We start from the raw sequence: 69,574 nt of genomic DNA, 5'->3' as shown, positions 1-69,574 counted from the left end.
CTGCAATTCAGGGTGCTTTCTTCATGACTCAGCCCTTTAGCCAGGTCACCGTATAGCCCTCCCCTTCTGGGGTAATAAAGTCCCTCCGGACCAGCTGTCCAGTTGGCGTCTCCGATGCTCCTATGCCACTCACTGGTAGGGAAACCCAGCACCATCCTCTACACTGGGTTCCAGCCAAGGACCCTGTAACAAGCAGCCAAGGTCTACACAGTCCTACCCCTTGCTGCTGTTTCCCTGGACTTCTTCGTAAGTTTCCTTTCCCCCACAGCTCCTCTGGTATTGACCCTTCTTCCAGGGCTAGAACCCCAGGGCTTATTCTCCCTCTTGGGTTTTTCCATTTTTAATATAGGGGCGCTGAAAGCCAGCCCCCTTACCCCTATCCATCCCACCCCACCCCAGAGCTGAGGCCAGGACCCCAGGTACACGGGTTCGGCAGGCTGGACCCCGGGCATGCGGGGCCAAAATCCAGGACCAGTGGAGCTGGAGCATTTTTAATATGGGGGTGCTAAAAGCCAGTCCCCTTAAAGAACTGAGGTCGGGACCCCAGGCACACAGGGCCGGTAGCTGGGACCCTGGGTGCACGGGGCCGGCAGCCAGGACCCCAGGGACGGGGCTGGCAGCCGGGAGCTCAGGGGTGCTGCAGCACCCCCGGCACCCCTAGTTCCCACACCTATGGCTTTCCACTCCCCGTCTCTCTGCTCCCGGAGAGTGACTGCAGGCTCACTCCCGGCAGCCCTTTGCCTCTTCCTGCCCAGCTGGGCTTCTTGTTCAATCAGGACCGTTTCTCCTTCCAGGTGCAGCCAGGTACCCAACTGGCCCCTCAGCCAATTAACCCCTTCAGGGCCAGTGTGGGGTACGCACCCCATCACACTCTGAAAACCAGATTTCATTAAGTATGTAGGTTTTTATCGCTGTTAGGGGAAAGGAACCGTGGTAGAAAAGGGTGTCAAAAGCAGCATCCCCCCGTCCCGGATGTTCAGCACATTCCTGATGCGGGGAAGATCAGCTGAGTCCATCCTATGTTGTAACAAAGTGGTTGGGGATTTTTCAGCAGCCCGTGTTTTTCAGTGGAAAATGCCGAGTTGTCAAACTGGAAACCGTTTGTGGGAAAAGGTCACTTTGGATGAATTTCTTGTTTTGAAAAAACCAAGAACAGGAGATGGGGGTGGGGAGTTTCGAATATGGCAACGTTCCGCAATGTTCAAGATTTTGACGTTTTATTCTGATTCTCTCTTCCCTGCAAAGCTGCAGTGTTACAACCTGGTCCTACCAGCAGAAGCTTCTCTGAGGTATCCTACGGACAGCACCATGTTGATCTAAATTTCCAGGGAAGTGATTAAATAGTCCAGTGATGGAAGCAGTAGGTCACTCTACCATGGGCCTCAGCGAATGTCAATCAGCGAAGCTCTATTAACTTTACAGCTGCACTGATTCGCACCAGCCAAGGATGTGGCCCGTAGTAACCAGCACCCTTTGCTACACTCAGTGGATCCCGTTTGCACCAGCAGGGTAACTGTATTCAGCACCAGCTTAGGAAGAGCTCTGGTTGCCACTCTTCATTTTCCTAGCCCAGATCCAGTCTGAGACCTGATCCCCATCAAACCCCGCAAGGACCCACCCACGTGCTTCCAGAGAGGTCTGCTTTCAATGGCACCCAAATGATGCTCCATCCTCCTGGCGCATCAGCTCATAGAAAGCTGAGGCTCTCCGAGGGCAACGTGTTTATTTATTGAAACAAAGCGCATGCAAAGCAGGCAGGGAGCGTGAATGGATCAAACTGCACCTTGGACAGAGAATAGGTATCCATCAGCCTCCCCTAGCCCATGTTTAGCTTTGCTCTTACATTCCTGAAGCCGGATTTCAAAGGACGCCAGGGTTCAGAGACGACCCCTACCCACCAATAGCGGGGAGGCCAAGTGAGGGCAGAGGCTTCAGCAGATGTTACTGAGCATGCTCAGTACAAGCCAAGCAGCAAATCTGGCAGGGCGTGTGACCCCCCATGTTCCTCCCAGGCATCACCTCTGCCATGGTTTGTACCACAAACACTGTGCAGGAGGGTGAAAAAACCTTTACTAAGCACCGTCCCTTTAAGCCACTCTAATTCCCTCCGTTTCGTTTCCAACGCAATTTCGTTCAATTTTTTGTCAAAGACCCAGCTTCTGCTAGGAAATTAGGATGACCGGATAGCAAGGGTAAAAAATCGGGACGGAAGTGGGGGGTAATAGGTGCCTATATAAGTAAAAGCCCCCAAAATCGGGACTGTCCCTATAAAATCGGGACATCTGGTCACCCTATAGGAAATCCATTTTTGCTGATTCCTTAGCTTCTCGTGACATGACTCTTTTGTATTGTGGTAGGCATCAGGAGACAGAGAATGCCTGCAGAAGATCTCAAGAGTTTATTACATCAGAAATTCTAAGTAGAGAACTTCATGCAACTTAAAGCATCAGACATGACAAGAAGAAGATGATGGACACATTTAGGACCTGCTTGAAGGACAACATCAACACAACTTCCGCTTCAAGCGAGAACATGGACACCAGTTGGAAAAAGAGGGCAACCTAGAGAAACATTACGTAGAGCGCTAGAGAAAGAAGCAAAAGTCACAAGCATGGCATTCCGAAGCCTGAACAGGCCAGCACAAGCCTGAAATAAATGGTGGAAACTTATAGACACCTGAGGGCGAGGGAGGGACCCTGACCAAGATGAGAGCCATGATTTTCAAACACCTGGGGTGGGCGCTATTGCTTCCATGGGCTTTGGATCCAGCTCTGTGTGATTGTCTCCTCGAATACTCGGGGGGTGTCTTCACCATAGTCAGCCTGGGTGATCGGCACCCAGGACGGACCACCCGAGTTAACCTAGCCTGGGTGTGAGCAGCCACACTGCAAAGCCCTACCCCCGCGGGTGCTGCGCTCACCCGTCTGTGTCACTGAGACGCTTGGGGGCACATCCCATGAATCTTTGAGTTGCAGTAAGCTGAGCTGCTCTACGATTCTTTCCCCGCGAATCGGGGGAGAGCTTGACTCTCCTCCTGGGCGGGCACTCCGTTGGGGGATCGTGGGAAGGCATTGGAGGACCAGCAGCCTTTGAGTGATTTAGCCTGTGTCTTCACTGTGTAGTGGATAGGTTCCCAGCCCAAGTGAAAGGGGAACCCGGGTTCCATTCCAGCCCCCAGCCGGCCCAGTTCGAAAGCACCACTCAAGTCTTTGTGTGTGGACAGGAGGGGGGCCAGAGGCTACCCCTGGGTAAGAACCAAGGTTAACTCTGCAGTGAACTTAGATCCTCAGCCACTTGTAAGCTTCCTTGTTCAAGAAGCTAAGTCCCACCCGAGAGAGGAACTTCGCAAACTGGAAAAGCCGGGGCTGGAATCTTTCTCTGTGCCGCACAAATTCTGACCAGGAAAAACCAGTCTTGGGGCAAGCACCGGATTCCTGCAGAACAAATGCTCTGCCTGACAACAGCCCCCAGCTGCCCCTGGCCTCCCCCACTCATTCCGGCCCCACCTCGCTCTGAAGCACTTTATCCTCTGCACAGAGCTCTCTGCCCTGCTCCTCTTGTACCTCGTGTCCCCGCCGACCCGATCTTGGTGGGGAACCGAAGGCCAAGGGACAGCCTGACAATCAACAGCCTCGCTCCGTGCCTGGCTGGGCTGGCCTGGCTGAAGGTGATCATCAGAGGCCAACCTGCCCTAATGGGTGGAAGTGGAGAGGAAAGGTCAGGCGTGAGCAGGGACCTATGTGGCACCAAGGGCTCAGGAACGCAAGCCCCGGCCAGGCTCTAGAGCCCAGGGCAGGCCATGCCGGCCTCTCGGCCTGCTCGGTAAAGATCTCTCTCCTCCAGCTCTGCCGACCAGCTTCATCGCTTCTTGCTAAGGGAACTCCTCATGAGCCAGCGGCGCGCACCAAGGTGCAAGCCGTGCCCAACTTGTTTCCGTGGTGCCATAAGCAAAGCCCAGCTGGCACCCATACGGCCAGTCTACACACGTGCAAGCAGGCTAGTCTCTCCCGAGGCCTCCAGCTGGGGTCACAAAGCCACCAGGGGAGTTTCAGGCCGTGGGAGAGTTTCAAGCCCCTGGTAGGGGCTGGGTGATGTGGTAGGAAGTCAGTTAGGATTAGAGATGGCTCTAAGCTCCTTTGAAACACAGGGGGAGTTGGGGTCCTGCATTTCTTCCTATGGAACTGGGGAATGATTCCTCTCTGCAGCCTTGGAGCAATCTCCAGAGCTCCCCGGCTTGACTCTAACCCTGATTTCCAGCCCAAGGCGACCTCAGATGGTGCGATGCAGAGGCATGATTGTGGGAGCGGGGGCTCTTCTCTGAAACCAACGCTGCCGCCCCACCCTTTTTCTGGGAACGCGGCAATGCCTCCCGATCGCACTGCACTTCCAGGGGAAAACGCCCTGTCAAAGAGGCCAGAGATAAAGCACAACGATGCCTGTGCCCCTTGGACCTCAGGGACTAAGGGTGGGTTCCCTCGCCTTAACGCAGGAGGCTCCAGCGCCCAGCTGCTGTGGTGGGTGAAGTCCCGGGGGAGTGTCTTCGCTTGATCTAGGTTCTTGGGAACGGAGACATGCCACTGAACAGTTGCTTAACAGCACGCCCCACCCACCCGCGTCTGCTGCTGCTTTCCACCGCTGCGGGGCAAGGGAGTCCATAAGGCAGGAGGAGAGCCACATAGGGCAGTATCATTCCTTGGGCATTTTAAGCGGCATGCACTCACACCACTGCCGGCAATGGAACAACTGAGACTCTGACCAGCTTTGGCAGCTGAAGGTGCCGTTTACACTACAGCCGCAACCGTCTCGAGGGAGCTGGTTGCAACGGCAGAGACTTTTGAAGCAGTGGAAAACAGATGCAAGCTGGGTGGGGCTGCTTTGAAACCCAGCCCGTCCGGGTTCCTTAAAACGCTGGTGGGTCCCGTCTACATTGCAAGGCGCAACTATGTTTTACCGGTATCATCAGGCAACTGCGTCGTACTGAGGTTCCCCGATGAGGTGGCATGTTTGCCTATCTCAGTGACTTGTTTCTAACGTCCTAGTCAGATTAGAGGGTCTGTCCACACTGTGCCACAAAAATAAATCAATCCACAACTGTGTCCCAGTCCAGATGTCAGCTGAAGTCTGGGCAAATCCAAACGTGAACGGAGTGGGCAGAATGCTACTGGATGATGGGGCCATGGAGCAGCTGTGGTGGCCTCCGCACCAAAGACCTGGTCACCCAGCCTTCTGCTCTCACCCAGTGAAAGTGAAAAGCAGTGCCTTTAAAACTGGTTATTAGAGGCAATCCACCGCCTTCACATGTGGAAGCCATAGGAGCAATAGGCAATCTGACCAAGTGCACCGGGGCCTGGGTTGGGATCCAGGAGACCAAGGCTCTGTCCCCTACTCGGCCACCTGGCTGCGTGACCTCAGGAAGTCATTTCCCCTCTCTGTCCCTCAGTTGTTCCACCCATCCTCTGTGTCCTATCTGTTGGGAGGCAAATTCTGCCAGGCAGATGTCGTAAAATGGTCAGGATAGGGTTAACTGGGTTACCCAGCATATTATGGGATGGCGCCATGCTCCACCCCTGCCTTACTTTGTGTTTAAGTCAGTGGGAGTTCCTGCCTCCCCGCCCATCCCCAGCCATGCAGAGGCAAGGCATGGCGGGGCATGCAGGGTCATGTGCCCCCCCCAGATTTGCTACTTTGCTTGTACTGAGCATGCTCAGTAACACTGACCTCACGCTGCCCCCCCTCCCCCCACTATCGGCAGGCCCAGGTCAGTTCTGCTGCCATGCACTCTAGTGTGATGCCGTTAAATAAGGGAGACCCGTCCCAGCCCGCAGCCCTGTGAATACACGTGTTTGCATTGCTCAGAACGGTCCCTTTGCCGAAGCAGAAAGTGTCTCTATTTGTACAGCCCCTTGCACCACACAGTCCCAATGGTGGCTGGTGGCTTTAGGTGCTACTGTAATACAAGGAACAATGCCAAGTTCATAGGGGGGTCTTATACCGTGCTCATCACCCTAATATCTGAGCTCCTTCCAGCTGTGCTTTAAGCAGAGTGGCGAACATCTGTCTCATGTTTGTGCCCTGGCAGGGTGGGGGGGCAGGGTGAGTGGAAGCAGTGGAATGTCTTCTTGTGGAACACACACTCACACACACACACACACATTGCTCTGCACTTGTGTTACAGAAGGCAAGTCAAAGGAACCTGCCTTCCACTTGGAGCAGAAGGTGGGGCAATTTGGGAAGGTCCTTACTTCCTGGGGGAGCTCATGCCACAGCCTGGGCTGGCCGCAGAGAAAGCTCTGTCTCCTATTTAGTAAAAAAACAAGGAGTGCTTGTGGCACCCCAGAGACTAACAAATTTAGTTAACAAAATTCTCCTATTTACTGCAATTCAAAGTAGGGTCAGGCATTCACAGGGAAAATGGAAATGTCCTCCCATTGCAGTAGCTAAGCTAGATCAGCAAGGCAATGTGGTAAGGTAGCACTGGGTCGAGACTTGGGACATCTGGGGTCTAATCCTACCAGGGGCTCCTGTATGACCATAGACCAGTCACTTCCCCTCCCTGTGCCTCGGTTTCCCCTCCTGCCATTTGTCTGTTTAGCATGTGAGATCTTCAGGGCAAAGTCTGTCTCTCACTCTGTGCCTGGGCCCGGCGGGATGGGGCCTTGATCTCAGTCAGGGCGGGTTGTTGTTACTGTCATTCTGACAGTAAACATTTATAAGGCTCATAAACATTCATGATCCGGGGCATGGTCCAAGGCCTAGGGCTAGGAACAGATTTCCCCTCGAGACAACTGACACTTGTTTTGCACCTTCCTCTGGCCACTCTGGGGGAAGGCGACTCCACTGGATTAGCCCCTGTTCTGAAGAGAGTTAGGGAAAAGCAAAAATGGGAGAGTGAGAAAGAACAGCATGATGAAGAAAAGCAATGTCAATCTATCTCTCCATCCCCATACACATCTATCTATATCTCTCTATCATCTGTCTATCCGTGTACCATAGGGTTTTATCCTGCTGCCCATCACCGTAGTACGTGGGTGCCTTAAAATCAATAGCAATAGTCAAGTGGATAGTCTGGCTCTTCTCCCTTTCGGGGGGGTCCAAACTCTGCTTGAAGAAGGGTTTTTTTCATTTATTTATTGGGGGGGAGCTTAGGGGGGGTTTAGGGGCAGAGGAGGGTGTGGTATTGTAAGTGTCATTCTTGGGGAGCGAAAGCTTTTTCGGAGGGTTCAATGCTTCCTATAGATTCTGGCTTTGCCTGATCTCTGGATTTCATTCCGTAGATGGATCCCCTCAACCAGGAATGTTTTGTTCCCAGCTCCCACCCACACAGACCAAAGATCAAAGGAAACTCAACAGAGATGCTTCTGAAGAAGCAGAAGTAGCTAAATCTTGGGCAGGGCAGAAGGAGCCACGCAAGAATGGAGAGCAGAAGGATCGGGGCTGATGCAATGAGCAGGTGCTATGTTCAAAGCATGGGGGTGAAGCTGTATCTACAGACCACAGGCCCACACTCCCAGTGTCTATGCTGCAGAAACCCCTTGCTGCCTCTGGCTCGGGCCTTGAATACACCAGAGTAAATCTGTAGTTCCGCTGGGATCGCTCTGGATTTGCACCAGTGTAACGGAGATCGGGGGCCGGACTCTGCTTTGAGTTTTTGGGAGCAAAAGCGGCCAGCAGTGGTGTTTTCACTACACATCCACTGGAGGCTGGGTTTCTGGGAGAGAATAGAGCATCTTGGACCCATGCTATCCCCTGCTTGCTGCTTCTCACTTTTTGCAACCTGTTTGGTAGCCTTGGGATGAGCTATTTAGCAGCTGAGTGGTAGCTGTCGAGGGTGGCTGCTCAGAGAGTGGGATTCATCTCTGGGCAATGTTAGAATGTCATCAAAATCCTTCAATTACTTGGCATGTCACAACAAGTAAGTGATGAATTCTCACAGCCTACCCTGAGAGGGAGGGGACTGTTATCATGACAACTAGGTGGGAAATGGTTTTCCCATCCCATGATAGTTTCTGAGATTTTTTTAAATGTTTCCCATCCCTAGTTAGGATGAAAAGTGGAAAATATCCATAATTTTTGAGAACTGAAGATCAGAAGAAAAAAAATCCAGTTGAAAACAAATGAAATGTTTTGATAACTTTGAAACAGTTCATTTGGATTTTGACCCTTTTTTTTATAATTACTATAATTAGCTTAAATTTTGAAGTGAGAAGTCATTTCAGACCGGAAAAGTGGGATTTTTATCATATTTTCACCATTTCAAAAGGGTTATTTCCCCCTAAAACATCTTTTGAGTTGAGAAGTTCACTGAAAAAGACTCATTCCTACAAAAGGGTTCGGTTTCGATGAACCTGTATTTTTCAACGAAAAAACATTTCATTGAAAAATTCCTGATCAGGTCTAATTATCATCCTCTTCGTCAGAGGGAGAAACAGATGCACCGAGAGGTTAAGTAACTTCCCAAGGCCCTGCTGCCTTCAGTTGCAGAGCCAGGAATAGAGCCCAAAAGTCCTGATTCCCACCGGCCTGTCTAACCATTAGACAATACTTTCTTTGGTAAAATTGGGATTCGAACCCAGGAGTGCTGACTTGCCGCTCCACCCCTGAGGCTCTACTCCCACAGCCAGGCATAGAGCCTGACTCTCAGCACCCCACCTTTTCTAGCCACTAGTCCCCAGACCAGGATCCTGATTCATCGCTCTATGGCTGGACCAAATAGGCTTTGCGTGCCCAGGAAATGAGCCAGGATCCGTTCAATCACTTCTATGAAATTGTAGCCATAAACAGGAACTATCCTTGCACATTCACCGGGCCTCGACTGCAGATTAGACACAGCCCCGCCTGTGTGTCATAGTAAATTTGCATCCACATGCAAAATGCTTGTAGCTATATGTATTTGCACAGGTGCCCCAGAAGCTTTGCCATTTGAAAGCCGTGTGGTAACAAGCCCTGGCCCGGAGCCTGCCAACTGAGGGGAGGCTACCATGTTGGACGGCGACCATACCCTGTCATACAGACTTCCACCTCCCCAGCCTTTCTCCGCACAAGCCAGGCAGGATGCAAACAGCCCCACCCTGGGTGGCCCCTGGATTTAGCCAGCACATCTGTCCCAGCTGCAATGCTAGGCAGGGTTAGTTTTCCATCACACCTTGTTCGGAGAGCACCAGAAGCCCACTCGACCCTCCGGCCTCGCTGCATTATGCTCAGCAGCAGCAAATTAGCCTGGGGAGATGAAATATACGTTAAAGTCAACAACTCCTCCCAGAATAAGGAGAATGGGAGGGGAGAGGTGTCTCCTTCGGCTCACATGACAGCTGGCTGTCTGGAGCTGTAACCCAAGATGTCCCAGCGCCAGAGAGAGAGTGTGCTGTAAGCACCAGCCCTTATGCAGAAGCAAGCTCCTGCTTTCCATTCTAGAGGGGTCCCGGGTTCAGTCCCAGGTGTTAGCTGGCAGATAATCAGCTGGTTAAAGATTCAGGCTGTTAAAGGGACTGGCGGAGTTCAGGAGGTGGAACAGGAGAAGCACCAGAGAGGTCAGTTTAATACGACTGGCAATGGGAGCAGGTGGCATGGGGGCGAATGGGGTCAGCATAGGCTGTGGCGGGCCTAAAAGTGGGGGGCCACCGGCATGTGAACCATGGCCCTGCCCCTACTCCGCCTGTTCCCCTGAGGCCCCGCCCCTGCTCGCTCCTCTCCGCCCATCCGTCCCCCCCCCCCCCCGGTCGCTCGCCCTTAAGGCAGGTAAAAAGTGAAGGGGCCACGGCTCCCCGGGCTGTGGCTGCCATCCTGGGTAGGTTTGGAGCTTTTTCTGCTGCCAGAGAGTCTGGCGCTGCCCTCAGACAAGCCTGAGGTGACAGCAGGCACCAGCTGGGCCTGAAATTAAGTTAATGAATTAGAGAGAGCAGGAACCTGCAGGGAGAGGATGGGACGGGGCATGGTGCTCGGGTGCTGTGCTGATGGGCTGTGATAAAAACCTCCAGCCAGAGCACGTGGTTGGATGGATAGATGGTGGGCTGGGTGGGAGAGGGGCTGGTCACATGGTCAAGGCACTGGGCTGGACCTCTGGAGATCTAGGTCCAACTCCCACCTCTGCAACTGCCTCCCTGCATGAGCCTGGGCAAGTCACTGAATCTCTTAAGGTGGAATTTGCAACAAGACCAAAGTGATCGAGGAGCAGAGGTCCCTTTGATTGTGCTCCTAAATCACTTAGGAGCTTTTGAAACCCCCACCATTTCCACTTCAGTCCTGTAACCCGACGATAATTTCTCTTCCTTTCTCCCACCCTTTGTCTGTCTTGACTGTTTTGATCGTAAGCTCTTTGAAGCCAGGACTGTCTCTTCCTGACATGGACCAGGCCCCATTGTGCCAGGCGCTGTACATTTGGTAGGTGTTTTACAGTAGCACTTCGGAGCCCCAGTCATGGCCCATGACCTTGTTGTGCCAGGCACTGTACAAACACAGAACAAAAAGACAGTCCATGCCCCAAAAACCTTTCAATCCCATCCGGGCAGCACCCAGCACGATGGGGCTCCAAACTCAGGCCTTGCCGTGTCAGAAGAGCCAATCCTATTCTCCACGGACTAGGCCGATTCCGTCCCACGCATAGGCTCCTCACCCAGGACACAGGGCAATTCACAGCTGTGCTGCGTAGTCAGCAGGATGTTTCATGATTGTCTAGAAATGGCTGGAAAATACATGTCGGGAAGGGGGCAGTTCCATGCAAAATTTTCAACGTAACTGGAAAAAAAACAAACCACCCCCCACATCACTTTTCGGCAGAAAAATTCGGACTTGTCAAAAAGGAACGACCGAAATTTCAGCGGAAAATGAACATTTTCACCCGAAAATTGTTTTTTTTTCTGACAAAATCACTGAAAATGTTCCCAGGAAAGCAGCCGCCTTCCACAAAAACTTTCGCTTTGTCGAAAACCCAGTTTTCCATTGAGAAGACGTTTCGATGGAAACTTTTCCATCTGCCTGGCGGCCGTCGGGAGACCCTGCGAGACAGGGGTAGGCAGCGCAGGTTGCGTGGACCAGAGAGGCTGCACAGATCGGCCTGGGAGCTAGAGGTCCAAAGGCCACCCAAGGGTCTCTGTGTGCATCCGAGAGCCTCCCTGAAGAACCCCCTTTCTACTCATAACTTCCATGCCCTGTCTCTTCTCCGCCATGCAATGCAAACACTGCAGCCTGCGTCTGACTGTCCATCCCAATGAGAACTGCAGGAGCTGAGTCCTGGGGCTTCCAGGGCGGAGAATTTGCTCTCAGAGCAGATCCCCTCACTGATAAACCTCTGGAATGTGCCATTCCTTCAGGCCGCAATGAGAGAACACAGAGCTTCAAAGCAGCTCATTCATCAGGCAGCGGCAGGCCAGCCAGTTGGGCAAGGCTGGGAGAGGCTGATGGGTTTCAGGCAGAGTCTCTCAGGCTATGGGCACTGCTCCATACAAAGGCAGGCGGGGTTTGCCTGTGTGCAATCAGACGACGCCCATGCCAGGGACACACAGGTTGCTTCGAATGGCGGGCCTGTCAGAGCACACGGAGCCCTGATCGCCTAAGGGCTGTCCTGGGTTGGACCGTAGCACCTGGAGCCCCCAGACCCTATGTGCCAGGCGCTGCACAGCTGTGGAGTGAGCCAGTCTCTGCCCCACAGAGCTCACAGTCTCATAGCATAGATAATGGCGGGAGGGGAAGGGACTTACTGAAGGTTCCTCAGCACATCAAAGGAAGAGTTAGGGTTACAAGCCAGCTCTTCTGAGTCGCCCGCCAAGGCCCTACTCACTAGTCAACACTACCATGTGAGTGTCCCGCGGCTGCTGCAGCTGGGAAATGCTCCAGTTATCCCTGCAAATCACAGAAATGCAGGATGGGGTGGGACCTCGAGAAGTATTATCTGTATGGCAGAAGCACCCAGTGACTCCAGCCAACCACCAGCCGTGCCCCCTTGTGCCAGGCCCCCTTTTACAGCTGGCTCCTGGATGGTTGCCTTTAATTCTGAGCACTCCTGAGTGCAACGGCTTGGTGCAGAAGAGAGGGGCTGGACCCCATTCTGCGATGACCTTGCCTGGGAAATTCTGGGCAACTCGGTGCCAGGGGATATGGACAAACTGGAGGGGGCTCAAAGAGATGCAGTGAAGGAAAACTGCTAAGGGAGGATTCACGTCAAAGATCAAGAGCTAAATCTGTCTAGTTTGGCTAAGAGACTGGCCCCTAGGAGACAGAAGAGCAGGCTGCAAATATGTGAGGAGTGTAAACAGAGGATGGGTGTGGGATTAGCGATGTATCCAAGCCTGTTCCATACCTAACGAGTCTTTATTGCTCTGTTTCCCATGACTAGACACCACACCAAATTGCAAAGCCCCTATAGCCCAGCGGGTCTCAACCTTTCCAGACTACTGCACCCCTTTCAGGAGTCTGATTTGTCTTGCAAGCCCCCAAGTTTCATCTCACTTAAAAACAACTTCTTACAAAATCAGACATAAAACTGCAAAAGTGTCCCAGCCCCACTAGTACTGACAAACGGCGTCCTTTCTCCTTTTTACCATCTAATTAGAAAATAAATCGACTGGAATGTAAATCTCGTACTTACATTTCAGCGTATAGTATATAGAGCAATACAAAAAAGTCATTGTAATTGTAGGTTTCAGAGTAGAAGCCGTGTTAGTCTGTGTTTGCAAAAAGAAAAGGAGGACTTGTGGCACGTTAGAGACTAACACATTTATTTGAGCATAAGCTTTAGTGGGCTGCAGCTCACTTCATCAGATGGAGTGGAAAATACAGTGGGGAGATTTATATACACAGAGAACATGAAACAATGGGGGGAGGGATAGCTCAGTGGTTTGAGCTTTGGCCTGCTAAACCCAGGGTTGTGAGTTCAATCCTTGAGGGGGCCATTTAGGGGTATGGGGCAAAAATTGGGGATTGGTCCTGCTTTGAGCAGGGGGTTGGACTAGATGACCTCCTGAGGTCCCTTCCAATCCTGATATTCTATGAATGGGTGTTACCATATACACTATAAGGAGAGTGAGCACTTAAGGTGAGCTATTACCAGCAAGGGGTGGGGGGAAGGACCTTTTGTAGTGATAATCAAGGTGGGCCATTTCCAGCAGCTGACAAGAATCTCTGAGGAACAGTGGGGGGTGGAGGGGGGGAAATAAACATGGAGAAATAGTTTTACTTTGTGTAATGACCCATCCACTCCCAGTCTCTATTCAAACCTTGGAGAATAGGGGGACCGGCCTGCGGCGGAGGAAGATGTGACAGGAGAGGAGATGTAAGGCTGCAGAGTGTGTGTGTTGCACAGGCGGGCCCACACCTCGCCCTAGCCCTGATAAACCAGGAATGTGGCAGGGCTGAGAAGGGTAAAAGTTCTCCCTCTGCTCTTAGATGGCGATCTTTATTGCTTGATTTAGGCTGGCTGGATTGAAACTGTTGTGTGTGCACAAGTCTCCCGCTTTGCTTGCACCAGGCTACAGCTCTCAGGTCAGGCCCCATTGCCCCCGGCTCCGCTGCGCTGGCCTGGTGTCCCAACAGCTGCACCCTTTGAATCCACAAGCTGAATCGCTGGCAGGATCTGCTCAGCTACCCCTCTGCAAGGGCAGTGGAGTCTAGCAGTTAGAGCATGGGGGTGGTCCCAGGAGGGGAGGGTGGACTCCTGGGTTCTAGCCATGGCTCTGGCAGGGAGTGGGGTCTAGTGGTTAGAGGAGTGGCTGGGAGTCAGGGTTCCTGGGTTCTATCTGCAGCTTGGGGGGGCGGGGGCGGGTCTCGTGGTTCAAGCAGGGGAAGTGGCAGTCAAGATTCCTGAATTCTAGTCTCAGCTCTGGGAAGGAAGTGGTGTTTAGCGGTTAGAGCAGATTGCAGCTGGGAGTCAGGACTCCCTGGGGTCTATTCCCAGCTGGGAAGAGCAATTCCCTACAGTGGGTGGCTCTTTGGATCTTACTATCCAACTCGCTGCTCTTCCTGCCTGGACATAAGAGCAAGGACTTGGCCCAGGGTCCTCGGCCAGCATTTCCCGCAGCCTGCTGGTTTCCTTGTCTGTGTGAGCTCCTTGCTCCACCCCAGAGGAGGCTGCATTTCAGAGGCACAGTGGGGAGCACTTCCTGAATACATACACAAGCAAATCCTGGTTTGAGTTAAATCCATGTCAATCTGGAGTCACTCCACTGACATCCCAGAGCAGAATTTAACCCACAACCTGTCTCCTGAGAAATGAGCAGAGCTGGGCTTTGCTGTACTGGCTCTGTGCAGAGATTTTAATGGGTTTGCTCAGCTTTCATTCTATCTGTAGCATGCTGGGATTAGCAAGCAAGGAGATCGAAGACAGCACACTTGAAGCAGCATGCACAAAGCACTGGGCTAGCATGCACTGCAGACAGAAATATGCCTCCACTCTGGGATAATGAGTATACAAAGGTTTCAGAGTAACAGCCGTGTTAGTCTGTATTCGCAAAAAGAAAAGGAGTACTTGTGGCACCTTAGAGACTAACCAATTTATTTGAGCATAAGCTTTCGTGAGCTACAGCTCACTTCATCGGATACAAAATCCAGGAAAGTGTGTATAAAAATCAGGGCTTGCATGCCCAGAAATCTGGGTTTGCGTGCACAGAAATTGGGGTTTGTGGATTGTGAAAGCCGGACTTGCATGCATGGAGAACCATGTGAAGCATGAACGACGGACTGGATTAGCAAGCGTAGAGAACCCTGTTTGCATGCAACGTTAGCACATATTTGCATGCCGGGTTAGCATGCAGAGAAGACCACATTTGCACACGAGATTAGCATGCAGAGAGAACCATGTTTGCATGCCGAGTTAGCATGCAGAGAGAACCATATCTGCATGCTGGGTTAGCATGCAGACAGGACCACATTTGCACACCGGGTTAGCAAGCAGAGATCCCAGCTAAGCGAGCATGGAGATACTTGTTAGGGAGTGATTGCAGCCTGCTCTTTGCTGGCGCACCCCATCTACTTTGCCCCTATGCCCCACTCGGCTGGGGGCTGCTATGATCCCCCTGTCTCTGCACCTTCGGAATTTGGTGCAAGGGGACTCCGCTCAGCAGCAGATCAGCCCCCCACCCACGGGGTGCTGGGAAGCTAGAAGGAGGGGGCAAGCACTGTGGCAGCTAGAAGGAGGGGGCAAGCGCCGGATGCACTAATTGCAAAAGGCAAGCGAGGTTACCAAATGGCTCTCAACCCGCCCCGCCCCGGGAACTACGAGGGCAGGCTTCCCGGGCCGAGAGCCAGCGCAGGGGAGAAAGGCAGGTGGCTGCTGTGGCCAGCAATGGGCAACTCCATCCGTGCCACTTTCCCCTTTGCACTGACCAGACGCCTGGCCCCAGAATCACAGGCCCAAATCTCTTGCTCGACACCACCCCCCCCACCGCGCTGGCTTGACGACAGGCTTCAGCCCAGAGAGAGCTGGGACGGAAAGGCCCCAGCTCCCCCATTGCTCGCCAGATCTCTCCGCTAACTCTGCCCAGAACTCCCCCGTCCAGCCTCCTCAGCCAGGCACAGCTCAGGAACAGGCGTGGGTGGCTCTGGGTGGTATCTGGTTCCATGGAGCAGGGGCTGGGCCCTTGGCAAGGGTTCAGGTGAGCCGGCTGTGCAAACAAAGGCCAGGACCAGGCCTTCGCCTAGCCCCACCTTCCTGGAGCAGAGGGAAGCTGGTAGAGGTGGGGGTGGCTAAGCCCTACCCGGCCCCTCCTCTGCTCCTGGCTATAAATTCCAGCCTGCATCCAGTCCAGCCCTGCACAGACGAAGACCTTACTAACTGCTGCAAACTCTTCTCTCTGTCCGTCCCCACCAGCACCATGAGTTTCTCCAGATCCACCTCCTACTCCAGCAGCCTGAGAAGTCCGAGCATCATGGGCAGGAGGTACGCCCCAAACACCAGTGCTGCCAGCGTCTACGCCGGGGCCGGGGGCTCTGGCTCGAGGATCTCCATGGCCAGGGCCACCAGCCTGGGCTCCAGCTTCCAGGGCAGCAGCTCTGGAGGCAGTTACGGCATCTCCCTGTCGGGCTCCGGGGTGGTGCAGAACGAGAAGGAAACCATGCAGGATCTGAACGATCGCCTGGCCTCCTACCTGGAGAGGGTGCGCAGCCTGGAAACCGACAACCGCAAGCTGGAGCTCCAGATCCGGGAGTTCATGGACAAGAAGGGCCCCAGGTCCCAGGACTGGAGCCGCTACTTCCAGATCATCGAGGACCTGAGGAACCAGGTGAGATGCTCCCTGCTCCTGCCTCCCCCTCCTAGCCTTGGTCACCTGGATCACGCTCAGATCTGCAGCCCCCAAACCCACTGTATCAGGGAGGAGGTGGCACATGCAGGACCCCCCCCTGCCCAATTCTAGTACCACCTCTGCCTGGGACCAAGCAGGAACCCAATGAGAGAGGGGACGATCATGCACCTGTCGGCATCCCCATATCTGGGATCAGCCCTCTGTCCCCCCCGCTTCCCCTCCCCCGCCCCCCGAGGGGCAGGGCGTAGTGTGGGTTTGCTACCCTTGCAGGGGACCGTGCAGCAAGGGAAAGCCTAGGAACAAGGCTGCCCCCCTCTGGGGAGCGTTGCAGGGTTACTGACTTGCACCCATGTCCCAAGTGCAGCCCCATGCATTCACCCGCCTGGGCTCCCCCCAAGCCTCCAGGAGGTCCCTCGGCCATCAGCTCGCTGTGGTGCTGCGCCTGGGCATGCCAGGTCCGGCTGGGCTGTAGGCCAAGGTGAGGGGCCCAACCCAGCCCCCTGTGAGGCCCAGAGAGGGCAGGCACTGTTGCTGCAGCCTGGGGCTCATGCCCCCCTCCCTCCCCCCGAGTTACTCATTAACCTCCCCTGCACAGTGGCCTGAAGTTCAGCCAAGGTGCAAAAGCAGGGTGTGGCAGGGCGAAATCCCTGCTTTTCCCTGCTGCTCCAGCTACAGCCCCTTGGGGCAGCAGGGGGTTTAATTCCCCCCCACTCGGGGGGGTGCTGAGGGGGTCTCGGCCCCTCCCTCAAAGCAGATGATTATTCTAGTAGCGGCCCCATTGCACCAGGCACTGCACACCCACTGGGGGGAAAGCAGCCCCTGCCCTGGCATGCGCTCCCCTTCTAAATAGGCAGAGGGGAAACTGAGGCACAGAGCAGCAAAGCGACTTGCCCGAGGTCAGTGGTAGAGCAAGGGCCTGACCCCAGGTCTCACGAGTCCTGGTTCAGTGCTCTAGCCACTAGGCCACACTGCCGCTGTTGGGGCTGGTTTACTTTCCTTAATGTTTGTTGCGTGCCTGTTTCCTGAACCAGCCCCCCAGGGCGATCTCAGGGCCATTTGCTTGTTTGCTCCGAGCATCCTGCCTTGACTGAAAACTCTCTCCCCGTGCAGGGTGGGATGGGTCAGGGTAAAACCGGCGCGGTGGGGTGTAGCTGGGGTGGGCGGGGAACAAAGTGGATGTTTGTTCTCTCTCTGGGCTGAGTCACCATTGCAAACGGAACAAAGACACAGTGAGACCGTTTGGAAAGCTGCGGTGGGAACAGGTGTGCAGGGCAACAGGAGGAAGCCCCATCTGGAAGTGGGCAGAGCACTGGACTGGAAATGTGGGCTCTATTCCCAGCTCGCCCACTGGCTGGTTGGGTGACCTTGGGCAAGTCACGTCACTGCCCCATGCCTCGGTTTCCCCATCTCTGAGACGGGGATCTCACAGATTTTCAAAGTGCTCTGCACCCCCCGCGCCAGTGCTGGGTTTTCGGCAAGAGCTTAGTACTTGGGGAGCAGGCCTAGAAAACTGGCTGTTATTTAGGGGAGTAGCCGGAGCTGAGCTCACGGCGAAATCCAGCCACCGTGGCCTGCTTTTCGGAGGGGCTGAGCAAACATGGAGGCTTCTGTTGGCACTGTGGGTTGCTCTCAAACCAGTCTCCAGTCGGGCACCCCAAAAGTGGGGTACCCCAAATTTTAGGCCACTTTGGGCCTAACTGTTGCCCAAGGTCACCCAGCGACGGGACTGGGAATGGGAGCCAGGACGCCTGGGTTTTATTCACCGGTAGGATCGCCTGTAGGACCCAGGCGTCCTGGCTCTCCTGTGCTCGTCAGCTGTAGTAATTCAGGGGTTACTCCCATTTTTAGGGCTCAGATCTCAGGGTGACGGGCCCCCGCGAATAGACCGGGCGGTGTCTCTTTAAGCGCCTTCGTCTCCCGTTGCTGTGGGAACCGCACCTGCCTTGCACCTGTGCTGAGCTAGACAAACAATGCTGTGGGTTGGCAGGAGCCCAGGAGATTCAGGTTCCCGGCGGAGGCTGGCACAGGAGAGCGATTCCTGGATCAGCGGCTGGGTGGGGCATCCTCTGGCTCTTGTGGGGCATCGCAGGGAGATGGGACCCTGCTGCCATCCCGGGGGCATGCACACCCCCCTGGGGGAGCTCAGAACTCAGCCCCTTGTCCGTGCCCCCCCTACCCAGCCAGCCCCAGGGCTGCTCTCTCCACCCACTGATCCGCCCGCCATGCATCTTCCCCCTGCCCAGATCTTCGAGAGCGCCGTGGGAAATGCCCGCATCGTCCTGCAGATTGACAACGCCCGCCTGGCCGCCGATGACTTCCGGGTCAAGTGAGCGCCCCACCGAGCAGTCACTTTCCTCTCGCCCTGACCCCCGTTGCCCTGGCCGGGGCGGAGATCCCCTGGTGGGGTGGGAAGCCAGGAGGGAGGGGCACGACCCAGAGGGGAAGCTCCCTCCCCCCAGGGTATATGGGAGGGGTGCAGCAGCTCTGCTGAGCTGGCTGCACCCCGGATGTTGAGGGGACTCTGCCACACGGAGGGTGGAGAGGTCTGTCACTCAGGCTGCTCCCCCCGCCCCCAAGCACACAGACTCATGGTGCAGGAGTCTCAACCCCCAAACATACACCCCCGCCCTACTCACACACGTGGTGGGGGAGCCGTGTCCCTCAAATGCACCCCCTGCAGCACCCCAACAAATGGGGGAGGGGCTGTTCCCTCCCAAATGCACTCCCCCAAATGGAGGAGGGGCTCTGCCCTGCAAATGCACCCCCTGCAGCACCCTATACATGAGGGAGGGGCTCTGCCCCCCCAAATGCCCCCTCCTCACCCCCACAGATGGCAGAGGGGCTCCAGCCCCCCTGCAGAGCTGGAGCTCCGTCCCCAAGCACTGAGCCTCTCCTGCTCCTCCTCCCCCCCCACCCGGCGCAGGTTCGAGTCGGAGCTGGCCATCCGCCAGTCGGTGGAGAGCGACATCAACGGGCTGCGGAAGGTCCTCGACGACACCAACATGAGCCGGCTGCAGCTGGAGGGCGAAATTGAGTCCCTCAGGGAGGAGCTGATCTTCATGAAGAAGAACCACCAGGATGTAAGCTGGGGAGGGGGGACTGTGCCCACGTGGGGCAGGACTATCCTGCGTGGCTCACCATTGGGGGGTAGAAGGTAGCCCCCAGAAGGGCCCAGGATGGGGTGGGGTGGGGGTTGCTTCTCCCAAAGAGTGGACATCTCATGGGTCTGGGATTGTCCCCGCAGGAGGTGGACAGCTTGCAGGCCCAGATCGCCAGCTCGGGGCTGACAGTGGAAGTGGATGCCGCTCAGCCTCAGGACCTGGGCAAGGTCATGGCGGAGATCCGGGCTCAGTATGACACGCTGGCGCAGAAGAACATGGCGGACCTGGACCAGCAATGGAACCAGATGGTGAGCCGGGGGAAGGGGTTACGGCCTGTCCCCAGGGGGGTCCCCCACTTCTTGCCACTCTCAAGAACTAGGCCACTTAAGTAGACTTCTTTGGGCACGTTCAGGATGAGTTCATGCCGCCAAGACCAGAATCAGGGGCGGTTCTGATCCGGGGCTCTGATTTGGCCCATGATGGAGACAGGGCTGCTGGAGCTCCATCCCCTGGGGTGTCAGGGTCTGGGAGGTGTGGACCAGGCTAGCTCTGGCTGGCAAGGAAGAGACTCCCTCCCACATCCTCAAGTAACTGGCCTGCCCCGTCCCTGCTCCCTGTCCCCCTCCAGATCACCCAGAGCACCGCGGAGATCACCGAGAACACAAAGGAGATCGAGGTGGCCCGCAGCAGTGTCTCCGAGCTGCGCCGCACCTACCAGACGCTGGAGATCGAGGTGGAGTCCCTGCGCAACCTGGTACGCTTCTCCTCCCGGGCCAGAGCTGGGGTCCCCCTGCTCCACTCCCGGCCCCACTGCAGCTGGGCTCCTCCTTCACTCCCCCGTCCCCAGCGCCGCTTTCCCCCTTCCCAGCACCAGGTCGGGTTCTCCCTGTCCCACTCCTCCCGCAGTACCACAGCTGGGCTCTCCCACATCATGTCCAGGGTCTCCTGCACCCTGTTGAGCCTCTCCCCAACCATGCGCAGGGAGGGGGCTTTCTCCTTGTCCTCCCCCAGAGCCCTGATCCAGCCCCAGCGCTCAGGCTGGCAACCACATTAGAGGTGGACAGCATCCCAGTGTGCCGGGGATACCCTCCGTGGGCGGCGGGGGAGCTAGCGTTGGCCCTGCCGGGGATACCCTCCGTGGGCCGCGGGGGAGCTAGCGTTGGCCTGTCACCCTCAGCCAGACCCCATCCTGGTTTCTCCTTGTCCAATGCTGCCCCCCAAAGGGGAGGAACTGGTGCCTGGCATCCTCCCCAGAGGTATGGCTGGTGCCCACTGAGGCATGGCACTGACCTCTCCTCCCCTTGCAGAAAGCCAGCCTGGAGGCAAACCTGCGGGACGTGGAGCAGCACTACATCGTGCAGATGGAGCATCTGAATGGGCAGCTCCTGCGGGCCGAGGCGGAGCTGGCTCAGGTACGCAACGACATCCAGCGCCAGTCTGAGGACTACCAGGCCCTGCTGAACATCAAGGACAAGCTGGAGGCAGAAATCGCTACCTACAGGCAGCTGTTGGAGGGCGGAGAGGAGTTCAAGTGAGTGCCTCGGGTCGGGGCGTCGGTTCCTCCCTCAGCCCTGCTTCTTTCCAACTCCAGTAGGGAGGATTTAACCCTGGGGCCCCTGGACTTCGTCGTTTGTTCTGCTAGGGAAACCTGGCTCCAAGATAAACCATCTTGCCCCCCACTCCCTGTTATAGCAATTCCTAGCTGGGTTAGCTGAGGGTCCGGGAAGCTACTGTGATTTGACCCAGGCCAGAGAGGGTCAGTAATGCACCCAATAACCTTCCCAGTGTTTGGCCCCATTTGCTGGGCCACGGGGCCCCTGAGGTTCCCCCAGGGATGGGAAGGGGCAGTCAGGCTCAGATCCCCACCAGGAATGGGCTCTGTCCCTCTGAGGGGCCGTGCGGGACCAACCACACATATGGGGCTGTCCCCCAGAGGAGCCTCATCGCTAGAACCCCACGTTCCCTGGATTCATGGCCCTGGCAGGGAGCCGGTGGCGGGGCAAGTGGGTGCCCATTGAGTGGGGGCAGGGAGGAGCTAATGCTTGCCAGGGCATAATGCCACCCCAGGCTACTGATCCCGCGTGGGCTGCTCCCTGATGACCTCCCTCCCAAGGGGTGTGCGGCAGGTCTCCGTCTCTGGTTGCATGCAGTGGACCAGGGCCTCTGGGAAAGCCCCTTGAGTGTTCACGCTCCCTCTCTCCCACTCTGCAGCCTGCACGACGCTCTGGTGGACAGCAGCAGTGTCACGCAGACCACCCACCAGGTCGTCACCACGACCAAGAAGTTGGTGGACGGCAAAGTGGTGTCGGAGACCAGCAAGTCGCAAGTGATCGAGAACTGAGAAGACGCACCCCATGGTCCCTGCTCCCTTCCCTTAGCATCTGGCATTGCGGTGCCCTGGGAGGGCCGCAGGCAGCCTGCTTTGCCTCCCTCCGCCCACTTGCTTGGTCAGCGGAACTCAATAAAATACGTAGTTGGCCTCAGAGCGGGCTGCTTCTCTTGGGCTTCGGGGGGGGGCTTTGGGGGAGGGGTGGGGGATCCTGGCTGAGCCCTGAGTTCCCTGCTAATGCGGGTGTAAAGTGGCCCCCTGCCCAAGGTGCTCAGAGCGCTTCCCATGCTGCCGCATGGCACCCTGGTCATGTAGGGTCGTAGCCCTATGTCTCCGATATCCAGATGGGAAAACCGAGGCATGTGGCAGATAAAACGACTTGCCCAAAGTCACAGAGCCAGTCACTGGCAGAGCTGGGATAGATGTCCAGTCCCTGGTCTAACCACTCCCCCAAACTTTTCCTAGCAAGGAGGAGGACCCAGGAGTCCTGAATCCCAGCCACTCCCCATCCCTGTTCTAATCATCAGTCTGCACTCCCCACCCAGAACCCAGGAGTCCTGATTCCCAGCCCCCACCCCCCCGCCCCACCCACTCTAATCATTAGACAGCACTCCCTCCCAGGGCCAGGGAGAGAACCTAGGAGTCCTGACTCCACCCCTCTTCCCCCAACCATTAGACTGCACTTCCCTCCCAGAGTCAGGAATAGAACCCAGGAGTCCTGATTCCCAGCCCCACCCCGCCCTAACCATTAGACCACATTCCTTCCCAGAGCCAGAGATAGAATCCAGAAGTCCTGACTCCCACTCCCACCACCCCACCCCCCTAATCACTAGCCTGCACTCCCCTTAGTCAGGAAAAGAACTCAGAAGTCCTGATTCCCAGCAACACCCTCCCCCCACTCTAACCATTAGACCGCATTCCCTCCCATAGTCAGGAATAGGACCTAGGGGGTCCCCCTATCCCCAATCTCATGCTTTAACTAGCCTCCCCAATTCTAAGCTCTCACCCTTCCATTTCCCTCCTTCGGGGTTCCCGTCCTGCCTCCCTCCCCCGATCGCACAGACCCCGTCTGTGTCTCTCTGAATGGCCCATTGCCATGGTGGGGCTCGGTCTGCAGTGGGGCTCATGGATTTAATTCCTCTTCCGCTAGTCCTGGGGCCACCCCAGGATGCCTTATTCCATGGAGGGGGGCTGCCCATGTCCAGCCCCCTAATGGCGCCGTGGCACTAAACTCAATAACCCCACTTTCCAGGCCTGTTGCAACTGGAGCGAACAAGTCGGGGCCACAGGCATCCTACACTTCACCCTTAGCACTAGATTGGGGGGCGGAGCTGTTCTGCCCAGTGCAGTAGTCCATGGCTCTCCAAGGCTGGGCTGGCTAGTAAGTGGCCCCAGTAGCCTTCCATAAGGCAGAGCGCTGGTCGTATCCCTTCTGCTCTCTAAAGGCAGCTGGACCTAGAAAGACCCTCAGATTCCTGCCAGGAATCTGAGGGTCTTTCTAGGGTTTTCCCCTGACCTGTCTCCTCCAACTATCAGCCTCTTCCCCCGAAGGGGGTTGAATCGGTCACACTCATTTTGGCTCCTTAGATCCACGGTGGCATGGCCACAGATGAGTCCCTGGGTTGCAGGGCCCCTGGGTGCTATGGGGGCACAGTCACAGGGCAGTGGCAGAATGAAGGACCCCCCAGGCAGGCTGGCGGATGGGCGCCAGCCATGGAAGGAATCCCAAAATTTAGCACTTGGGGATGGAGAAGGGGTGGGGTATTCTTCCAAGCTCTGCCCACGACATAAGCTCTGCCCACAACATAAGCTCCGCCCATTCCTATGCCTAGTATGAGACGCTGCTCAGATGATGATGTTCAGTCCTGGCCTCTCCCACCAGGGGGCGCTGTAGGGAGCAGGGCAGGAGCGCTGGCCCTAGCGGCGAGCTCCCAGCTACTCCAGCCCCAGCCTCTCCCAGTGTAAAGTAGGCACAGCAAGTGTCAGCTACTCCCTTTCCCGCTCCTAATGAGCAGAGTTGGGCAGACCCCAGCCTCGGGAGCAGGGAGGAGCAGCTGATTACTGAGGACGATTCAGAGGGAAGGGAATTTGGCAGGTGCTGCTCCACTCCCTTCTGCTGGGGCCAAGCAACCCCGCTGCTCTCAGCCACATTCATGTAAACACCAAGGAACCCCGCTGATTTCGGTGCCGTTCCTCCCGATTTGCCCCGCTAAGGGTAACCAGTGGGAGCCGGCGCTCCAGGTAACCTTGGGGTAACCCTTGCAGCAGCTGCCGCCCCTGTAGGTTGGGGCCCAGGCTTCCCACTCGCAGGGAGAGGAGTCGGGTTTGCATCCAGCACCCGTCTGCACTGAAACCAGATCAACTGATTAGAGCAACCAGAACCCCACATCCTTAAACGCCCACTGATTTCAATGGGAGTCAGGCACCTCAGTACCTCTGAGGATCTGGGCCTTTGTCCTCTCTGGGCATGCGCTTCAAACCGGGGGCTTTGGAGTAACAGTGGCGTGGGTGTGTGTGTGTGTGAGTGTGTGCAGGCTCAGGAGGTGTGGGGGTGTATTTGTGTGTGTTCAGCCTCGGGGGGGGGTGTCCATGGGTGGGTGTGCAGGCTAAGGGGTGTGCGCGCACAGGCTGGGCTGGGCACTGCCTGTGTGTGTTCAGCCTCGGGGTGTGGGTGTGCGGGTGTGTACGCACACGCAGGTTTTTGTCGTCGCTTCTTGGGCCGTGAAATTGACGTTCACCAGCATTTACCGATCAAAATCCTTCCAAGCCACCGTAGGTAGGCGCGTTGCTGTGGCCTTCTGATGCTACAGTGGAGGGAGGGCGGGGCAGGTCAGTACTAGACAGCTAGACATGGGGGGCATGGAGGTTGCAGACTCACATGTATGTGGTGGGGGTGCAACCGTTTGTGTTAGGGCACCTTATTTCTCTCCACTACCCTTGCAGCCTCTTGTGCTGCCGGTCATCGCACGCCATGCCCAGAGCTGCTCCATCCCAGCCAGATGCCCCATCTCTCATGCCAGCCGGACCTTGCCTGTTCCCCTAGCCCTCCATCACCCTGTTTCCCTCTGGCTCAGCTGGAGCATCCAAGGTCTCTGGTGGAGCTCAGATAACGCACTGGCCCTGGGATGGCAGCTAGAATAGCTCTGGCTGGGCAGAGCTGATAGATGGGTACAACACCCTCAAAGACAAATATTTGTTTCTGGGGAGAGACGGCCTTTTCCTGTGGGAACTTGTGCTAAGAAGGGGCCCTGTGGGCTAATGATCTTGTGCCAACCAGGGCAAACAGGGAATTCTCACTGATACCGCCCCGCTGTGCTTGGGAACCAGGGTGTTTGCAGAGAGGAGACCTAGGCTTCCCCTCCTGCTAGGCACAGCAGGGCCAAGTCTCATGCTAGTTGGTGCTTCAAAGCGCCAGCTTCTGGAGTCCCGGCGTGCAGAGACATTGGAAACGGGACTCTCGCAGCTCAAAACACAGATGGACAAGAAAAAGATCACAGGATGATTTTTTTAATGGCATGACTGTTGAGCCAATCATGATTTTGGGGGGGAGTTGACTCATGATTTGGAACCCCTCCAAGTGGGAGGCAGCATCTAGTGGTTAGAGCACAAGGTTGGGCACCAGGACACCGGGGTTCTGGTCCTGGCCCTGGACGAGGAGCAGGCAGGGGTACCTGCCTAGGGGAGAATTCCCTATTTAGCCAAGGAGCGGATGGTAGAGGCAGGAAGCTCTGATAGATCCTTCCGCCTGTGTGGGGTTCAGACCCTGGATCCCCCGCTCTGGGGTCAGAGAGTCCTGGATGAGTCAGTTATCCAGAACTCCCCACCATGCCCCACGGCTGCCTGAGTCATTCTCAAGGACACCCACTTCCCACGCTGCTCTGGCATGAGTCACCAGCAGGGACCCTGCTCCACCACTGAAACGGGGGACTTTGCTCACCCATTCTGTCAGGACAGGGTGAGGGGGGCTGCCTGCCCCGAACGGGGTGCCTAGCTACAGTAGGATATGCAAAGCCCTGGCAGACTCACCCCAAACGCAGACTGTGAAAGGAGAGGCGCACCCGTGCAAACGCAGAGACCATGCAACTGGCTTGGCAGGGGAGAGCTCAGGAGCGGTGCAGGTGAGTGTGTGTTTGCGTGTGTTTGTGTGTGTGACGGCACAAGGGTGAGTCACTGCTGAGATGACCTTGATCAGTGACTCCGTTGCCTTGGGGAAAACATACAAACAAAAGCCCCTTGTGTTACCACCTTATCTCCAGACACTAAACCCTTTGATGCAGTTAGCCTGGGCCCTTGACATGAGGGTCAGACACCCCACACAGAAATAAGAGGAAGGCAAGTGGAGAAATGCATTCACCCCAGCCAGGGAGCCCTGCGCAACCTCCTCTGGGCTTGTCTAGTGCAGACTGTGGGCTGCAGGGACCCCCAGCATTGGGAGCTTCCCCATAGCAGTGCCCAGGTGGGACTCCAGTGCAGGAGCTTCCCCACAGCAACTCAGTTCTGGTGGCACTGCCCAGAAAGCGAAAGCTGGCACAAGCTCCCACCCCAAACATTCGTTCCCCTGCTAGCAGGCGTTCAGGAGAATAATCCGCAGTTAAACTTTAAACAACTTCCTCTCTCATATCCGCAGCTCACTGAGACGGACTCTGGTGGCGTGACCTCCCCCACAGCAATGCGGCTGCGTGGTGGCACGGCCTCTCCGAGTTGCAAGCGTGGCAGGGGCTTTCACGGGCCCCTCTGCGCGTACCCCCCACCGCCGTGTTAATGACAGCTCAGCCAGCAAAGCCTGAAGAAATTGAACCGGAGCCCTGGCGGGTGGGAACAAGGCTCACGGATGGATTGAAACTTCCAGGGTGCAGAGGGCCCCCGGTTCCCAACAAACTTCAGCTGTTGCCTGGATATCTTAGGGGTCTCAAACTAGGTGCCCCAAAACGAGGCATCCAGAGTTAGGGGTTACTTTGGAAAATTTGGTTGCACGTGACTAGATAGATAGATAGATAGATAGATGTTACTGGGTATTTATCTATCTGTTCAGGGCCCTGTACTCATTTAGCTTTGGTTGGGGTCTGTTGTGCCCATGGGAGGACTGTATATTGGCCGGGGGGTTGTCTCTAGTGGCACCGGATTCCAGGGGAACCCTTTGCCCCCTTGCCAGGCCGGTCTGTGTTCCAGGAAGCGGGCAGTGCCCCATCACAGCCAGGCAGGCAGTGTGTTCTTGCTGGAGGGGTGAGCCTTTGCTGCGTGGCTGGAGTGGCCCCATCAGAGGAGTGGGGGGGGCGGGACGTCCCATACAGGCTCTGTCCGGGCAGAATCTCCTGCAGCCCTGGAATTTCTGCTCCAGACGGGAATGGGGCTGTCAGGCATTCTAGGGATTGTCAGAGCAGGCCGCAGCCCCTCCCCAAGGCTGGAAAGTCCCACTCTTGATGAGCATGATACCAACACAATGCCAGGCTCTGGGAGCAATTACAGGAACTATCTCTAATCTCTCTTCTTGATGGCCTCCCACTGCTGCTCATTTCACCTGCCAGCCCTGCATGCTGAGAACAGCCTCTAGGCAGGGTAGAGCTCCTAACGACCTTGCCTGCAGGCAGGAGAATCCCCTGGGATTATCATCCTGCTCAGCCTGTGGTGATAACCTACAGCAGAGGGAGTTCCTGCCTAGAGGGGTTCGGGGTGCATCAGTGTCAGCCTTTTGCCCCAGTGGAGAAGTACGAGATGGTGCTTTGCACCAGGACAGCTCACCCCATTGTGAATTGCACCCAGACAGCCCCGTTGTGTCATGTCTCTACACCAGTGTAATGGTTTTGCACCGGTGCAGTTGCGAATTTCATTGGTCTAGACCATCCCAGGGAAAGATGAGGAACCTGGGAGGAGATTAAGGCAGCAAGGGGAGCTGGGCATTCACACCTCCTCGGTGCCTTTGATCACTGCACCCCCAGGCTTCTAGGGGCTGAGCCTTCCTCCCACGGCCTGGTCACACAACACCCACCATCCCTTCTCTCTCCTTCAAAATCTGTCCCGCTTGGACACCTCTATGTGCGATCCAGCCACACTGAGAGCCACGCTGGGGTAGTCTGGCCCCCCATAGTCCTTCAACAGGGTCCCACGCCCAGTGCGGACACACCAGCATGGCAGGGATCAAAACGAACCACGCCCACGAGAAGGGCCCTGGGCTCCAGGCTTGGGGGCTGTGATGAGCTGGAGTCCAGGCTCATCACAGCCCCCGAGCCTGGAGCCCAGGGCCCTTCCTCCCTCCTGGCCCGGCACAGAGGGAAGCCTGGGGCTTTCCAGGCCGCAGCTGGGAACACTCCACATCGCCGGCTACCTGGGTGTGCTGCTCCAGCCTGGCAGAGAAACCAGAGGGGCCTTCCTCCAGCCCCGGGGTGCAGCTACACGACAGAATTGCCTCTCCCCTCCTCATTGTCTTTCCACTGCCCTGTCACGCGCTAAGGAGAATCCAGGGCACCTGGCACAAGTGGACTGGCAGAGGCTCCAAATCCTCCATTTATCCCCACACCACCAGCAGCAGGGCAAGTGTCTGTGTCCACACCTTTTCCCTGACCCCCACATTCCCCTCCACACTGACTGGTGACTGCAGAAGGATCACCCGACCCGAGGCCATGATGCTACAGTGAAGAAGCTTTCAGAGGAACAGCCGTGTTAGTCTGTATTCGCAAAAAGAAAAGGAGTACTTGTGGCACCTTAGAGACTAACCAATTTATTTGAGCATGAGCTTTCGTGAGCTAAGCTAGCTTCTATCCTCCCACAGGCCTCCCTAGCCAGAGCCTGCATGTTGTTCTCATAGGGAAGCGTCTGGGTATTTTGATTCCTCTGGAATTTCAGGGCTGGGCTGGGGTCAGTTGTTTTTGGTCCTTTCTCCTCATTGTTTCAACAGCTCACATGCAGCCAAGCAGGAATGTCTACCCAGCTGCCAGGAATGACAGGACTCCCAGCAGGTGTGGGGTCCACGCGTGTTTATTGTGCAAATGTCTCTGCCGGCCCACTGGGGTCCCTGGGCTCCAGCCCCTGGAGAGGCAGAGTTCAAGTTAAGCTCTCCCCGCTGCATGGCTCCGTGTTGTGCACTGATCAAGCAGAGGAGGCAGATGCAGCGTGGAGTGAGTGCCAGGGACAGAAGCTAGCGTCCCAAGAAAGCTAGCTTTTCAGAGAAACAAATTTAATAGTTTTATTAAGATAATGTTGAAGTAAAAAGGAAACGGTACAGAGTTTAAGCATAGAAATTTCTGGTTATCAGGGAATAAGGTACAGATTATCAAGGGGTGTGAAATTAGGTTTAGGAACGGGTGGCGTAAGGAATACATAATCTGCAATCTCCCCGATTGGGGGTAGAAGTTTAACCGGTCAAAGTACAGACATTGAGATATGGGGGTATGTTGTCCATAATACACCCGTGTTAGGTTTCGCTTCTCTGCACCCAACCCAGGAAGCATTCCCCGCTCCTGCGGCAAACACTCTGGGCTCTGTCTCACCTCCGCTGGTGTCTGTCCCCAGGCAGAGGATGGTAAAACCAGTGTGCACAGGCCAGCGTGCAAGAACAACCCTACCATAACAAATCGGCATGTGCAGCCAAGCACTCACAAGCAATCCTACAATAACGAACCCGTGTGTACTGCCCGGTCCTCACAGGCAACCCTACAATAACAAACCAGGCTGCACAGCCCAGAACTCAGGAGTGACTATATCAAAACAAATCATTGAATGCACACATTTCCCTTGTGGAGCTGCAGGCAGGATCTCAGCTTGCCACACAAGCTTTGCACTGATGGGGGGGGGGATCTTACAGTAGAATTTGGTCCTAGAAGAACCCAGTCCAGCTAACCCAGTGGTTCTCAAACTTGTGTACAGGTGACCTCTTTCACATAGCAAGTCGCTGAGTGCAACCCCCCTTATAAATTAAAACATTTTTAAATATATTTAACACCATTATAAATGCTGGAGGCAAAGCGGGGTTTGGGGTGGAGGCTGGCAGCTCGTGACCCCCCATGTAATAACCTCACGACCCCCTGAGGTTTCCCAACCCCCAGTTTAAGAACCCCTGAGCTAGCCCCTTTCATCCACATTCTGTGTGAAATGGGCAAGCAGGGACAGGAAGTTAGGAATCTGACCAAAAGTGGCTCATTGCTTCCTTTTGGGTCAGGCGAGGCATGTTCTGCCCCACAGTCTGCTGACATATCCATGTCAGGCAATCTAGGGATGAGCCCAGCACTCGATCTGTTCACACTCCAATTCACACTCTGGATTCTGCTTTGGCATGAATCCATGTCCACGTGGGAGCCGGGATCACTCAGCATCCCTGGAAAACACGGTGCCATGCAAAGGTGATGGCGTCGCGCAGCTCACGCTTCAGGGGGCAGACTCCGCACCAGGGCAGGGGCAGAGGGGATGCATCTTGCCTTCCTCCTATCCAGGGGCTGTGGAGGCTGGTGCAGCACCCCAGCTCAGGCTGGTGCAGCCCTGAGCACCACAATGGCCCCTTGTGGGCGCTCAGAATGGCTGGGGCACACATCTGCACCGGCCCAAACTCCTCGGGGCCCCTTCCCACCAGGGCCGCTGCAGAGACAGTCCGCAGCTCTATTCACCAGCTCTGGGCATGGTGTAGGGGATCTCTGTGCCACTCCCCAAGGGAGCATTATACCTGCCCTAAGGCCCTTTTTGCAGCCATAGAACCAGGCTGAACCTGGCTGCAGGTCCTGGGGACATTAAAGTCAATGGGAGTTTCTTACATCCCACAAGGTGGGACTATAGGCCCCTGGCTGGAAAAGGGTGGAGTCCATGCGTGGGTATGCAGGTATTTGGGGAGAGGTTCCTAGCCTGGTCCATGCTGGCCCTGTAGCTGTGGATGCTAGAAATACCCTGTCTGGTCTGGGTGAAAGGAGATACCAGGGGGTGAGTCACCCGGGAGCAGGGGCCAGCAGGAGGCATATGCAGCACTGAAAACTCACTCAGGCTTTGTGCTATGACTCTGCACCAGGCTGCATTTCAACTGGCGGGGGGGGGGGGGGGGGGGTTAACAGGGAAGCCCTCTTTCCTGTTACTGAGGTTGCAGCGCCATCATGTGGCCGTTCTGTTTTACTCCTTGAGAACACCCAAAAATTTTGTTTGCTGCGTTGGTGCAGCCATGCTGGCCCCAGGCTATGAGAGAGACAAGGTGGGTGAGGTCATCGCGTTATTTGGAGCAGCTTCTGTTGGAGAAAGAGACAAGAGGAGCTCTGTGGAGCTTGGAAGCATGTCTCTTTCCCAACAGAAGTCGGTCCAATAAAAGATATGACCTCGCCCACCTTGTCTCTCCCCACTCCATAGATAAAACTGGGTTTATATCCCCCTCTGTTTATTTGCCATCTTGCTGAGCTCTGCTTTGATTGTTCAGGGCCTATGAGCAACCCTCCAGTAACAATCCAGTGTGGGGAGCCCCAGCCTTCAGGAAGGGGGCGAGGGCGCCTCTGATAACAAACCAGCATGTGCAAATTAGCCTTCATAAGCAACCCTGCACAAACAAAGGAGTTCGCACAGTCACTCCAGCACTCAGGAGCAACCCTGCGATAACAAACTAGTGTGTTTAACCCAGCACTCAGGAGAAACCCCACAATACTAGCCTACATAGCCCCACACTCAGGAGTGACTCTACAATAACAAACCAGTTTGCAGAGCCCAGCACTGAGACGTGACTCTACAATAACAAACCAGTATGCATAGTCCCTCACTCAGGAACGACCCTACAATAACAAACTGGTGTGCATCTCCCTGCAACTCACATGCTGAAAACCCTGCCAGTGCCATCTCACAGAAATCCCAGAGCCCTTTGGCAGAGTAATAGCCACATGAATAATGTTAAGGACCATTTCACACCAGCCAGGGAAACTGTGTTACCACCCTTCTAGCAAGAACCAGCTCACTAGGGACTTGCTAGGCCATTGTAAAGGCATCAGCTAAGTCTCTGGGTAAGCGATGGAGCTGGTGAGTCCACAGCAGCTTCACACGATGGATCGGGGCAGCAGATTAAAGGAAGGAGCCATTAGCCCATCCTGTAGGTCCATGGATTCTCTTGGCTCTGCACTAAAGGGTTTGGATCTGCCCTGTGGTTCTCCCTTCCACAACCTTGCCTCATCTCATGTGCAGAATACACAGCAGAGCCCTCCAGTGTGGACAGGGGAGGAGAGATCCGCAAATGTTAAACAGGAGGGGAGAATGGGGAACACGAAGACAAACATTCCAAGCAATAGAATCAAATTCCTTCCAGACAAGGCGGCAGGTCAGTGACTGAGAGTTGATGAATCATGGGTTTGTAACAGCTGGTTTGTAAAAGATATTAGTATATCATACACATATATACACCTGATGTGATCAGTAAGAAAGAAAGAAAGAAAGAAAGAAAGAAAGAAAGAAAGAAAGAAAGAAAGAAAGAAAGAAAGAAAGAAAGATATGTATCAATAGATAGATATGTATCAATAAAGAAAGATATTATGGAGAGAGAGCTATGTATGCAGATAGATCAAATTCAGAGTAGCTGTCAGCTTTACAGATTCATGCCCAACTTTGATCTGAATCTTCTGAACTCCATATGCCAATAGCATTCTCTAGCAGTGGCTGGGCAGGACATATATGCTGTCATCCGCTACTGGCTGGAACACAGAGGAGGTAACGGACCTATTACTGCTCACCATTAGAGGATGTCTATGTTAGCTCAAGTGGCTGAGGTCTGTGGTCTTGGAGCTAAAGGAGCAGGGCCCTAGGCTAGGGTCATCAGCTCTGGGGTTCTGGGGTTTGGTTGCAAGAAGCTCCAGGTGTGATTCTCCCTTGTACACACCTAAAGTCGGTATGAAATCATCACAGATCAGAACCACTGCGGTTGACACCCCCTACACACGGGGGTGAATGGTGACACATGGTGACACGGGGGTGAATGGTGACACAAAGGTATGAGAATCACGGCCCCATAGCCAAAGCAGTGATGTAAGTCCTGCTCTACACTAGGACTTTAGGTCGAATTTAGCAGCGTTAAATCGATGTAAACCTGCACCCTTCCACACGATGAAGCCCTTCATTTCAACTTAAAGGGCTCTTAAAATCGATTTCCTTACTCCACCCTGACAAGTGGATTAGTGCTTAAATTGGTCTTGCCGGGTCGAATTTGGGGTACTGTGGACACAATTTGACGGTATTGGCCTCCGGGAGCTATCCCAGAGTGCTCCATTGTGACCGCTCTGGACAGCACTCTCAACTCAGATGCACTGGCCAGGTAGACAGGAAAAGAACCGTGAACTTTTGAATCTCATTTCCTGTTTGGCCAGCGTGGCAAGCTGCAGGTGACCATGCAGAGCTCATCAGCAAAGGTGACCATGATGGAGTCCCAGAACGCAAAAGAGCTCCAGCATGGACCGAACGGGAGGTACGGGATCTGATCGCTGTATGGGGAGAGGAATCCGTGCTATCAGAACTCCATTCCAGTTTTCGAAATGCCAAAACCTTTGTCAAAATTTCCCAGGGCATGAAGGACAGAGGCCATAACAGGGACCTGAAGCAGTGCCGCGTGAAACTTAAGGAGCTGAGGCAAGCCTACCAGAAAACCAGAGAGGTGAACGGCCGCTCCGGGTCAGAGCCCCAAACATGCCGCTTCTATGATGAGCTGCATGCCATTTTAGGGGGTTCAGCCACCACTACCCCAGCCGTGTTGTTTGACTCCTTCAATGGAGATGGAGGCAACACGGAAGCAGGTTTTGGGGACGAAGAAGAAGATGATGATGATGAGGTTGTAGCTAGCTCACAGCAAGCAAGCGGAGAAACCGGTTTTCCTGATAGCCAGGAACTGTTTCTCACCCTGGACCTGGAGCCAGTACTCCCCAAACCCACCCAAGGCTGCCTCCTGGACCCAGCAGGCGGAGAAGGGACCTCTGGTGAGTGTACCTTTTAAAATACTATACATGGTTTAAAAGCAAGCATGTGAAAGGATTAATTTGCCCTGGCATTCGCGGCTCTCCTGGATGTACTCCCAAAGCCTTTGCAAAAGGTTTCTGGGGAGGGCAGCCTTATTGCGTCCTCCATGGTAGGACACTTTACCACTCCAGGCCAGTAACACGTACTTGGGAATCATTGTACAACAAAGCATTGCAGTGTATGTTTGCTGGCGTTCAAACAACATCCGTTCTTTATCTCTCTGTGTTATCCGAAGGAGAGTGATATCATTCATGGTCACCTGATTGAAATAGGGTGCTTTTCTTCAGGGGACACTCAGCGGTGCCCGCTCCTGCTGGGCTGTTTGCCTGTGGCTGAACAGAAATGTTCCCCGCTGTTAGCCACGGGGAGGGGGAAGGGTTGAGGGGGTAGCCACGCGGTGGGGGGAGGCAAAATGCGACCTTGTAACGAAAGCACATGTGCTATGTATGTAATGTTAACAGCAAGGTTTACCCTGAAAGAGTGTAGCCACTGTTTTATAAAATGTGTCTTTTTAAATACCGCTGTCCCGTTTTTTCTCTCCACCAGCTGCATGTGTTTCAATGATCACAGGATCTTCTCCTTCCCAGAGGCTAGTGAAGATTAGAAAGAAAAAAAAACGCACTCGTGATGAAATGTTCTCTGAGCTCATGCTGTCCTCCCACACTGACAGAGCACAGACGAATGCGTGGAGGCAAATAACGTCAGAGTGCAGGAAAGCACAAAATGACCAGGAAGAGAGGTGGCAGGCTGAAGAGAGTAAGTGGCAGGCTGAAGAGAGTAAGTGGCGGGCTGAAGACAGGGCTGAAGCTCAAATGTGGCGACAGCGTGATGAGAGGAGGCAGGATTCAATGCTGAGGCAGCTGGAGGATCAAACCAGTATGCTCCAGTGTATGGTTGAGCTGCAGCAAAGGCAGCTGGAGCACAGACTGCCACTACAGCTCCTGTGTAACTAACCGCCCTCCTCCCCAAGTTCCATAGCCTCCACACCCAGACGCCCAAGAACGCGGTGGGGGGGCCTCCGGCCAACCAGCCACTCCACCAGAGAGGATTGCCCAAAAAACAGAAGGCTGGCATTCAATAAATTTTAAAGTTGTAAACTTTTAAAGTGCTGTGTGGCATTTTCCTTCCCTCCTCCACCACCCCTCCTGGGCTACCTTGGTAGTCATCCCCCTATTTGTGTGATGAATGAATAAAGAATGCATGACTGTGAAGCAGCAATGACTTTATTGCCTCTGCAAGCGGTGATCGAAGGGAGGAGGGGAGGGTGGTTAGCTTACAGGGAAGTAGAGTGAACCAAGGGGCGGGGGGTTTCATCAAGGAGAAACAAACAGAACTTTCACACCGTAGCCTGGCCAGTCATGAAACTGGTTTTCAAAGCTTCTCTGATGCGTACCGCGCCCTCCTGTGCTCTTCTAACCGCCCTGGTGTCTGGCTGTGCGTAACCAGCAGCCAGGTGATTTGCCTCAACGTCCCACCCCGCCATAAACGTCTCCCCCTTACTCTCACAGATATTGCGGAGCGCACAGCAAGCAGTAATAACAGTGGGAATATTGGTTTCGCTGAGGTCTAAGCGAGTCAGTAAACTGCGCCAGCGCGCCTTTAAACGTCCAAATGCACATTCTACCACCATTCTGCACTTGCTCAGCCGGTAGTTGAACAGCTCCTGACTACTGTCCAGGCTGCCTGTGTACAGCTTCATGAGCCATGACATTAAGGGGTAGGCTGGGTCCCCAAGGATAACTACAGGCATTTCAACATCCCCAACAGTTATTTTCTGGTCTGGGAATAAAGTCCCTTCCTGCAGCTTTTGAAACAGACCAGAGTTCCTGAAGATGCAAGCGTCATGTACCTTTCCCGGCCATCCCACGTTGGTGTTGGTGAAACGTCCCTTGTGATCCACCAGCGCTTGCAGCACTATTGAAAAGTACCCCTTGCGGTTTATGTACTCGCCCGCTTCGTGCTCTGGTGCCAAGATAGGGATATGGGTTCCGTCTACGGCCCCACCACAGTTAGGGAATCCCATTGCAGCAAAGCCATCCACTATGACCTGCACATTTCCCAGGGTCACTACCCTTGATATCAGCAGATCTTTGATTGCGTGGGCTATTTGCATCACAGCAGCCCCCACAGTAGATTGCCCACTCCAAATTGATTCCCAACTGACCGGTAGCTGTCTGGCGTTGCAAACTTCCACAGGGCTATCGCCACTCGCTTCTCAACTGTGAGGGCTGATCTCATCTTGGTATTCAAGCACTTCAGGGCAGGGGAAAGCAAGTCACAAAGTTCCATGAAAGTGCCCTTACGCATGCAACAGTTTTGCAGCCACTGGGAATCGTCCCAGACCTGCAACACTATGCGGTCCCGCTAGTCTGTGCTTGTTTCCCGAGCCCAGAATCGGCATTCCATAGCATGAACCTGCCCCATTAGCACCATGATGCATGCATTGGCAGGGCCCATGCTTTCAGAGAAATCTGTGTCCATGTCCTGATCACTCATGTGACCGCGCTGACGTCGCCTCCTCGCCCGGTATCGCTCTGCCAGGTTCTGGTGCTGCATATACTGCTGGATAATGCATGTGGTGTTTAATGTGCCCCTAATTGCCAAAGTGAGCTGAGCGGCCTCCATGCTTGCCTTGGTATGGCGTCCGCACAGAAAAAAGGCGCGGAACGATTGTCTGCCGTTGCTCTGATGGAGGGAGGGGCGACTGATGACATGGCTTACAGGGTTGGCTTACAGGGAATTAAAATCAACAAAGGGGGTGGCTTTACATCAATGAGTATTTCAGGCAGGACTTCACGGAGGGTTCCAATTAGAAATGGTGCACCTAAGTAATTGTTCTTATTGGAACAAGCAGGTTGGTCTGGCCTCTGATTGATACATGGCTAGATTTACCTCGCTGCACCTTCTCTGAGAGTGACTGCAGTGTGACCTAGAGGAATGAGTTCCCTAGACGGGGGAGGGGGGGAAGCAAATGAGTACAAAACAAATCTGGTCTATTTCTTGTTTTGATCCACTCCATCTATCTTTTACATCTTTGGCTGGCAGCAGACGGTGCAGAAGGACTGCAAGCCATCCACATCTCATGGCTGCTCGGCAGAAGATGGTACAATAGGACTGCTAGCAATCCGTATCGCCTGGCTGCTCACCATAAGAAGGTTCAATAGGACTGACTGCAGGACTAAAGAGAATGACCTGGTCAAGTCACTTCTAATGTAGTCCCTATACCCATGTCTGCCCAGGCGCTCCTGGCCAATGTGGCCAGGAGCACCTCGGACATGATAATGATGGCTACCAGTCCTATTGTACCGTCTGCTGCCACAAGGCAATGGGTTGCTGCTACTGTGTAGCAATGCAGTACCACGTCTGCCAGCACCCAGGAAACATACGGTGACGGTTACCTGAGCGGGCTCCATGCTTGCCGTGGTATGGCGTCTGCACAGGTAACTCAAGAAAAAAGGCGCGAAATGATTGTCTGCTGCTGCTTTCACGGAGGGAGGGAGGGAACGGGGGCCTGATGATATGTACCAGAACCACCCGCGACAATGTTTTAGCCCCATCAGGCATCGGGATCTCAACCCAGAATTCCAATGGGCAGCGGAGACTGCGGGAACTGTGGGATAGCTACCCACAGTGCAACACTCCGGAAGTCGACGCTTGCCTCGGTACTGTGGAAGCACTCCGCCAAGTGAATGCACTTAATGCACTTAGAGCATTTTCTGTGGGGACACACACACTCGAATATATAAAACTGATTTCCAAAAAACCGACTTCTATAAATTCGACCTAATTTCGTAGTGTAGACATAACCTAAGAGACACATCCCATGCAAAGGACTCAGGAAGTTGCAGTGGGGCTGGGATCAGACTCTATTACCAGGGTTTTTCAGCTGTAAAGGTTGTTTGTATTCAAGTGGCACTTTATTCTGTGAGTAGCCCAGGGCCTAGCAGAGGCATTGTTGCCCAAGAGATCCCTGCAATGGGTCTGCAACTGGCTCACAAAGCTGCCCCTGATTCCAACAGGCCATGGTTGTGCTGCCTGTCCACAGCAAGGAGCAGTCCTGTATATGCCTCCCTTGCAGCCATTGGAGGTGGGAAGAGACATGCAACCACCTACTCCCTGCTGAAAAGCACCTGGGGGTGCAGTCATTATGTCTAGCTCAGGTGCTTCCCTGCCCCCATTACTGGGGTACCTGAGCACCTCACTCTTTAATGGATTCATCCTCCCATCCTTCCCATGCAGCAAGGCCATGCTGTTTCCCTATTCCCTCACTCTAGCTCCAGGTGGCTGCTTTATCCATCAGTTCCCATATCCATAGGAAGGAGCATCGATGATGTTGTCTGAGTTGTGGAGCGTTCAGGGTATGATTGAGCTGTGCAAGCTTCCTCTGGTGACACTTTGCTCCATTGAGTAGGGCATCCTTGGGCATGGTGCCCCCCTCTGCTGCTGATCCTGCTCTGGATGTACGTCTTGCAGAGGCAGTATGGGAGATTCTTCCAGAATGCACTGAGACAAACCCAGTCAGGCAGCATGATCAGAGCTTCTTGTTATTATTCATCTTCTAACAGCAGGGTATCATGGTGCCAGGTGCTTTATGAACACAGTGAGAGACAGCTCCTGCCCTGAAGAGTTTGCCCTCTAGACAACACAAACAATTATTTGGGAGGGGAAACTGAGGCATGAAGCAGGGAAGTGACTTACTCAAGGCCATGGAACAGAGTCAGGAATAGAACCCAGGTCTCCTGACACCCACTTCAGTACCCAAACCATTGTCTTAATAACACTGCAGCTCGGCAGTGTGCTTAGGCAGTGTGACCTAGTGGATAATGGACTGGACTGGGATTTAAGAGACCTGAACCCTGCCACCTGGCCTGCTGGGTGACCTTGGGCAAGTCACTTCCCTGCTCCATGCCTCAGTTTCCCTATATATACAATGGGGTAATGATACTGACTTCCTTTGTAAAGCATTTTGAGACCTACTGATGACCAGCACTCAATCAGACCTAGGAATTTGTTATTTAATGAATATTTTCTGTCAGATCTCACTGGGATGCGTCTTGTTTTGTAAATGCCTTTTCTGGGCAATTTCCCCCCTTCCTCACCCCCAGCTTTTGACCCTGCCTGAAGTGAAATACAGTGAAGTACCCTGGTTAATGCAGCCACAATGGGCAATCATCTGCGTAGTGAATAATATTCTTACTTTCCCTACTGACGATGGGGGTTGGGACACAAAGCAACATTCCTTTATTAATAGTTTACATGTACCTAACTCCTTTCATCTGAGGATTTCAAAGCACCTTACGTGTGTGAATTAAACCAGTGTATTTATTATAATCATTAGTTATTATGATGATTATTAACTTCCCTCTCAGGTAGGCCAGCATTATTAACCCCGGCATTTTACAGGGCTGTGCAGTGAGTTGACCACGGGCACACAAGGAGTTACTAACAGGATTAGGAAGAGAACCAAGGAGCCCTATGCCCCAGTCCCCTACTTTGACCAATATGCCACATTGTCACTATTGTATCACAATCTTTCCTAGAGCCAGACTGGATAAAACTACAGTCCAGGAATGGATTACAGTCTTTTAAAGTGATGGCCCCTTTAAGAGAGACAGAGAGAATTTTGAGCATACCAAGTTCTGAGTCGGTTGGGCAGAGAAGTGGAGGAACAAGCTGCAACATGGGGATTTCTCTTAGCAAGACCCAAAAGGCTTCCATAAATCGGGGACCTGACCAGAAACTGGGGACCAGAGAACCAACGATTCTGTGGTTTTCCCATCACCTTCGCAAAGGTATGGGGATTTAGGTATAGGGGCTAATTTGAACAAGGGGCATGATTCGGGGTGGTTGCTTCACTTGTGGACTCCTGGGTTCTAACCCCAGCCCTGGCAACTACCTTGCTGTGTGGACTCAAGCAAGTCAATATGCTGCTCTGTGACTCAGTTTCCCCATCTACAATACTCACCTATGCCACAGGAGTGTGTGGAGGAATCATCAGCTCATGTTTCCAGCAGCATTAATAATGCAGAGAGTTGGTTTGAGAGAGAGAAATGGGAATTTAGAGATTATTTTTGTTTCCTTTTTTCAAACAATAAATTGGAGGATTTTGTGGGGTGAAAGAAAGGTGTTGCACTGGCAGTCTGGGGACCTTAGGCCTGTCTAAGGAGTTGGGACCAATCATCTCTGGGAGTGAAAGGGCCTTCACTCTCTCTGTTAGCCGGGATTATGAGCCTACCACAGATCATAGGCTAAGCAGAGGTGTCCCGGGTCAGTACTAGGGTACTGCAGTAAGTGGTACTAAGGACGCACTAAGGGGTGCTCTTTCTTCCAAGTCTGCAGGGATACCCCAGTATTGCCCTTGTGGGTGTGGCGCTGCAGGGAGTGGTGTGGCTCTCCCCTCAAGTCAGTACAGACTCCAGCATGCTGAAGGGAGGAAGGAATTATGCTGCAGCAGTAGCCGTATTTCAGATGAGCTGCAAAAACCAAGATGTTGACCATTTGGGCTCCCTTCAAACCCTATGGCAGGGTGCCAATAACTGGGGTGAACCCCTTTCATCACTGTAGTAGGCATCTGCCCTGCAGCTGTGCTACTGTAGCATTTCTAGTGTAGATATATCCTCAAAATGTGTATCGGCATAGCTACCTAGGTCTGGGGCATGAAAAAACCAGACACCTGAGCCATGTAGCTATGCTGTCATGACCCCCAGTGTAGACGCAGCTATATTGATGGAAGAGGGCTTCCATGGATGTAACTTCATGGTGTTCCTACAGTGACAGAAAAAACCCTTCTGTTGGACAGGCTGCGGCGACACCGTGGGGCTATGCCGGCACCAACTCCATGGCCTAGTTGTCTCTTATCCTGATGTAAGTGTGGCTTTCTTTGGTTTAGCTTAAATCCTATCCCAAGTGACATAAGTTAAACTGAAAAGGCCATTTATACCAGAATAAGAGTGTCCACATAGGAGGAGGTGGTGCCAGAGCGGTATGATAACACCGGGATAAGGGGTAAAACTTTCCTGTGTAGACAAAAGCCCGCGGGGCTGCGGGTTGGTTACACAGCACTGGTGTACAGCTGGAAATAAACCTGTTCCTTGCTGCTCATGGTCAGCCCGGACCACACTGCCTCCATAAACTGCCATGACCCCAGAGGTGGCTGCCTTGCAGTGTCAGGGAGATGTTGATTATCATCCTGCTGTGGTCTTTCGAGTGGGCCCAACACCCTGAACAAAGTGCCCCTCACAGACATGCTCTCGCCTCCGCCAGCTGCCCCTCACACCCCACTAACCACCCCGAGACATTCCCAACCCCACCAACTGTCCCTCTGAACTACCCCAACCCCACCAACTGCCCCCTGAGACATTCCCAACCCCACTAACTGCCCCCTGAACTACCCCAACCCCACCAACTGCCCCCTGAGACATTCCCAACCCCACTAACTGCCCCCTGAACTACCCCAACCCCACCAACTGCCCCCTGAGACATTCCCAACCCCACCAACTGCCCCCTGAACTACCCCAACCCCACCAACTGCCCCCTGAGACATTCCCAACCCCACCAACTGCCCCCTGAACTACCCCAACCCCACCAACTGCCCCCTGAGACATTCCCAACCCCACCAACTGCCCCCTGAGACATTCCCAACCCCACCAACTGCCCCCTGAACTACCCCAACCCCACCAACTGCCCCCTGAGACATTCCCAACCCCACTAACTGCCCCCTGAACTACCCCAACCCCACCAACTGCCCCCTGAGACATTCCCAACCCCACCAACTGCCCCCTGAGACATTCCCAACCCCACTAACTGCCCCCTTAACTACCCCAACCCCACCAACTGCCCCCTGAGACATTCCCAACCCCACTAACTGCCCCCTGAACTACCCCAACCCCACTAACTGCCCCCTGAGACATTCCCAACCCCACCAACTGCCCCCTGAGACATTCCCAACCCCACTAACTGCCCCCTGAACTATCCCAACCCCACTAACTGCCCCTCTGAACTGCCCCAACCCCACCAACTGCCCCCCCCCAAAACATTCCCAGCCCCCTCACGGCCCCCCACAGCCAACCAGAGACATCCCCAACGGGAGGGAGGGACCCCCCGCGGGAGCTGCCCTGGGGGTCTGCGGCTGGCCCTGACAGCCCCACAACTGTGGCAATTCCAGCTCCACATCTGGCGTCAGAAAATCGAGAGTGTGCGGCGATGATAAACGAAGAATCCCTTTCTCCCTCCCACCCTCGTTATTTTCGTGCCTTCGCCCGCCCGCTGCGCTACTCTTGGATTTTATCTGCATCGCCCGGAACCGCAGAATCAACCGCGCTCCCTCCCCCTTCCCTCTGGAGCCCCGCCCCTTCGGGAGGAGGGCTTTTGCCTCGCTATAGTCACGTGACGGCGCCATCCGGGTCCTTTGCCTTCTCTCCCTCTGCCCAACATGGCGGCTTCAGGTGAGTGGTGCTCGGCGGCCTCCGAGCCCTTGAGACCTGAGCCAGGCCCGGGTCCCTTCTCCGGGCCGAGGACTCTATCCGCTTCTTCACCCCGGCCCGACCCTCGCCCTCCCCGGCCCGAGCGAGGCGAATCGTGTCTGTCTTCTCCTCCACGCAGGGATCGCCCGCGCGCGCGCACCTCCCCTCCCCTCCCCTCCCCTCCAGCCTCGCCGGCGTGCGCGCGCACCGTCCCCTTCCCCAGGCAGCCGGGGCGCGCGCGCCGCTGCTCGGAACGTTCCATCCTGGAACGTTCCGAGTCGCGGCGCGCGCCATCCTACCGTGAGGGGGGGCAGCTGGGGGAGGGGCGGCTCGCGCCGCCGGTGATTGACGGGGGAGCCAGATGGAACCTTCGGTCGCGTGATTGCGCAAGCGCAGGGATTGGCTGGCTGGGGGGGCGGGAGCGGACTCGGAGAGAGAGGAAGAAGGAGACTGGGCGCCACCCACGTGGGTGCGCTGGTGACCGGGGGGGGCGTGGTGGAACAGCCGCTGGCTGCGGGCGGTGCCCAGCCCGGGTGCGTGCGCGGGCCCATCTCTCCTGGGAGAGGGCGGGGTGCAGGGCCCTGTCCGCGTGCACCCGCTGCCCCGCCCCCCCCACCTCCGACAGACCAGGAGTTCCCCAGCACCACGTGGGGCGCCCCCTAGTTCCCGCAGTGCTGCATCATCTCCCCCAGAACGGGGGGGCAGGGTGCCCCGATTCTTCCCCCCACCCCAAAGCTAAGGGGTGTGGCCTGACCGCTCCACATAGAACCCCGTAGGGGGGTCTGCGGCCTGCCCCCAGGGCTGGGTATCGCTCCTGCCAGCCCGCCCCCCTGCCCTGACGGGGGTGTGAAGCTCCCGACGCACCCCAGGACCAGAGGGTGCAGTGTTCCCACGTGGTGTCTCTCTCACGGGAGGAAGGGACAGCCCAGCCTGCGCACTCACCACTGATCAGATCAACACTAGTTTGCGTCTCTTATCTCTGTCCTCGGGGAGCTGGGTAGGCCCCTCTTCTGCAAGGTTGAGGCCCCCCCACCCCACTCCAACACATCTTTGCCCCATGCCATTTTGCCTGGGCCTGCTGCAACACCCTTCCTCTTGCTCTGTAGAGTTCTCCCTCCCACAAGTAGGATCTGCTGCTGTCCCAGCCCTCTTGCCTACCCTGTATCCTGGGTGGCAGGGATGCAGTGCCCCTTCTACTGAAGGAAATGGGGTTTGTGCCCTGCTCTGTACAACCCCTCTGTCCCTTCCAGGACTTGCTGTCTGCCTTGTATTTCTAATATGGTGTATAGGGCCAGGATGGAATCCAGGAGGGGTGGGAAATGGTACTGCAGCAGTTTCCTTCCCTTCAGAATAAAAGGTGAAAGATTTGGCTGTCCTGAAAGGAAAGGGCTTTCTCTGCTGTTGAGATTCATTTACTTCTCTGGATGATGTTGAACTTGAATTTCTATTACTGTCTTAGTCTGAAGAGTGACTTTTATATGCCTTTGAAATGCACCAGACTGCACCATTATCTGCAGGTATTATCCAAAATAAGCCGGAAGGTACGTACCCTTGAATCTCCTAGCAGGGCTCTTCTTCTTTCTAACTCCCTGAACCCAAGACCCCATGCTGAAGAGTTTAATCGCACACCCCTTATTGCAAGTTATCCCTTTGGAACATTCCTTCAACATTTGCTGTTAATTTAGAAAAGCTCTGTGGAGTTGAGGTCTGTTTGTTTTGGGGTGGGGGAAGCTCCATTATTTAAATATAGTCTTACCGTGTCTGGAGCAATGGGTCTCCCATTAATTTATGTGAAAGAGTGGCTTTACTCTGAACTCTTCCTGGCACCCAGCCAGTATTGCTCAATTAAGAACTGAGGGGTCTGTAGCTATTGAGTCAGGTTAACTTTGTTTTAGGGTTATACTGAGGTTCTGCAGTTAACTAGGCTGACTTCTGTCTCTTATCTCACTGGTTACACTTCTGATTACAGTAACAACAAAAGCCCTAGCTGTATGAGAGTCTACTGGTACTAATTCAGTCGGCTGTGTCCCATTCTGTTCCCTAGAGAAAAGGCAGCAGAAATCGTGTGTTTTGTTGCTTTTTTTTTCCATAAGATGGTAAGTGCAGTGTTTGACATCTGCACTTACCATCTTAGGAAATGTCAAGGCATCAGTATAACTGTTCAGGCAGCTTTCTTCACTTAACTCACTTTTGCTCTAGAATGAGTAATATTTCATTTTTCTGAGTTAAGTACAAAACCAACTCCTTCCCACCCCCAATGAACAGCAATAACATGGCTCTCGCTGTATGACTGAAATGTCAGGGGGCATGGATCAGGACAGTTAAGCAAAACTGCAGCACTCTGAATTTGCAGATGCCATTTGGAGTTTCACCAGCAGAACTGTAAGGTCCCATATTTCATAGCAAGCTATTTGAGGCAGAAATACCTGCCTGCCTTTTCCCTAGGTGTTTGCACAAACATGTCTGTAGCTGACTAGAACCTGAGCCCATGATGTGCTTATGCATTTGTGCAGCCCAAAAAGCAAAATATTGCTTTGAGCTTAGGGGTAAGGGAAAATGATGAAACACACAAAATCGCTTAAGTCACTCATTTAGAGCTACATTAAATATAATACTTACAATATACTACTTCTGCCTTGAATTTTTATTTTCACAATTCCCTGGGATAACATTTTTAATGGGGTAAGTTAAATAAATAAATCACTAGCATGTTCAACATTGTATCAAAGGGTAAGCAAATAGGCTTTGTGCCTAGGCTGATCAGATTTCCCAACAGTTTTACAAAGCTGCATTAATAAAACATAGATCTCTGTACGAGTGCCAGTACATCTCTTAATAATGGTAATGTTTCAATAAGCTAAGTTTGAGTGGAGCAGTAGCGTATGCTTTTTGTTTGTATATAGCAGCTGGGAATTGGAATCGGAATTTACCAACAAGAAAAGGAGGACTTGTGGCACCTTAGAGACTAACCAGTTTATTTGAGCATAAGCTTTCGTGAGCTACAGCTCACTTCATCGGATGCATAAAGTGGAAAATACAGTGAGGAGATTTATATACACACAGACCATGAAAAAATACACATTGTAAGGAGAGTGATCACTTAAGGTGAGCTATTACCAGCAGGAGAGTGGGGTGTGGGGAGAGAAAACCTATTGAAGTGATAATCAAGGTGGGCCATTTCCAGGAGTTAACAAGCACGTCAGAGGAACAGTTGGGGGGGGAATAAACAAGGGGAAATAGTTTTACTTAATATAATGACTCAACCACTCCCAGTCTCTATTAAAGCCTAAGTTAATTGTATCCAATTTGCAAATTAATTCCAATTCAGCAGTCTCTCGTTGGAGTCTGTTTTCAAAGTGTTTGTTTTTTTTGAAGGATAGTCACTTTGAGATCAGAAATCGAGTGACCAGAGAGATTGAAGTGTTCTCCGACTGGTAATAGCTCATCTTAAGTGATCATTCTCCTTACAATGTGTATTTTTTCATGGTCTCTGTGTATATAAATCTCCTCACTGTATTTTCCACTCCATGCATCCGATGAAGTGAGCTGTAGCTCACGAAAGCTCATGCTCAAATAAATTGGTTAGTCTCTAAGGTGCCACAAGTACTCCTTTCCTTTTTGCGAATACAGACTAACACGGCTGCTACTCTGAAACCAAATTTACCAACAGTAGATGTTAAGAAAACTCTTGAAGGGCTTGGTGCTCCCAGGTATAACTGGTGCCTAGTTTGGAGATAGCTTCTGCTCATATCAGGGAGGAAGCTGATACTGGCCTTATTGGAAATCCACAACTGGCAAGAAAGGGCTTCTTTTGTCCAGGGGGCTTTCCCTGTATTGTTCTTCCTGAGCCATGTGAGGTTTTGATGGATTCGGTGATGCATAAGTAGCACTGCATTCAGCAACAGGAGTTGCTTCATACTGTTCTCCTGCCTGTGACTTGTCAGCCATTTGATGCAAATTGAGTAAACAGCCAGCCTGCAGGTTTTATGAATGCAGCGGCTGTTCTCCTTAGCAGTGCCTTTGCTGTCATTTAGCAACCAATCATTGACACCCAAGTAGACGTCCTTGTGGGCGGGAACCTACATGAAGCACCTTCAGCTACTTCCTTTCTGAGCAACACTTGCCTACAGCAGGAGGGTACTTACGCCTCATTTTCTGCAGTATGTTGCTGCTGCTGAGCTGCCAGTTCTTTTATCCTTGGCTGATGTCATAATTCTATGAGTTTACCCCCGCAAGTTGAACTTTAACCATCCTAGAAGACTAACCCAGTTTTAATTCTGGGTCCTTGTAGACTCCAGTACTTTAACAATTGATAGTTCTTAAAGATTAGCTAGATTCCCCTATCATCCCCATTTGCAAGAGCTCTTGCAACCCCTGCTTTCCATGCTTAGCAATAGCATTCCCAGTGTATACAATAAAAACATCAGACTAGAGCATTTTGCAGGAAGGGGGGGAGGCACTTTGGAGTCTTTTCAATTTTTTCTGCTGCATCAAGAGGGTCACCTTAAACGTCATGGGCCCTTTACCCTGGGGGTTTTCTGGAAAACTCCAAAGCTGCACAGGTAGCAGCATGTGGGTTTTGTGTGACCACCTTTAAAATAACTACGTTTTGTAAACTGAGCGGCTGATACAGTGGCTATGAATTTCTAAAGCTCGCCCCAGGGTAGACATTTCTCATTTAGATCTAATTATCTATAGTGCTGTTTTAGTTGCTGATGAGGCCATGTTCTGTAGAGTGTATGGAAGTCTGGTCGCTGAATTAGGTGTGTGACAGGAATTGAGAAGGTAGAGCAGAAGGCAACCTGAAAGAAAAGAGATGTTTGCAGTGAAGTAGGGGGATGCTGGCGATATCACTTGAGTGATGGGGGAGGGAAGAAGCAATAAACCTGTGCCTCTGTACTCAAATAATTCCAGTAAATTATACGGACTCTCCATTAATCACTTACTTCTGACAGATTTTGGGTATAGGGCATTATTCCTGAAACTGCTGCTCTAGGTAGAGTGCAAAGTGTGCTGGCCCTGTGGTCAAATATTAATCATTGCTGCTTTGTAAGAGGCCTAGCTGCAAGTCTTGTTCTCTTACTTTCATAGTCAGCATGGGCTCTGTGTAGATGCCTCTGACTCCTCTGGGTGACTCTAGGGTACATCTACACTGGAAATGCTACAGCAGTGAGGCTGCAATGCTGTAAAGCAGACCCTTAAATACAGCAGTGGGAAAAACCCTATCCATTGCAGTAGTAAATCCTCCTCTCCGAGAGGAAGAATTCCTCCATCAACCTAGCGGTATCTACACTGCGACTGAGGCTGGCTTAATTACATCGCACAAGGAACGAAACTTTTCACAACCATGAGCAGTGTAGTTAAGCCAACCTAAGTTTGTCGTGTAGACCAGCCCTGAGTGCTGCTGAGGGGCTCTGGAAAAGGCAGTATGGTTTAGTGGATAGTGCACTGGACTGGGATTTTGGGCCCGAGTTTCGTTGCTGGCTGTGGCCTTGGGTAAGTAGCTTCCTCTCGCTCTGCCTCAGTTTCCTCACCTGTAAAATTTGGATAACGATACTGACTTCCTTTGTAAAGTGCTTTGAAATCTACTGATAAGAAAGCACAGGGTAAGATCTCTGCTAGGACAATAGTAACTGCAGGGCAGGCATCATGGGTGATGGAATAAAATAGGAACTAGCAAAATGGGATAGGAGACTCTACCATATATGTTTATCGCCCTGGCACCTCGAAATTCCTCCTGGCCATAGGAACTGAGTGTCTTAACTGGAGCTCACTGTTACTCCTTGGAACTCAACCTGCAAGGCTGGAGGATTTTTAAGGCTCCAAGCTGTTACTTTCCATTCCCATCTTGCTTGAGGTCAAACCTGCCTGTGCTTCAGGGTTTTTTCCCCTCCTCCTCTCAGCCTAGCCATGAAGTCACAATGCTGAATCTGTGATTTCACAGTTGCTTCCATGGCAACAAAATGAGGTGGCTTAATAAAAAAAAGGACCATGTGGCTTTGCTACAAGATTTAGACTCCAGGGTGGGCTGTGGGGGAGGAAAGTGAGAAGGACGAGCAGTTCAAGCAAATGCCATGTATCTTTGTTCAGGATCTGTCCAGTTACCATGCAGGCAGCAGAGGAAAGTAAGTAAACTTAATTGAAGTTGCTGCTTCTGAACCAATTTATTTCATATACTGAGCTGCCCGGTAGGGCATGGGAAGTGTCCTGTAGTCAAACTTACTTCCAGAGATTATATGCTGCTGTAAGCAACGTAGTCTTTTAATGTTGGGGGCAACCATGAGCAAGCCCCTGCTTGAGGAAGGGAAGAAACGTTGGGTGGTGCTGGACTCCCTCGGTATGCTGGTAGCGAAAGCTGGGCAGGTTGCAGAGAAATAGATTTCTTGGGAGCCGCTGGAGGAGAAATAGTCATGCAAAGGAATGACTTCCCAATAGAAAATATCAAGCAGTCTCCAACCCGGGGCAGAACAGAGGCTGGAGGAGGTAGGGAGGTGGGAGCAGAAAGAAGGGGAAGGAATAGAAACGCAGCAAGTACCCCTAAAGGTGTCCTTTGTGTAATGCTAAATGCAATAGTCTGCCCTTGATTTTCTGCAGAAGTCCCATTGATATCCCTGGGACCAGATGGCTCTAGCTTAGCGGTCTCATTTCCCCTCTCACCAATTTTATACCATTCTGGCTTCAATGGCGTTCCTTCCTATCATTTGTGTGGAGGAATAATCTGGCCCAGCTAATGAAAATACTTTGATGTGAGCCTGCCTGTGAAGACGGGCACAGTGGAATCCTCGGGGCCCAGGCTCCACAAGGCATGCAGAGGGGGCACTAAAGGCTGAAGATCAAAGCCAGAACATCCTCAAGGAGCTAGTGGAAGCCAAAAGAGAGAACAGACCTGCATCCCACAGTCCCAATACGTGTTCTGTATCATTCTATATTGCTAAGCTTATTAATGCTGAACACGTCCTCTGCCTAGTGTGTAGGTTTAAACCAACCTGTGATACGGAAACTCCATTTTAAAGACACTGAACACTGGTGATGGGTAAGCTTGCTCATATGACTTCTTTACCACCTCCATGAAAGCCATTGGTGATTTGGAAAGCTTTGCATTAGTGTAGGAAGTGCTACAAGTAATACCTGCTCTGACCAGCCTAAGGGGAATTCTAAAGAGCCTCCTAGGATGTGGCTAATCTTATCAAACAGTATTTCACTGGGTGATTCATTGACTGGGTGAATGAGAGAAGCCTGATGGTCTGGGCCCTGGAGTGCCCTGTTATGTGGCAGTAATCTTTGGAACCTGCCCATGTTCCGAGTCTGCATTCTTGTGCACAGTTGGCAGCATGGTGGATGGGAGACTGTGAAATTGGTTGCTGCCAGGTTATTGGCCTGTAGGAGCTAAAATATTGATATCTCTCTACTTATGATGTTAGCATTTCACTGCAGACTGGCAGGCTTTCCAAGCTTGTCTTTTTTGTTTGTTTGTTTTCCTCAGGTGGTTAAAGAGAAGCAGCTGATAAGTCTCCTTTGGAGGCCTGTGGTTACGTTGCTCTGACAGCCCATAGCAGAAAGTCTTCCAGGTTGTTTGCTGAAGCTTAAAATAAAGGGAAGGTTTCCAGGAACGTCAAAGTAGATTCGGAGCACTCAACAAAACTGCTGAGCAAAAAGAGTTGGCCTGTTCTGTGCCCCTCCCTGGGTGCTGATAGACGACATGGCTTAACATTTCTGTGGCAGTTCTGGGCAGTGACTTTTCTGTAGATATTAGAATCATAAAATCACAGAGTTGGAAGGGACCTCTGGAGGCCATTTAGTCCAACCCCCTGCCCAGAGCAGGACCAATCCCAACTAAATCATCCCAGCCAGGGCTTTGTCAAGCCTGACTTTAAAAACTTCTAAGGAAGGGGATTCCACCACCTCCCTAGGTAACGCGTTCCAGTGTTTCACCACCCTCCTAGTGAAAAAGTTTTTCCTAATATCCAACCTAAACCTCCCCCACTGCAACTTGAGACCATTACTTCTTGTCCTGTCATCTGCTATCACTGAGAATAGTCTAGATCCATCCTCTTTGGATTCACCTTTCAGGTAGTTAAAAGCAGCTATCAAATCCCCCCTCATTTCTTCTCTTCTGTAGACTAAACAGTCCCAGTTCCCTCAGCCTCTACTCATAAGTCATGTGTTCCAGTCCCCTAATCATTTTTGTTGCCCTTCGCTGGACTCTCTCCAATTTCTCCACGTCCTTCTTGTAGTGTGGGGCCCAAAACTGGACACAGTACTCCAGATGAGGCCTCACCAATGTCGAATAGAGGGGAACGATCACATCCCTCAATCTGCTGGCAGTGCCCCTACTTATACATCCCAAAATGCCATTGGCCTTCTTCGCTACAAGGGCACACTGTTGACTCATATCCAGCTTCTCGTCCACTGTCACCCGTACGTCCTTCTCTGCAGAACTGCTGCCTAGCCATAAAGTCCCTAGTCTGTAGCGGTGCATTGGATTCTTCTGTCCTAAGTGCAGGACTCTGCACTTGTCCTTATTGAACCTCATCAGATTTCTTTTGGCCCAATCCTCCAATTTGTCTAGGTCCCTCTATATCCTATCCCTACCCTCCAGCATATCTACCACTCCTCCCAGTTTAGTGTCATCCGCAAACTTGCTGAGGGTGCAATCCACACCATCTTCCAGATCATTAATGAAGATATTGAACAAAACCGGCCCAAGGACCGACCCTTGGGGCACTCCGCTAGATACCGGCTGCCAACTAGACATGGAGCTATTGATCACTACCCATTGAGCCCCACAATCTAGCCAACTTTCTACCCACCTTGTAGTGCATCATTCCAGCCCATACTTCTTTAACTTGCTGACAAGAATACTGTGGGAGACCATGTCAAAAGCTTTGCTAAAGCCGAGGAATAACACGTCCACTGCTTTCCCTTCATCCACAGAACCAGTTATCTCATCATAGAAGGCAATTAGATTAGTCAGGCATTATTCTTGGATGCCCAGAGAGTTTATGTTCTGTAAGGCACAGTGTCCCAAGTGTTGCAGCAGAGGGCTAAAATGGCAGGGTGAGACTTCTTGATATGCTACAATCTGGATTGAGACCAAAGGGGAATATGGGGATACAAAGTAAATCGGGTGTGCTGAAAGGTGGGGAATAGGGTTGGGTGACAGGGAAGGTATTATCGGATATTCAATGTACAGCCAGAGTCGATGTTACTCTTAGTGCCGGGGGCTATACAGCTACATGCTTGTAGCCAATTTGCAATCATAATACTGATCCTTATCCACCTGAAGAAGAAACATTTTATGTGCTGTTAGCAGTTCCCTGCTTGTACTGAAGAGAATGGTAGACAAGGGCTGGTTTACTGTCAGTTGCGGAACATATTTGAAAGCTAGTAAGATCTATTTTTCATAAAATGCATTTATTGAAAGGTACTAATTGTGACAATACAGAGATCAGTTCTTCATTCCCCTGCCAGAAAGTTGGTAAGAGATCTGTATGAAATGCAGCAAAGCTTCTACTGTAGTTTACTGTAGCAACCACTAAAGATAAGGGCATAAATTTATCAGTGGCTTTGGATGCTCAATTTGAGATATTTTGTAAGGGCTCGACTCAGAAGTGTCGAGCCATCTGTCCACTGAAAATTGAGCACCTGTAAAATGTCTCATTCGTTTCTGAAAACTCAAGCCAAGTTTACTAGAATTCCATCAGCTTCCCTGTTTTAAAATGTCCAGTTTCCATTAACTCTCTTCTGTGCTTGTTTTTGGCCTTATGGTGGCATTTTCAAAGTTTAAGGAAATTGCTTCCTAGTTTTAAGTTATAGGAAGGTGAAAGTCTTTTGTTTTGGTGTTTTGCCACCACAGAAAACCATATTGAGTTGTCTTGTACATACATAATTCACATGCTGCAGTTGAAAAGCTGCATCTTTCAAAGTGGGTTATTTTGTGAGTGTGTGTTTAGGGGACCAGTAAGGAATTATGTTCTTGCTTTGCACATGCATAGCACAAATATCCACTAAATGTGTGATGCTGTGCTGGTTACAGAATAACACAAACGTGATCTCAGTGTTACCACGGGGTGGGTTTGTGCTGTCATTTCATTATGCATGTGCAAGTACCTGGTTAGTTTGTTAGTCTTTTTTGTTAATCTAAACAAAATAGAAGTTGCCCAGGTGTACAATTAAAGTTAGTTTTAAAACACAAGAAGTGTAGCTGTCAGGCTTTCGGAATAGCTAATCTCCCTCATTGCATGTATAGAATACCAGACTTATTGCATATTTGAGTGCACTTAAACCTATCTAAGGAACTTTTCTTGCCATCGTCACTATAGTATCTGAGCATCTCAGTCTTAACTGCATTTCTCCTCACAACCCCTGTGCGAGGCAGAGCATTGCTGTTATCCTGTTTTACAGATGGCCTGAATCTCTGTGCTTCGGGTCCCATGTCAGCACTGCAAGCTATGCCACTGTAGCACAGACATGTTCTACATCAACGGAGAGGGTTTTTCTGTCGATGTACTACTGCCTCTTGGAAAAATTGTTTAGCAAGGTCAATGGAAGAATTCTCCAGTTGACCTAGCCATATTTACACTGACATTTTTCACAGCCCTGAGTGATGTAGCTAGGTTGATCTAATTTTTAAGTGTAGATCAGACCTCAGTAACTTGTCACGTGAAGCCTGTAGCAGATCAGGGAATTGGTTAGTGCTGACCACTGGACCATCCTTCCTCTGTAAAATAGACCATGAAAGGGTTCAAATGGGATACAGTCCAGTCGCTCTCGTAGTTCAGGTGACCTGCATGCTTCTGTCACAGTAGCGTTTCAGCCACCTTGTTGGCAATAGTATATTCTTCACTTAGAAGCCAGGAACTTCCAGCACAAGTAGAATGAGTGGGGCTGTAGGCTTTTCATGGGAGGGTCCCAGAGGCTTTCGAATAATTGTCCATTGTAAGTAGAGGTGGTGGGTGCTTTGCCCAATGGGCCATGATCCTTGTGGGGCAGCTGTGAGTGGCGCTGTAATTCAGGTAGCTAAGGAATGCTCTGCGACAAAGGAATGGAAATAGAGAGGTCCATCTGAACTAACAAGGGCTAGGAAAAAAGTGGGGAAGGTTCAAAGTGAGATTTTTAATTTAAATCCAGTCCATCAGAAGGGCCCTGAAGAAAACAGCAAAACAAGTCTGCCCCATTCCCACTGACTATAGGCCTGAATCCTTAGGCCACAAACCACAGCCAGAGATTCTAAGTGCTAGTGAGAATTCCTCTGGTGTGGGTTCATAGAGATGCCAATTAAAATAGCAGGAGTCAAATGCACAACAAAAGTTATGGTGGAGACCCATGAATAAAAAGTCTTTCAACTCCATAGACTACCCTGGCAGTCTAATGCTATATAACAAATGGATGGCTTTTGTTCTCCCAGTCTGTGGGAATGGTGGGGTGTGGTTTTGTGTTGGTGAGATTTGGCCTAGAGGAAATATGTATCGTCCTGAGCACGTAGGGTACTTGCCTCCATAGGCATTGTGATGGGCAGTAACTCCTCCATTCCCTGTTGACTTTAATGGAATTAATTGTGCCCAGATGTTACTCATGTCTGTCCCCTTCTCCCCTTTAACAGCTAAGAAGAAGAACAAGAAGGGGAAAACCCTTACTCTGACGGACTTTCTGGCAGAGGATGGTGGCAGCGGTGGTGGCGGTGGAACCACCTTTATTCCAAAACCAGTCAGCTGGGCCGATGAGACAGACGACCTGGAAGGAGATGGTACGTTCGTTCCCAAGTTTCCATACTATTAGCATTCTGTCTCTAGGTACTGTCCCTGAATAGCTTGTGTGTCAGTGAAACCTACTGATGTTAAGACATCTTGAAGCTAAAAGATTACAGGAAAAGTGCCTTTATTTTTTTTTAGCTTGTTCATGATGCACTTGAAAGCACTTTGGTCAATTTCACGGTCATGTTCTGTATATAGTTTCCCTGCATTTGTGAGAGTCTTATACATCAACGGGGAAAGAACGAACATTTTCAGTACTTGTAACACCTAACTCCTTTGAGAGACCAACTGAGTTCTCTGCTTTATCTGAGGCTTGGTCTGGGGTTCGCAGCAGAGATGTCCTGATTCAGGGATTCCGTCCAAGTTGCTCATTCCCTGACTCTGCCCCTTAGTGGCTGTACTCGGAGCTCACTGAAAACTTTTCTGTCTGCTGTATTTGACCATTTTGTCTCCATTATATCACCGGCTTGGTCTCTTGGGTTGTTTTTTTTGTTCGTCCAATTTTGTTCATTCCCTGGATCTCATGTTTTTGTGCAGCGTTTGTGCTATGATCTGTTGGGGGGGGGGAAGTGCCCTAAAGTACAGGGCACAGCTGAATCTAATTGTGGGATTGTTTATAATATTGCTGAACATTTTTCTTGACCATCTTTAATGCCTTTATTTTACAGCTGAAGGGGCTGCAAGTAAATTCAAACATTAATCCCAATGAGGAGGGGATCTGAGAGGCATCAACTTCTGTAAAGGCTAGGGGACTTGCTCAGTGTGTCTTGACCATGTGCAAAATTTCTCTTCTAGTTTCCACCACTTGGCATAGTAATGATGATGATATGTACCGAGCCGCACCAATTGACCGGTCCATCCTGCCCACTGCACCTCGGGCTGCTCGGGAACCCAATATAGACAGAAGCCGTCTCCCAAAGTCGCCCCCGTACACTGCCTTTCTGGGAAACTTGCCCTATGATGTGTCAGAAGAGTCCATCAAGGACTTCTTCAGAGGACTCAACGTGAGTATCTGTTATGCATAATTTTAAGTTTGTTGTGACACATATAGCAGGGAATGTGAAATATTTCTTGATGTGCCATTGGGTGTTGAACTGAACGTTGCCCATGTGGTGATGAGCTCCGCTGCTCACAGCAGATTATGATCAAAATGACATTGCTTGCCTTTCTTGTCCATTTCAACTTGCATCTAGAACTCATTTGTTCTACCTACTGATGCAGCATCCCCTCCTTCTTGGAAGTAATAGCTTGCCTATAACAGTACAACAGGGGATCCATCACAGTGTCCTAGCCATTGTAATAGACTTCATAGCACTTGCTGCATATAGCAGCCTAGGGCTGTGCCAAAGACAGAGAATACTTAGCATGCAGTGAAGAAGCCATTTCTCATCTCATATGCTCTTAAGTTCCACATATCTGAAAAATGGGAAGAATAAGTGAGAGATGAGGTCTAGTAAGTTGCTAAGAGTGGATGGAGGCTTAATCTGTGGCAAAGCTGGGAGTAGAACCCAGGAGTTCCAGGCCCAGTTCTGCCACTGTCTTCCTGGGCAGTCTTTGCTGAGCTCCAGTGTCACCATCTAGAGAGGCCGCGCTGGCTTTAGGTGGATGGCAATGGTGAATGTCCCTCTGAGAGGTGACTGATGTACTGTATTGGGCTTTGTCTACTCTACCACTTTTGTCGGTGAAACGTGCCGGTTGACATAAGTTCAATTGGCAAAAGTGATGATGTGGACAGCTCTGTGTCAGGAGAGGCTCTCCTGCCAACATAGCCAGTGCCGCTTGTTGGGGGTGGGTTGTTTATGCCAGCAGGAGAGCTCTCTCCTGCCGGCAAAGAGTGTCTACACAGAAGACCATACAGCGGCACAGCTATAGTGGTACAGGTGTGCCTCTGTAAGGTCCGTAGTATAGACATAGCCTTAGGTAACCAGTTGGTGAACTCATTGGTATCTTCAGAGTGAGGGACTGCCTTGTTAATTTCCTGCCAACCAGTCTCCATGGCATTCTGTTGCTTATAATCATCCAATACTTGCCCCATCCTCTACTTACACTGTAGGTGCATTAGGAAGTGACTAGGTACTTTTGGAGGTGGTGGTCCGTGCTTCCGAAAGACAACACTGAGCTGCCCTGGCTGGCTAGCTGATGTTTTACTTCTAGCAGCAAAAACCTCTTGTTCAGGTGGAGTCAAACTGAGCAAATTTGATAAGGAAATATTAATTGGGGGGGGGGGTGCGCGTAATAAATATGGGATGTCAGTTTAATGACCATCACTAGAATTTTCCCTTCCTCACTTGCTGAGCTGCAGCTTTGCCCATATCATTCACTCTTAACCACTGTCCAGCTGCTTCTGTAATTCTTTATCAAGCCAATAGCTTGTCACATGTGGCTTATCTGAACACAATTTGAGCTCCTTGTTTGAGTATAACCTCCAGAAACCACTGTGGTGATATGCTGTGGCTTTGAGCTGTGTGCTGCGCTTCTCTAAGCAGGAAGCGCAACTGGGAGCAAGTGGAAATCATTAGTGTGATAGAATTTTTAGTTTAGCCTTTGAAGTGACATTTAATACTTTAAGCAAACTATACTGTAAGAGTGATATTAGTTTTAAGTTCTGCATCCCAAACCTAATCGTAAGCATTGTGTTAGCTGCCCTTCCTGGCAGTGGGGTGTTGTCTGTAGTTGTGCAGCTGGGAATAAAACTGCTGTTCCTGTTTTCCATAATCTAGCTTGAAGGGTCTTTCCATTGAAGCAGGTCAGAAATTGGCCTTACATGAGGAGTTTATCGAGTAATATTAAGTAAGCTGTGGAAATGGGTGGGGTTCATAGGGCGCTTTCATTGCAGGGTGGGGAGAGTGCATATATCATGTGCCAAGATCCTTTTGCAAATTGTGTAAGTGTGAAGCGTTCTGACCTGTACTGCCAGTTCCAGTTCCAGTCCAATCCTGACCAGTGCCCTCTAACAGCTCCTCTTTGACCTATGCGAAATGGGGAGGAAGGGGCAGCAGTTGGCTCTGCTGTTGGTAGTTGTCAGCAGAGGTTAAAGAGTGAGAGACTCACAGACTTTGTTTTTACCAGGAATATATGAAGGAAGCTTGCTCTGCCAGTGCCTGTGTTTTCCCTGTTCTGTGGATAAAGACCTTCAGTCTCCAGGGGTGAAAGTCGGGCACTGTTTACCAGTGCCAAATTCTTCATTCCAAAGTACTATCTGGGTTCTCGGACAATAGCACTTTAAACAGGAACCAGGTCCATGGGTTTCTGATATACTAATCCTCTTATTTGCCTGCAAGCGAACTATGCTGTCTGGCTTGCTTAATTCAAATAAATCTTATTTGAGTCACATGACTTTGGGAAACTCAACATCTCCTGTTTGGAGACCACATGCCTTCTCCAATGGATTTGATCTGCCAGATGAATGTGTAGTTAAACCCAGTCCTATTGAGTCTTCCTCTGCATTGCTTATCAAGGGATCCTGACCCTTCTAATGAGAATCTTCCTTTCTGTTCCCAATTGACTGCAGATAAGTGCTGTGCGTTTGCCCCGGGAACCTACTAACCCAGAAAGGTTGAAAGGTTTTGGTTATGCCGAGTTTGAAGACCTGGACTCCTTGCTCCGGGCTCTGAGCCTCAATGAAGAGGTGAGTTGAAACCTGCAAAGAAATGGGGTCAAAGCAATTCCCAAAACTCTTGCTTCCAGACCCCAGGTGGCTTCACGGGGTGTTCTGGGGCCCAGTTAACAGACACTGTGCCTCAAAGTGTTCTAAGATCTCCCTAGAACAAACTGTCTAGAATCCCCACATCCTCAGGCTGAAAGGCTAATGATTTTGGTGTTGTGTGTTCAGTCTCTAGGGAACAGAAGGATACGAGTGGATGTTGCTGATCAAGCTCAGGATAAAGGTGAGAACTGCCTGAAATAGATAGCAATTTTCTTCTCTGATCAGATAAACTGAATGCTGACAAATTAGGTACCACACTGCAAGGCAACTGTCCTCATGACTGAATCTGCCTTAGCACTGGAGCTCCTGAAGAGCTGGTGACTGGCTGGCAGCCTTCTCTCCCTCTGACCTAAATAGTTCAAAGGCAGCGTATAAGTCCTCCTTGTCTATGCGTTCTGTTCTCACTTGCTGCAGGGCCAAGGCTTCTGCACATCTGCACGCCTTGCCAAAGGGGTAGCTGGAATGTTCAGTGGCTGTTGGGTACCCATCAGCAACACTAGGGCAGCCCTCTGCCCCACCGCCCATGTACTGTCCTTGAATCTGGCTAGGCCTGTCATCCTTCTAAAGCATCAGTCAGAGGTTCTTGTTTCCATTGGTGTATTAACTGCAAGACAACATGCCGAACTGCAGAGATGCTGTATCTGTCTCATTTCAAATCCATGGATTTCCCCTTCAGTGCTCAGCCCTTGGGCATTTGCACCAGCCCTTAGACTTGACCTTCCAAGCCTGACTCTGCTGTCTTGTTCCCTCCCTCCTGCAGACAGGGACGATCGCTCCTTCGGCAGAGATCGTGATCGCAACCGGGACTCGGAGAGATTCGAGACTGACTGGAGGGCTCGTCCTGCTACTGATAGCTTTGATGATTACCCTCCACGCAGGAGCGAGGATAGCTTTGGAGACCGTGAGTTGGCTGAGAGCCCTCCCTCTATGCCCATCATAGTATCTAGTCATTAAACATTACCTGTGAAATGTTAGTTCCACGCCTCCTCTTGGGTTTCTTCTGGGATCTACTGGGGTGGATCTGCAGATCCCCAAATTTGAGGAGCCAGATCCTGCGTATCCCTCATACTCCAGCAATATCCTTCCTTTTTGGATGGTGTCTCCTGGGAAACGACATCACCGTGGTATCCTAGCATGCTTATTTTCAGCTCTGCACATGGTGACCAGTTGAGTTACTGGGTGGAGAGTCTGTAGCCTCAGGTATTTGACTGGGACCAGGAGATCTGAGGTCTGCTCCCCGCTCTCTGCAGCAGGTTCGTGTTATGACCTCAGGCAAGTTCATCTTGGTGCCTCCGTTTCCCATCTGCAGAACGAGTAATAATGCTTTGCTGCCATACAGGGGTGTTGAGGGTAATGTACGTGACGTTTCAGTACCGTAGTGACAAGTGCCATCAACAGTCTGATGAAATATGTAATTCAACAAGTGATCAAAGGTGGGAGGAATGAACTGAATCATGTAGAGTCTTTGCCAACTGAGCTCCTTGGTACAGTGTGTCAATTTAGTGCATCTACACTACAAAATTAAGTCAACATACAGCCACCGCAGTAGTTCAGTTTGATTTTTAATGTCTGCACTATGCTCCTTCTGTCAGCAGTGCACATTCTCACCAGGCACACTTTCACTGATTTAACTGACGTTGTGGGGCACTGACAGCTGGAGCCCTGCCCCTCTGAGGCTGACAGCTGGAGCCCTGCTGCACCCTCTCCACATCCCCTTACCAGGAGGCGACCACAGCTCAAGCTCTCCTCTCCCCAACCCCCTCAGTTCCTCATCAGCTGTCAGCCCTGGGCTTGGACTCCGGCTGTCAGCCCCGTGAGGCAATAGATGATGTAAGCCTCACATTATCTACATGGACACCTCACTGACCCAACTGCATTGGCTTAAGCGTTACACCACTCGCAGACGTGGAATTAAATTGGTGTGGTGGGCGACTTACATCGGCAGGAGCCTGATTATGTCAATGTAAACTGCCTTTCATCAACCTAACTCTGTAGTGTAGACTAAGCCACAGTGTTTTGGGAATAGTGCATAGTCACCCAATACTGCCTGCCTTGTACTGTAACCTTTCTTTCTCTTTAGGATATCGGGACCGCGATCGTTACAACGATTCGGACCGGTATCGCGATGGCCCTCGCAGGGATATGGATCGCTTTGGGGGCAGAGATCGTTATGATGACCGTAGTAGAGACTACGATAGAGGAGGTAGTATGGCTTCAGAGGCTTTCGTATGATCTGATGGATCAGGGTATCAAACTGCACGTCAATTGGAGTCTGTTTCTGTCCAGAGCTTGCACTAACCATTGACAAACCACTTCAATTGTGCAGCCCCCAGGTCTATTGTTGTTCCCCATTCTAGAAGTGGGGGATGGAAGGCAGACCACTCATAGTATGCCTTTGAGTTGCAGTCCACTTACTCCTGTGTGTGGCAGATGGTGTGCATAGACCTGCCCTGGTACTTACATTTCATAGTGCCTCCTGATTGAGCAGATCAAGCTGCAGCCAACCCAACCTCTCTGGAACAGGTCACCGTTGCCCCTTTCTTGCCTTCCTGTATAAGGAATGTTGCCTAAACCCAGAGGGGCCTCCCTCTCCTGCACTTAGCCATCCTCTGGTGTAATGCTCCATTGCTCAGGAGTAACCTGTGCTGCTTTCCCTCTCCTCCTCTTGTAGGCTACGATTCCAGGGTGGGCAGTGGCCGGAGAGCCTTTGGCACTGGGTACCGTCGGGACGATGACTTCAGAGGGGGAGGTGACCGTTACGAAGATCGATATGAAAGGAGGGACGACAGGGTGGACAGGTGGAGCTCCCGGGATGACTACGCCCGGGATGACATTCGTCGCGATGATAGAGGTAAAGGCTCTGCTCGTTCTCAGGGGGTGGGCTCAACAGCTGGAAGGAAGCTGAGCTTGGAGGGTTGGTAGCCAGTGCAACCAGTGCACCTCCTCTCCTCCCTGCGTGTTCCTGGGGTCCTGTTCTGAGAGATCACATGACGTTTGCCCTCAAGTTGCTGTCCACTTCATCCAATGTAGGTCCCACTCAGAGGCCAAAACTGAACCTGAAACCGCGCAGCGCCCCCAAGGAGGAAGACTCCTCGGTGGCCCCTGCCACTCAGTCCAGCCGCGCAGCCTCGATCTTCGGGGGTGCCAAGCCTGTGGACACGGCCGCAAGGGAGCGTGAAGTGGAAGAGCGGCTACAGAAGGAGCAGGAGAAGCTGCAGCGTCAACTGGAGGATGATAAACCAAGGCTAGAAAGGCGGCCCCGAGAGAGGTAGGTGGCGGGAGGGGGCTGGAACGCCCTTGGGAGCAGCTCTCTACATGAGCTGCCTGACTGCAAGTGGTGGTTCTGTGGTGTGCACGCTGGTGTCCCCGCTCCCCACATCCTTCTTCTAAATTGTGCATACAAGGGTGCTGAGGCTTAGCACGCCTGCAAAGCTGTGCACCCCTCTCATGAAGGGTGCTGGAGATGTGACCGCTACCCTCTGTAATATTGCACCGTCTGGTTGTTTGCATCCTTTGGAATAATGTTGTCAAAGGCTGAACGTTCGTTAGAATTCCAGGCAGCTCCGTAAACCTAAAAGAAGTGGCTGGCCTTAGTATGGGCTCCTGGTAGGTCCTATTCACCAGGGCAGCTGTACATTCCTGACTTACATTGTCAGAAGACGCTGGGCTTGATTCTCTCCTGGATGATTTCTGAAGAGAGGCAGCCTTGTCCAGTGGGTAGGGCCTGGGCCTGGGAGTTGAGATGCGAGTTCTCGTGTCACCTTGGGCAAATCTTTTAATCTCTGTGCTTCATGTTGCCCATCTGTCAAAGCAGCAGGGTAGTGGTGATAGCCCTCCTTTGCTGTCCCTTTTGAGATCAGCAGATGGGAAGCACCAAGCACTTGTACTGCTTTGCCCACTCTCTCCTCCAGCCCTGCACCCAGTTCTTACTGGATATTACGGTTTGATCAGACTTTCTTCCCCCTTTCTATTATAGGCACCCCAGCTGGCGTAGTGAAGAGAACCAGGAGCGATCACGGACAGGGAGTGAGTCCTCGCAGACTGGGAGCACAGGCCCGTCCGTGGGAACTGGCCCAACGGGAAGAAGTAAGTCGGGGATGAGATGAGTCGGCCTGGACCAAGCCTGCCATTGTCCACTCTTGTTTCCCAAGTTGGCTGCTTAGCCCTGCTTCTGTTGAAAGCCCCGTCACGTGTGTAGGCTGCGTGTGGGGAAGGATCTCTAGTACGACTCAGTGGATGGTTGCATGGGACCAAGAACGTCAGTGATGCTCAAACGCTTGTTCACCAGACTCCTTTGGTGCAGCCTCCACCATCAACATACCCTCATCCTGTCCCACAACAGAACAGGTGCTATGTGAGGCCTAGCTTCCTGGCTGCTGTAGCGATTAGGTTTTAGTGGTCCCTTGCTACATGAGAGCCACTCGTCAGGTTACTCGTGGGCAATGTTAGGTCAAACCTGCTGGCCTCAGGCAGGCAAGAGCCCTAAAGTGATAGTTAAGGGGCCATCAAGGTCGATGGCCCAGGCTACTCCAATTGGAATAATTGGGGACCTGTCCAGACCTCCTCCCTTGAGCTAGATACATTTTGGGGGAAGTCTTGCCTTCCCACGTTCCTTGTGTTCACTGCCATCTCCTGTCCTTACAGCCACCCGAAGGAGGGAGAGTGAGAAGTCCTTGGAAAATGAAACCTTCAGCAAAGAGGATGATGCTCCATCTCCAACCTCCAAGACCCCCAAGGAAGAGAAGCTCCCTCTGAAAGTGATGCCAGCACCACCGCCGAAGGAGAACGCTTGGGTTAAACGCAGCAGCAACCCCCCTGCCCGCTCCCTGAGCTCTGACACGGAGCAGCACTCTCCCACAAGGTGAGTGTCTGTACCGAGCGCCTGCTCAGGGTCTGATCTGTCATCCCTAGATACATGAAAGGAACTTTGGTTACAGAAGGGAGGCTAAAACTCTAGTGGAGATGAGCGGCTGCTCTGTTCTCCACTGAAACAATGGTGAATGCAGCATGCACCTTGTAGAGCTTAGCTTCAGGCAGTGGCCTCAGGTTTGAGTCTGGTTTGGGGGCTTCTGGTTGGTTCTTGTATGACCCACATGTGGCTGCTGAAATCTTAGACCCAAGGCTGAGCTTCATCAAGAAGCAAATAGCTCTCAAAGTCAGCAGTATCCCAAGCACCTGTCAGAGGATGCAGCGTCCCTGATGTTCACATGTTTTCATTTTGTTTTTTTTTCTTCCTAGCAGCAGCCAGGCAGCACCAGCCCAGCTGTCGGAGGATAGAGCACCACCTAAGAGTGCTTCCAGGAAAGGTACGGTCGGGGCTTGTTTCCACTTGTAGGGCAAGAAGGGTCGAGAATCACTCTGCCTTGTGCAGGTGGACTAATCCTGCTGCTCCCTGGTTTGATGCCCTGAGTTACATGGCATTAGCACTGTGGAGTTAAGGAGTGGTTCCAGGTTTGGGAATTGTTGTTCGTATGGCTTATTAATCTCAGCAGGCTCAAGGGGTAAACAACTCTAGTCAAGTTCTGGTGACCTTAAGTTGTTCCTCTGCTGGACATAGAGGGCAGCAGTCTCCTCTCTGTATTGATGGGAGCAGAAATGGACAGTTCCTTCAGACTAAATTCAAACACTCATCTTTGTCCGCATAGATGTCTGACCAGCCGCAAAGGGAAAACTACCTCCCTCCCGGATAGACTGCCGTGGGGCTGCAAGTGTAACCCCTCATAAGTCTGCATTTCTGTTGGAGTTTCTGTGATTGGGGAAACCTCACTTCCCGTGCAGTTGTCACTGCAAAGCCTCCTGCCTCAATGCTGGCTTAACTGGTTTTGGGGGTGGATTAACCTGAAGAGTGCTGAATTAACAACCCAGAAGAAGAGAGATTCAAGTCCTCTGCCTGCCATAGAGACAGTAATAGTGCTGTTGGCCATGGCCTGTTGAGGAGACTTGTTGGAAAACGGCACGTTTTGGAGCAAGCATAAGGAGGCCTTAGTCTGAAGGAGCATGTGGGAGATGGTTCAGGAAGCATCTCCCAAGTAATGTAATTGACCTCAGATCCTCTTGGGTAGGGCCCTACCAAATTCACAGCCACGGAAAACATGTCCCAGACCGTGAAATTTGGTCTTGTATGCTTTTACCCTATACTCTACAGATTTTGTGGGAGAGACCAATGTTTCTCAAATTATGGTCCAGACCCTAAAGGTTATTTTAGGAGGGTCATGGTATTGCCACCCTTCTGTGCTGCCTTCAGAGCTGGGCAGCCAGAGAGTGGCCGTTGTTGGCCAGGCGCTCTGCTCTGAAGGCAGCACCGCCAGCAGCCGTGCAGAAGGAAGGGTGGCAATCCCATACCACACCATCCTTCCTTCTGCGCTGCTGCTGCTGGCGGCGGCTCTGCCTTCAGAGCTGGGCTCCCAGCTATCAGCATCATGAAATTTGCGACTTTTAAAATCCTGTGACACTGAAATTGACTAAACTGGACCATGAATTTGATATTGCCCTTTGATATCGGGGAAGGGGTACTCAAAGCTGCCTTTGGGATCCCTAAGTTCTAGAAAGAGGATTTCATAAAAGGGAGAAGCAAGTCATGGATGAACCCACAACATGGAGACTGCTTAAGTAACAGAGTCACAGAAGACAGGCGAAACAAAAGGGGAAGCAGGAAGGCAAGGAAAAACTAGAAGAGTGAAATGCCAAAGGGGCCAGTTGAACTGAATAGGTATCCCTCAGAACATGGACATCCAGCCCTTGTGGAGCCAATAGGGAGGAGCCCGTAACAGGCAAGCTGGAACTTAGGAAGGCCCAGATGGATTTTGGGCCTTGACTGTAAGCTGTTTGGGGTAGTGTTTGTGCCATGTGTATCACAGGCTGTCTAAGGGCTTACTGAAAACGCACGACAGAACTTTTCAGTGTGCAGGAGTAGGGTCCACCTGATATCTCGTGCACGGCAGGCTAGTACGCCCCAGCTTGCTGTACTAGAGCTGTTCAGATACACAGGCCTGAAGTGGTTGGTTGAGATTTTGCTATGTTAGTGAGAGGGAATGTTTCATCAGCCCTTTTTTCTTCAGGAGATGAGAACAAACCAGATGAGGGGAAGGAGAGCTTTCCAAAAGCTCGAGGTGGCCCAGGAGACGGAGGCAGCAGAGATCATTGGCAAGATTCAGATAGGTACGTCTGTCTGTCTTGGGATGTCTCATCTTCCCCTTCTCCTCCCACCAGGCCTATTTCAACCACCGTTTCAGATTTGAGCAACATCCCAGTGTCATGCATCAGCCCCTTCTGACCTAACCAGCAACAGGTGTGGAGTGTCTGACCTTCTGCAGCGATGGGGCAGGTCTTAAGTAGCCGCAGACTTCTATGTACTGAGCTGTTACTGCCTCGTTGGTAATGCTGATGCTTCCATGCTAGGAGCCGGCTTTGCCTGGTTCAGTATCCACTGCCAACCGAAGCACAAAGCACTCGTTGGTGTAATGGTCTCATGACTCCTCATTCTCCAGTTGGGTATCAGAACAACTAGGCATGAGGCAGGGATGGTCTGTTACAATAGACTGTGACAGGTATTTTAAAAACAATGCACCACCTGAGCTGACCTCGGTTTTAGTTCTCACTAACTTCAGGATGCTTATTTTGGGCCTTTACTAAGATCCAGGCCTTCAGGTCTCCCCCTGCATTCCCTAGACACCTTGCCAAGGTCTCCCCCCATTGCCCTGCCCCTAATGATGCTGCTACCACCAAGGCCAGTTACCCCTCTCTTCTTATTTAAGTCCCTAGGTTTTTGCTAGAGCTTTTATGCAGGTGGCTTTTATGTGTAAGGTCTGACGTCAGAGAGCTGAGCAGGTTACTAGCCATGCCCTTGGGGACGAGCCAGGACTCCCTCCTTCGTCCACCTACCGAGCTCCTAAATCTAGCAGTAGTCAGTAAAATAGCTACATAGCCTCCCTCGCCACCAGAAGTAGGCATGTGCAGACTTAATTAAAGGATCTATAAAGCCAGTGTCCCTCCTTAACTGGAGGATGCATGTTGTGTCCAGTCAGCGCTGGTCTGAGAACCAGGCTGTGTAAAACACCAACGGCTAGCCTGCACGTTCGATGTGAAATTGGCCATTTTCTCTTCTCCTTGATTAGCACCCCTTTCAAATCCAGTGGGCACAGCTGTAGCCTGGTAGCAGCACACTGACTCCATTGGCAGCTCCTCCAGCTGAATGAATTTTTGTTCAACTGAAACTCTGACTCTTGCAGGAAAGAAAGCAAGAACGATCATGACTCGCAATCTGCATCTGAGCCAAAGAAACCCGAAGAGAATACAGCCTCTGTAAGCATTTAATCTACTAGCTGCTGCTTGAAGCACAGCGGCGTGTGGGGAGAGGAGGGCTGGACTGAGACTTCAGAAACCTCAGTTCAATTCCTAGCTGTTCTGTGGACTTCCTGAGTGCCATCTACTTCTCCAGTTCTCTGTTTCCCCCTATACTTCTCATCTGGGAAGATAAAATTCATTGTTTGGGAAGTACTCAGATACTATGGTGAGGGGTGTGGGAAAAAAATACCTTGATTAAAAACCACAGTGAAAACCCTTTGGTAGGTAGTGGGAGCTGCGTGTGATTCTCCTATGAAATGCTGTATCCAGGCTCTTGAACTCTCGATCACAGAGGCTGCAGAGTCACTGACCCGGTGTTTCATTCCCCGTTTAACCTGCTGTATTTCTTGCAGAAGTTCAGCTATGTTAGCAAGTACGCTGCTCTGTCAGTGGATGGTGAAGATGAAGTGGAGGAAGACAATTACACTGATTAAAGTCTCCAGACCCTGTGCTGTCTCCTAGCCGATCACCACCCAGGAACATAGGAAAAGCAAACCAAACCAGATGAGACAGAAATAAAATGTAAAACTCAACATCTCCTGGAGACCTTTCTTAAACTTTTTTTAAAAACAAAAGGAAACCATTTCTCTTGCATGCTGCTGCAGCCTTTAAAGTATTGAACTAACTGGAGAATCTCTGCAAAGTGTAGCGAGAGAGAGAGAAGTGCACGTTTTAAAAGGAAAAGGGCGACTCAGCATGGTTTCCAGTGTGACTTGATCATAGGCCCCGTCACTTAGAGTGGACGTTTAACATGTTAGCCAGCCAGGTGTCTTGGAGAAGCCGGAGCAGATTGGGCAGTAGGACAGTTAATTAAGGAAGAACTGGCTTTTCTCCCTCATCTTGCTAGCCTAAATGGATGAATTCTGTGATGTTACCTTAATAAATGATCACTTTGAAGGTTAGGGTATCTAGTCCATGAGGTTATTCTAGCTTTCTTCCTTAAGCGGCCAGCTCTTCCTTTCCAAAATCCAGTGCAATACAAAGCATTACCCATTGCACTAGGGAAGGAGAAAACGGTCTTGCTGTCCCAACGGTGGAGAATGGGATGAGACTTTGAGGTAGAGAGGGGGTGTTGAACTGTACCAGTCTCTAAAATGTGCTTCGAATCCGGACTCTCATCTCTGAAAGTGACGCACCAGGTCAGGCCAATTGATCCAGGAAAGAGCAGGCAGGCTGTCCAGTGAACAGCCCCCTGGGGAGTGGAGAGCCTCAGACAGCAGTCAATTGGGAAAGTGCTAAGCATGCTAACAAGGTAGTGAAAGTCCTCCCTTTTGGAGGCACAAACGCTCAACTCCCCTCCTCCGAGCCCTGCTGGGATGGACAAACCTTTCAGGATCTGACATCTTCCCATGGGTTGGTATCTCTCTCTTGGAATCTCTTCTCCTTAGCCACCTTCTACCCACTTCTTTAATCACCTGGTGTCACCCCCTTCGCGCACATTTTAAATAGCACCCCCCCTCCTTGAGTGAGAGCTCCCTCTTCCAGCTGGGCATGTACAGCTATCAAGATGCACAGGAGGGCAGACTAGATGGCCTCAAGGCTGTCTCTGGGTGCAGGGAGCAGGCTGCACGTCTGTGCCTCTAGAACATGTTCCTGCCCCCTCTGCATCTGCTTGTCCAACTCACTCCCTCCACTTGGACAAGCAGGCAGACAGCATTGGTGGCATAGGCCCTTGTACAGGGAATGCCTGCCTCAATCTTCCATTGAGGAGAGATTCTCCAGTCCCTAAATATTCACTGGCCTAAAACTGGCAAGGTATTAAAAGTAAAATTCTAAATTTTTAGCCGTTTTAATTCACCCTCACTAGGTTTCCTAAGCTGACGGCAGAGTTGTGGTAATCTCATGGCATAGTCAAGCCAGCATGAGGGTTTCACTGCCTTCTAAAGAATAGGGTTCTCAGAAAGAACCCGTTAATGGTGTAGCATATCTGGATTGCAAGACTACAGGCAATACTCACTTGATTGACAAGGTGTGCACCCATTCAGCAATTGTCGCCTTTTTACATTAGCTGCGGGGAGGAGAATTGCAGAAATGTTCGTGGCTTAGGACTCTCTCTCTCTTCTGGGCAAACTCAGCAGAGCACAGCTCTCTACCAGGTGCTGGATTTGATGCATTGTAAAGCTGCAGTTGGTTAGTTATTTCAGTGACTTTTTAGCTAGTTTAAAAAAAACTTAAACCTGATGTGTCAGCACATACCATGGGGAGCTACTGCCAGGACAGCAGAGCTGAATTTCAAACATTGTATTGCCTAGGTCTTGATAATGCAGGGGCTGTATTTGAGGTGACTCACTAAATTGCATCTGAGAAAAGCCTTCTCTCTCCCCACCCCCTCCTCTGCTGTCGGGACAGGGTCACACTGATTGAGTTGCGTTTTACACATTCTGAAGACATGTAAAATTTGTATAAAAATATCTTCTATGAAAATGATTTGTAATCTGTAGTGGACTTCCTGGGAGATGTCTTTTATTATGTAAAATCCCCCCCTCCCTTTTTTTTGTTTTTGTTTTTTTTTTTTGTTTCCTCCAAATAAATAAAGCTAATCTTTAAAATACCCGCTAAGGCCCAAATCATTTGCAAGTCTCACTCCCACCATTGGCAGTCTGAGGCTGTGGTCCTGAACCCTACTTGGTACCACGCCAGCTTTCCAAAGCCGACTGGACAGTCATGGAACATTCCCTGTGGCAACAGCCACACTAGTTTCTGTTGCAAACTAAGGAAGACTTCCTCATGGCAAGGAGAGCAGAAATCTTCCCTGGCTTGGTGTAAGAAGGGTGGTTTTTTCCCTGCATTACAATCTCCCTCTTAATCTAATTGTTCCCGCCTTGGCGCTGGCCATTTTGGTCATCCTGCACTGATGTATGGTAGCCACAAGAGGGAGGTGTTTGCCAGTCTTTGCTCAATTTCCTTACGGAGCGCTTGGCCTTTTCTGGGAGATTGTCCTGCGTGCATCTGAGGGAAGCTGGAACTGTCAGCAGCAAAGGCCCTTGCAGGCCAGGTTTTGTCCTCAGTGCCACCTCATTGCCTGCGGTGGGGGTGTGGGCATAGTCTAGTTTGGACTCAATAATTTGGATTCTGCTCAAGAAGGCATGGAATCCGGTTCGTGTTCTTGCTGTGTTGGTTCTGCAAGGCAGACACGAGTGGCAAAACCCAGTGGCCATTGTAATCTAAAGCCAACCAGTAGTTCAGGCTGGATACACATGGACCAGATGCCACTTTTACATAGTCATTCTCCAGAGCAGACCCTCCCAAGCTTCAACTATTTGTGCTTCACTCTCTCAGGCCTGGCCTCTGTATCCTGGAACCACTGCCCAGTGCTAATGGAGACAGTTCTTGACCCCTTTTATCCCCAGTGGGCTGGAGCTACAGCAGACAGTTCAATTGCTTGAGGGCCCAGCATTTGGTGGGTGTTCCTCTGGGCATGTTGCTGGTGTAGTGCACGCAAGGGACTATTGCAACAAATGCGCTCTTGAGGTCCAAGAACGCTCCAGGACCCACTTCGCTAGGGATAGGGCTTCACACGCAGCTCCCTACCCTGGTGGATGGTGTTTGGTTCCCATGTCTTAAGATTTCATTGGCCTTTGGTCCTTTTTTCCCCCCTTCCCTTAGCCAACTGTTTAGGAGATCAGCAGCTGCAAACCCCTTGGGCTAAATCCCCAGCTGAATTGGGGGTGGGCACTGTAGGGTGAAAGTCTATCCAGGTGCTGC

General features: G+C 51.9%; 3 protein-coding genes across 5 annotated transcripts; all 3 read left to right on the top strand.

The window, feature by feature from the left end:
* The first annotated feature begins 15,722 nt into the window (after nt 1–15,722).
* On the top strand, nt 15,723–21,815 carry KRT18 (keratin 18). Its single transcript, XM_073318713.2, has 7 exons — nt 15,723–16,208; nt 18,473–18,555; nt 19,153–19,309; nt 19,474–19,638; nt 19,959–20,084; nt 20,638–20,861; nt 21,542–21,815. The coding sequence occupies exons 1-7, from the start codon at nt 15,801–15,803 to the stop codon at nt 21,669–21,671; spliced, it is 1,293 nt and encodes a 430-aa protein (XP_073174814.1). The 5' UTR covers nt 15,723–15,800; the 3' UTR covers nt 21,672–21,815.
* Nucleotides 21,816–25,639: 3,824 nt separating this feature from the next.
* LOC140900928 (uncharacterized) lies at nt 25,640–34,799 on the top strand. The gene is made up of 3 exons (XM_073318931.2): nt 25,640–25,777; nt 33,157–33,565; nt 34,152–34,799. The coding sequence occupies exons 2-3, from the start codon at nt 33,160–33,162 to the stop codon at nt 34,556–34,558; spliced, it is 813 nt and encodes a 270-aa protein (XP_073175032.1). The 5' UTR covers nt 25,640–25,777; nt 33,157–33,159; the 3' UTR covers nt 34,559–34,799.
* Nucleotides 34,800–41,961: 7,162 nt separating this feature from the next.
* On the top strand, nt 41,962–68,420 carry EIF4B (eukaryotic translation initiation factor 4B). 3 transcript variants are annotated; one of them, XM_073319018.1, is made up of 16 exons: nt 41,964–42,049; nt 43,527–43,608; nt 53,670–53,813; nt 54,616–54,824; nt 57,332–57,448; nt 57,653–57,707; nt 58,287–58,427; nt 59,607–59,729; nt 60,198–60,377; nt 60,557–60,794; nt 61,503–61,612; nt 62,171–62,387; nt 62,768–62,832; nt 64,585–64,684; nt 65,755–65,827; nt 66,223–68,420. In XM_073319018.1, exons 2-16 carry the CDS (start codon nt 43,557–43,559, stop codon nt 66,301–66,303), a joined length of 1,905 nt encoding a protein of 634 aa, XP_073175119.1. In that variant the 5' UTR covers nt 41,964–42,049; nt 43,527–43,556; the 3' UTR covers nt 66,304–68,420. The 3 variants fall into 3 exon arrangements, with proteins under 3 accessions (XP_073175120.1, XP_073175119.1, XP_073175118.1); XM_073319017.1 differs by having other exon boundaries at nt 62,765–62,832; XM_073319019.1 differs by lacking the exon at nt 43,527–43,608 and having other exon boundaries at nt 41,962–42,049; nt 62,765–62,832.
* Nucleotides 68,421–69,574: the final 1,154 nt, after the last annotated feature.

Source organism: Lepidochelys kempii, chromosome 20, assembly GCF_965140285.1.
Source record: "Lepidochelys kempii isolate rLepKem1 chromosome 20, rLepKem1.hap1, whole genome shotgun sequence".
NCBI lineage: Eukaryota > Metazoa > Chordata > Testudines > Cheloniidae > Lepidochelys > Lepidochelys kempii.
Note: the sequence above shows the minus strand (reverse complement) of the source record. Positions and strands in the feature narration are given on the sequence as shown.

Coding starts and splice junctions, on each gene's coding strand:
- KRT18 (XM_073318713.2), top strand. CDS start 15,801: ATGAGTTTCTCCAGATCCACCTCCTACTCCAGCAGCCTGAGAAGTCCG. Junction 19,310..19,473: donor TGAAGAAGAACCACCAGGAT/GTAAGCTGGGGA, acceptor TTGTCCCCGCAG/GAGGTGGACAGCTTGCAGGC. Junction 20,085..20,637: donor TGGAGTCCCTGCGCAACCTG/GTACGCTTCTCC, acceptor CTCCCCTTGCAG/AAAGCCAGCCTGGAGGCAAA.
- LOC140900928 (XM_073318931.2), top strand. CDS start 33,160: ATGAAGGACAGAGGCCATAACAGGGACCTGAAGCAGTGCCGCGTGAAA. Junction 33,566..34,151: donor AGGCGGAGAAGGGACCTCTG/GTGAGTGTACCT, acceptor TCTCTCCACCAG/CTGCATGTGTTTCAATGATC.
- EIF4B (XM_073319017.1), top strand. CDS start 43,557: ATGCACCAGACTGCACCATTATCTGCAGGTATTATCCAAAATAAGCCG. Junction 61,613..62,170: donor AACTGGCCCAACGGGAAGAA/GTAAGTCGGGGA, acceptor CTGTCCTTACAG/CCACCCGAAGGAGGGAGAGT. Junction 62,833..64,584: donor TAAGAGTGCTTCCAGGAAAG/GTACGGTCGGGG, acceptor TTTTTTCTTCAG/GAGATGAGAACAAACCAGAT.